At 42.5% G+C, this 72,089-nt stretch overlaps 2 protein-coding genes across 5 annotated transcripts; one reads left to right on the top strand and one right to left on the bottom strand.

Moving 5' to 3' along the window:
- Positions 1 to 25,494: 25,494 nt before the first annotated feature.
- LOC139375423 (phospholipid-transporting ATPase IA-like) lies at positions 25,495 to 58,820 on the top strand. 4 transcript variants are annotated; one of them, XM_071117197.1, is made up of 35 exons: positions 25,498 to 25,832; positions 27,590 to 27,704; positions 27,863 to 27,962; positions 28,201 to 28,299; positions 28,553 to 28,598; positions 28,756 to 28,796; positions 31,095 to 31,168; positions 31,662 to 31,731; positions 31,862 to 31,989; positions 32,237 to 32,514; positions 33,636 to 33,763; positions 36,196 to 36,362; positions 38,226 to 38,298; positions 38,399 to 38,504; positions 41,161 to 41,243; positions 41,404 to 41,453; positions 41,565 to 41,634; positions 45,039 to 45,123; positions 45,429 to 45,568; positions 45,928 to 46,066; positions 46,210 to 46,274; positions 46,988 to 47,160; positions 47,614 to 47,797; positions 48,083 to 48,193; positions 48,492 to 48,566; positions 48,691 to 48,813; positions 49,087 to 49,165; positions 49,256 to 49,317; positions 49,539 to 49,595; positions 49,700 to 49,807; positions 49,927 to 50,015; positions 50,127 to 50,219; positions 52,330 to 52,409; positions 52,977 to 53,019; positions 57,417 to 57,475. In XM_071117197.1, the coding sequence occupies exons 1-34, from the start codon at positions 25,787 to 25,789 to the stop codon at positions 53,015 to 53,017; spliced, it is 3,378 nt and encodes a 1,125-aa protein (XP_070973298.1). In that variant the 5' UTR covers positions 25,498 to 25,786; the 3' UTR covers positions 53,018 to 53,019; positions 57,417 to 57,475. The 4 variants fall into 4 exon arrangements, with proteins under 4 accessions (XP_070973297.1, XP_070973298.1, XP_070973300.1 ...); XM_071117196.1 differs by lacking the exon at positions 52,977 to 53,019 and having other exon boundaries at positions 25,495 to 25,832; positions 57,417 to 58,820; XM_071117199.1 differs by lacking the exons at positions 25,498 to 25,832; positions 31,095 to 31,168; positions 52,977 to 53,019 and having other exon boundaries at positions 27,645 to 27,704; positions 28,226 to 28,299; positions 57,417 to 58,820.
- Positions 58,821 to 60,063: 1,243 nt separating this feature from the next.
- On the bottom strand, positions 60,064 to 67,504 carry LOC139375424 (GTPase IMAP family member 7-like). Its single transcript, XM_071117201.1, has 3 exons — positions 67,374 to 67,504; positions 65,581 to 65,619; positions 60,064 to 62,388 (listed from the first exon to the last, which is right to left on the bottom strand). Exons 1-3 carry the CDS (start codon positions 67,399 to 67,401, stop codon positions 61,466 to 61,468), a joined length of 990 nt encoding a protein of 329 aa, XP_070973302.1. The 5' UTR covers positions 67,402 to 67,504; the 3' UTR covers positions 60,064 to 61,465.
- Between the last annotated feature and the right edge of the window lie 4,585 nt (positions 67,505 to 72,089).

Raw genomic sequence — 72,089 nt, 5'->3', positions numbered from 1 at the left:
TTTTTGGTGTAGGGTGTTCTGGAGTGCAGGTAGTTTGCCCACGGTGATGCGTTGTGCAGACTTCACTACCCTCTGGAGAGCCTTACGGTTGTGGACGGAGCAGTGGCCGTACCAGGTGGTGATACATCCCGACAGGATGCTCTCGATTGTGCATCTGTAAAAGTTTGTGAGTGCTTTTGGTGACAAGCCAAATTTCTTCAGCCTCCTGAGGTTGAAGAGGCCCTGTTGCGCCGTTTTCACCACGCTGTCTGTGTGGGTGGACCATTTCAGTTTGTGCGTGATGTGTACGCAAAGGAACTTAAAACTTTCCACCTTCTCCACTACTTTCCCATCGAAGTGGATAGGGGGCTGCTCTCTCTGCTGTTTCCTGAAGTCCACGATCATCTCCTTTGTTTTGTTGACGTTGAGTGTGAGGTTATTTTCCTGACATCACATTCCGAGGGCCCTCACCTCCTCCCTGTAGGCCGTCTCGCCGTTGTTGATAATCAAGCCTACCGCTGTAGTGTCGTCTGAAAACTTGATGATTGATTTGGAGGCGTGCATGGCCACGCAGTCATGGGTGAACCGTGAGTACAGGAGAGGGCTGAGAACGGGGCCCCAGTGTTGAGGATCAGCGCGGTGGACATGTTGTTTCCTACCCTCACCACCTGGGGGCGTCTCGTCAGAAAGTCAGCGACCCAGTTGCACAGGGCTGGGTCGAGACCCAGGGTCTCGAGCTTAATGACGAGTTTGGAGGGTACTATGGTGTAAAAGGCTGAGCTGTAGTCGATGAACAGCATTCTTACATAGGTATTACTCTTGTCCAGATGGGTTAGGGCACTGTGCAGTGTGATTGTGATTGCGTCGTCTGTGGACCTATTGGGGTTGTAAGCAAATTGGAGTGAGTCTAGGGTGTCAGGTAGGGTAGAGGTGATAGGATCCTTGACTAGTCTCTCAAAGCACTTCCTGATGACGGAAGTTTAGCTCAGTTACCTTAGCTTTCTTGGGAACAGGAACAATGTTTGCCCTCTTGAAGCATGTGGGAACAGCAAACTGGGATAGGGATTGATTGAATATGTCCGTAAACACACCAGCCAGCTGGTCTGCGCATGCTCTGAGGACGCGGCTAGGGATGCCATCTGGTCCGGCAGCCTTGCGAGGGTTAACACGTTTAAATGTTTTACTCAAGTTGGCTGCGGTGAAGGAGAGCCCGCAGCTTTTGGTAGCGGGCCGTGTTGGTGGAACTGTATTGTCCTCAAAGCGAGCAAAGAAGCTGTTTAGTTGATTTGGGAGCAAGACATTGTGGTCCGCGACGGGGCTGGTTTTCTTTTTGTAGTCCGTGATTGACTGTAGACCCTGACACATACCTCTCGTGTCTGAGCCGTTGAATTGCGACTCTACTTTGTCTCTATACTGACGCTTAGCTTGTTTGATTTGCGAAGGGAATAGGGAATAGCTACACTGTTTGTATTCGGTCATGTTTCCGGTCGCCTATCCCTGATTAAAAGCAGTGGTTCACGCTTTCAGCTTTGCACGAATGCTGCCATCAATCAACGGTTTCTGGTTGGAGAAGGTTTTAATATTCGCCGTGGGTACAACATCACCGATGCACTTGCTAATAAACTCTCTCACCGGATCAGCATATACATCAATGTTGTTGTTCGATGCTATCCGGAACATATCCCAGTCCACATGATCGAAGCAATCTTGAAGTGTGGAATCAGATTGGTCAGACTAACATTGAACAGACCTGAGCACGGGCATTTCCTGTTTTAGTTTCTGTCTATAGAACCCGATTGGCACAGCGTTTGGCGCAGCGGTCTAAGACACTGCATCTCAGTAATAGAGGTGTCACTACAGACCCTGGTTCAATTCCAGGCTGTATCACAACCTGCTGTAATTGGAAGTCCCATAGGGCGGCGCACAAATGGCCCAGTGTCATTAGGGTTTGGCTGGGGTAGGCTGTCATTGTAAATAAGAATTTGTTCTTAACTGACTTCCCTGGTAAAATAAAATACATATTTTCCTAAATCTAAAATGTGCCTAAATAATCTACAAGATCAGGATATTTTGAAATCTGACAGTTGGTGCTGAAATGGAGCTGGATATGCATACACAGTATTTAGATGGCTTTCTTTCATTTATCCCAATATTCTGAAACTGTTCTCTCCATATATTCTATTGAGTCTGTCGACAAAATTCTAATTAAAGGTGCATCGTATTTAAAGGGATGACTCAAGATAAATGTTCTGAAAACCAAATTTAATGAAAACTCCATGAGAAAAATTGTTGGCCAGCAAGTGGGAGGTTTTTAGCTGTTGAGTGAAATTTATTCAGAGTTCACAAGGTACTTTGTACACCAACAGAGCGCGTTATGCAACTGAATGAGATAAGTCTGAAAACCAAGTACTGAGAAGTGCGTTTGAATGACGTTCGTAGAAAAGGCATACATTCCTAAATCGGGATCAGCCCCATCTTGAATATATTGCCATACTCTGAGTTGCAGTGGCATTTATGCAGGGGGTAGCCTTTCATGCCAACTGACTTGAACATTTTAAACAGGTAACCAGTATGTTGTTGGTGTTTTTCAGTAGTGTGTGTGTGTGTGTGTGTGTGTGTGTGTGTGTGTGTGTGTGTGTGTGTGTGTGTGTGTGTGTGTGTGTGTGTGTGTGTGTGTGTGCGTGTGTGTGTCAATCTGTGAACGCTGTCATGTCCATGTAACACTCACAGCACCCATGTTAAAACTCCTTCCCTCCCTGTATTCCCTCCTTCTTACTCCAACTGATAAACTCTCAGCAGTTCAGTTCAGGTACAGAAAACTCAAAGTTGATCTGTGAGGGCTACACAAGCAATACCCCAGTTCTGCCCACTGTTCTACTGGGAACTTCTGCTATTTTCACAATCTCACTTTTCATCCCCACTTCTTGGCTGTAAGCAACAGAACATCAGCATTGGGACGGGTGGGCAGCATCAGAGCTAGCCTGGTTAAACCTGACTGAATATTTCACTCACCATTGTTTCACTGGTGAGCACAGTGTTCATTCTGTTTTAACCAGGCTACATGAGAACAGCCCAAGCGAAAACTGAAATCCCTGATGAGGACAGATAGTTGGAGTCGTAGCTAAAAGCAAGCAGAGCGGAGATCGAATGTCCGCCTTCCCCATGGAGGAGAGTAATGAACAACATCTACTTCATAGCAGTGCTGCCGTGTGCTTCCATTTCTTGAAAGTTTACCGATGATAGACCCTCTCCTAAAATCGTGGGGGTTGGGAAGCGCACCACTTAGAATGTTTGACTTGTGTGGGTATTGTGTAATGTGAGTATTTACTGTAATATAAAACTCACATTATTACTGTTTTAACACCACTTATAATGTCCCATGGGGTTTATGTGTAAGATTTGAGTGATGTACGGCAATATGCAATATGCTGAATGGTGTGTTCTGTTGGCTCCAAGTGTTTTTATGGAGAGTCACTTCTGATGGGCATATTTGACTGCATCACTTCCTTTTTTATATACACTGTATATATAAGAAACATTAATGTGTTGAAAATTCCACATTTTCTGCATACACACAGCTCTGACACACACACTAACTCCACCAGACATGCCACCAGGGGTCTTTTCACAGTAGCCCAAATCCAGAACAATTTCAAGAAAGCGTACAGTGTTATATAGAGCCTTCATTGCGTGGAACTGCCATCTCATATTGCTCAAATGAACAGAAAACTTGGTTTCAAAAAACAGATAAAGCAACAGCTCACGCGGCACAACGCCTCTCCCCTATTTGACGCAGATAGTTTGTGTGTATGCATTGATATGTAGGCTACGTGTTTTTATTTATGTAGTTCTGTCCTTGAGCTGATCTTGTCTATTAATGTTTTGTACTGTGTGATGTGTTGTGTGAACCCCAGGAAGAGTAGCTGCTGCTTTCACAACAGCTACTGGGGATGCTAATAAAATGCCAAATTTCAATGTTCTTGCCTGACCATGCAATAAAAAAAGTACTCACTTAATGGTTAAGAATGTATCGACTGACTATTGCACACCTAGCTTTAAGACCAGCATTACTTAATGGATAAGACTGTATCGACTGACTATTGCACACCTAGCTTTAAGACCAGCATTACTTAATGGTTAAGACTGTATCGACTGACTATTGCACACCTAGCTTTAAGACCAGCATTACTTAATGGTTAAGACTGTATCGACTGACTATTGCACACCTAGCTTTAAGACCAGCATTACTTAATGGTTAAGACTGTATCGACTGACTATTGCACACCTAGCTTTAAGACCAGCATTACTTAATGGTTAAGACTGTATCGACTGACTATTGCACACCTAGCTTTAAGACCAGCATTACTTAATGGTTAAGACTGTATCGACTGACTATTGCACACCTAGCTTTAAGACCAGCATTACTTAATGGATAAGACTGTATCGACTGACTATTGCACACCTAGCTTTAAGACCAGCATTACTTAATGGTTAAGACTGTACCGACTGACTATTGCACACCTAGCTTTAAGACCAGCATTACTTAATGGTTAAGACTGTATCGACTGACTATTGCACACCTAGCTTTAAGACCAGCATTACTTAATGGTTAAGACTGTATCGACTGACTATTGCACACCTAGCTTTAAGACCAGCATTACTTAATGGTTAAGACTGTATCGACTGACTATTGCACACCTAGCTTTAAGACCAGCATTACTTAATGGTTAAGACTGTATCGACTGACTATTGCACACCTAGCTTTAAGACCAGCATTACTTAATGGTTAAGACTGTATCGACTGACTATTGCACACCTAGCTTTAAGACCAGCATCACTAAATGGATAGCAGTTCTTTACCAGGGCAGTGAACGAAGCCAGACACTTTTGGTTGGCCATGAACCAGACACTGAACATCTTTACAACAAAAAAACACAGGATGTCCAATGATAAGCACCCTCCCTGAAATCGAGAAGAGACATTCCGATGTCAGTGAAAAACAAGCGCACGGAGACAACACTGCCATTCAGGGGAACAGACAATGCTTCATTCATCCTCAACTATGGCACTCCCCTGTGTGTGTTGTTACAGGTGAGTCTAGGGCTTCTAAGCAAGCCAGGGCCAAGGCCCAGCCAGAAGCTCTTTAGACATCTCTCTCCAGGTGATTGTTTATTGACACAGGAAGAACTGAGAAAGTGTAGGCTGTTCCTCCATTATAAAAATTATTCCAAAGGAGAAGACCAGAGAGGTGGAAGTGGAGGACCATCCTCCTCAGTGAATTTCATTTTTTTTTAAATACTGATTTTAAAACATTTAATAAGTTATCCTTTTTAGATAAAACTATACTAAACATATTCACATGAAACAAAATAATTGATTAATTAAAACACTATTTTGCAATGAAGGGGGAACAGATCAAATGTGGGCTGTTCCTGCATGTTAAAAATGATTCCAAAGAAGAAGACATCCCTCAGGTTAAACTGTTGACTCATTTCCGACAAGGAACTGATACCTCAACATTTCCTTGAAGTCACTGTGTGACTATTAATTGACACGGACAGGTTCACTGTATTTTGACTGAACCAATATGTATTAGTGTTATATTCCGAAGACAATCAAGACAGTAGACAAATCATCAATCTGCTTGTCATTCCGTTAATGAGCCCCGGCTCAAACATTCATATGAATGCCACAAAACATTCAGACACAAAGGATGATTTGTTTTCGAAAATGTTTTCGAACACTTGTGTTATAAATGTGTCATCAGCCGGTTGCGTATTCACTATGTTGCCCTCCCTGGGTGATGTGTGTGGGTTCATGCTCATCTAGATTGGGTTGTTACGCAGAGCACATATCACTCTGGTGCTTTCTCACAGTTCTGCTGTGCAGAGTATGTGGAGAAGTGTGTGCTGTGTAGACGTCTAAGAGACCATATGAAAAATGTTGTAACTGAAGCATACCTGTAGATCTGGAACAGTACCCTGTGTGTGAGAGACTAGTAAACGCAGCGGCCAATTCTCTATTGGCAAATTCATTTGATGAAATAAACCTGTAGCTGTCTTGTTCTAATTCTGCTTTATTTTCTTATTTTTTTTGTTGTTGTTGTAAAATTGTAACCTAAACTCTGAGTTGTAACGTTAGGCTATAATGGATCTAGAAATGGATGTAAATTGTAACCTAAACTCTGAGTTGTAACGTTAGGCTATAATGGATCTAGAAATGGATGTAAATTGTAACCTAAACTCTGAGGCATAACGTTACTCTATACTGGATATAGAAAACTAAATAAACTTGACTTTGGTTTTGAACAAAATAGCATTCCACTTACATGTCACTACATATCCAATACATATTCACTACATGTTCACTACATATTCACTACATGTTCACTACATATTTATTACATATTCACTACATATTCACTACATGTTCACTACATATTTATTACATATTCACTACATATTCACTACATGTTCACTACATGTTCACTACATGCTTATGACATGTTCACTACATATTCACTACATGTTCACTACATATTTATTACATGTTCACTACATGTTCACTACATGTTCACTACATGTTCACTACATGTTCACTACATGTTTATGACATGTTCACTACATGTTCACTACATATTTATGACATGTTCACTACATGTTCACTACATGTTCACTACATATTTATTACAAATTTACTACATGTTCACTACATATTCACAATATATTCACTAAATATTCATGACATGATCACTACATGTTCACTACATGTTCACTACATATTTATTACATATTCACTACATGTTCACTACATGTTCACTACATGTTCACTACATATTCACTACATGTTCACTACATGTTCACTACATGTTCACTACATGTTCACTACATGTTTACTACATGTTCACTACATATTTACTACATATTTACTACATATTTACTACATGTTTACTACATATTTACTACATGTTCACTACATATTTACTACATGTTGACTACATATTTACTACATGTTCACTACATATTCACTTGTAACCACACTTTAAATATTTTATTCCAGAACAGAATATGCACTGTTTAAATTTAAATTAATCAAAGCAATGGATTAAAACCTTTTACCTCTACAATTCCAATCATGTACAAATCTGTGATTATTCGAGGAAAGACGTAAGGATCCATTCACATTTAAATACTAGTCATGTAGCGGAAGCTCTTATCCAGATTGACTTAGAAAGTACATACCAGGTTATTGGGTGATTTCAAACGTCAAGTTGTTGATACAGGTAAAGTGCCTTTAATAACATATTGTCTCAACCCTGAGACATCTATGGAGATAAACTACCACTTTAATAGGGGGGAGTTGGCGAAGCACAGCTTCACTTGCCAATTGGCATCACAGTCTAGAGAACATGGGGATATATGCCAACTAATCAGCTTCTTACCCTTATGGCAAAGAGGACTATGGAGATCCTACAGCAGCACCCCCTAACACACCACACACGCACACAGGCACACATACACACTTTTACATGACCATCTGCCAGGGGAGCCGACTCAGATTCTCAAAGGGACAACCTTGCTGAAAAACACACACCGCATCCAGATTAAGACTCCTTTGATTTGGATGTGGGCAATTTAACAAGTGCCCCATAAACATGTTATTTTCTTGCCAGGTTGTTTCTTATTCCATGTTTTAATTACTTGGACGGTAATGGTTGCCAACACATGCTACCCAGCTGCAACAGATCAGCATTAATTATTACATAAGGGTTTGCTAACCTGGGGTGTATTCATTACGTCTCGCAATGGAGACCATTTACTGTTTAAGAACCTAACAGAAGCAAACAGAGCAAACCTGTATTCGTCCAATAGAAGCTCTCGTTTTCATTGCAAAACGTTTTCGGTTTGGAGTAAAAGGTTTCTGTTGCAAAACCTTTTTGGCAACAGACTAAACATTTTGCAACTGAATCCTAGTGAATACACCCCTGGCAACCTATACTGTAATACATGTATTACCGCTTTTACATGGCTATATGCTGAAAGGCATGTTTCATGTTGTAATGTCAAAATATTTCTTGTAAATTTTATCACGTCATTAAAATACAGTACGATATTGATAAACATGATATATTGGCCTGTTATAGCTGATTCGGGATCTCAAGACCCACCATTGTGATTTTCATATGACCGTAGAACAGGTGCACCGCTCAGCATCACATCAGCCCAACATCAACAAGTTTATAAACATACCCCATATAAAAAATACCTGGTGGGGGAACAAACAAGCAATGCAAACAAACAATGCTGAGACTATGCACCTGATTACCTGAAGCTCCAAAGCTGTAGACCTACTGTGACATTTGTCTTTAAATAAACTGAAATATAATGCCTTTTTATCATTAAAAACAATTCAAATAAAGACACATCTTCTGTGTATGGTCTACATCTTCAACATCTTCTGTGTATGGTCTACATCTTCAACATCTTCTGTGTATGGTCTACATCTTCAACATCTTCTGTGTATGGTCTACATCTTCAACATCTTCTGTGTATGGTCTACATCTTCAACATCTTCTGTGTATGGTCTACATCTTCAACATCTTCTGTGTGTGTATGGTCTACAGCTTCAACATCTTCTGTGTATGGTCTACATCTTCAACATCTTCTGTGTATGGTCTACATCTTCAACATCTTCTGTGTATGGTCTACATCTTCAACATCTTCTGTGTATGGTCTACATCTTCAACATCTTCTGTGTATGGTCTACATCTTCAACATCTTCCGTGTATGGTCTACATCTTCAACATCTTCTGTGTATGGTCTACATCTTCAACATCTTCCGTGTATGGTCTACATCTTCAACATCTTCCGTGTATGGTCTACATCTTCAACATCTTCCGTGTATGGTCTACATATTCAACATCTTCTGTGTATGGTCTACAGCTTCAACATCTTCTGTGTATGGTCTACATCTTCAACATCTTCCGTGTATGGTCTACATCTTCAACATCTTCCGTGTATGGTCTACATCTTCAACATCTTCCGTGTATGGTCTACATCTTCAACATCTTCTGTGTATGGTCTACATCTTCAGTGTATGCTTTGAAATGAACATAGTTGCTTATACAGGAAGTTGGACTGATAGAGGAAGGTGGACTGATACAGGAAATTGGACTGATTTTTATTTTTTTTACCTTTATTTAACTAGGCAAGTCAGTTAAGAACAAATTCGTATTTTCAATGACAGCCTAGGAACAGTGGGTTAACTGCCTGTTCAGGGGCAGAACAACAGATTTGTACCTTGTCAGCTCGGGGATTTGAACTTGCAACCTTCCGGTTACTAGTCCAACACTCTAACCACTAGGCTACCCCGCCGATACAGGAAGGTGGACTGATACAGGAAGCAGGACTGGTACATGAAGGTAGACTGACACAGGAAGGTGGACTGATACAGGAAGGAGGACTGATACAGGAAGGTGGACTGACACAGGAAGGAGGACTGATACAGGAAGGAGGACTGATACAGGAGGGTGGACTGACACAGGAAAGTGGACTGATACAGGAAGGAGGACTGATACAGGAAGGTGGACTGACACAGGAAAGTGGACTGATACAAGAAGGAGGACTGGTACAGGAAAGTGGACTGACACAGGAAGGAGGACTGATACAGGAAGGTGGACTGACACAGGAAAGTGGACTGATACAGGAAGGAGGACTGGTACAGGAAGGTGGACTAACACAGGAGGGTGGACTGACACAGGAAGGTGGACTGACACAGGAAGGTGGACTGATACAGGAAGGAGGACTGATACAGGAAGGTGGACTGACACAGGAAGGAGGACTGATACAGGAAGGAGGACTGATACAGGAGGGTGGACTGACACAGGAAAGTGGACTGATACAGGAAGGAGGACTGATACAGGAAGGTGGACTGACACAGGAAAGTGGACTGATACAAGAAGGAGGACTGGTACAGGAAAGTGGACTGACACAGGAAGGAGGACTGATACAGGAAGGTGGACTGACACAGGAAAGTGGACTGATACAGGAAGGAGGACTGGTACAGGAAGGTGGACTGACACAGGAAGGTGGACTGACACAGGAAGGTGGACTGACACAGGAAGGAGGACTGATACAGGAAGGTGGACTGATACAGGAAGGTGGACTGACACAGGAAGGAGGACTGATACAGGAAGGAGGACTGATACAGGAGGGTGGACTGACACAGGAAAGTGGACTTGTACAGGAAGAAGGACTGATACAGGAAGGTGGACTGACACAGGAAAGTGGACTGATACAGGAAGGAGGACTGGTACAGGAAGGTGGACTGGTACAGGAAGGTAGACTGATACAGGAAGGAGGACTGGTACAGGAAGGAGGACTGATACAGGAAGGAGGACTGGTACAGGAAGGTGGACTGACACAGGAAAATTGACTGATACAGGAAGGAGGAGTGGTACAGGAAGGTGGACTGACACAGGAAGGATGACTGATACAGGAAGGTGGACTGACACAGGAAAGTGGACTGATACAGGAAGGTGGACTGGTACAGGAAAGTGGACTGATACAGGAAGGAGGACTGGTACAGGAAAGTGGACTGACACAGGAGGGTGGACTGACACAGGAAGGTGGACTGACACAGGAAGGTGGACTGACACAGGAAGGAGGACTGGTACAGTAAGGAGGACTGTTACAGGAAGGTGGACTGACACAGGAAGGAGGACTGGTACAGGAAGGAGGACTGTTACAGGAAGGTGGACTGACACAGGAAGGAGGACTGGTACAGGAAGGAGGACTGGTACAGGAAGGAGGACTGATACAGGAAGGAGGACTGGTACAGGAAGGTGGACTGTTACAGGAAGGTGGACTGACACAGGAAAGTGGACTGATACAGGAAGGAGGACTGGTACAGGAAGGTGGACTGAAACAGGAAGGAGGACTGTTACAGGAAGGAGGACTGATACAGGAAGGAGGACTGGTACAGGAAGGTAGACTGCAGATGGTGGTCTAAAGCTTCGACATCATGCAACAAGGTAGGTGTGGGGGGAGAGTAAGTTGACATTACATTCACCCCTCCTGATATGGTTGTGTTCGAGAGAAAACATGTTGCATTCCATTTTCCGACGGTGTCCGTGACCTATACACGACAGATGTTGGCACTAAATGCTATTGTTTTAACCTTTGGAGTGTTTATGAATCACCTATAAGCAGTACAGTGTGTGGTTCATGTCATCCAGCTCTTTATTATCCCTGGATTGCTGCCCTAGAGATATTAATAGCCATTTTAATCACAAGAGTGGCATTGCTTTTCAAAACTGAGACATTGGATCAAGCCAACATATTACTAACAGCGTATTTCTGGTAGGGGGGTAGGGATTCAGCTGGGGAAAGTGCCCTAACTTAGCTTTGCATATGTTTTCATTTAATATAATGGAATGATTTTCAAAGATCAAATCAATTTCATGGTTTCCGGTCCAAGCGAAGTCCAAAAACTATAGGAGCAGTCAGCTTTACGCATATCAAGAATAATTTAGAATTTAACCTTTGGCAAACACCAGAGTAGTGATGCTTGGTGCAAAAGATGATGGAAATTGGAACACTCGTCAGAGTCTGGGTCACACTGTCTGCTCTAGTCCTCAAATGTTCCATTCTTAGAATTACCCATTCTAATATCTAGAATTACCCATTCTAATATCTAGAATTACCCATTCTAATATCTAGAATTATTCATTCAAATAGAAAAAATTACCCATTCTAATATCTAGAATTATCCATTCATTGTTATATCTAAAAAAGGGATGCGAAAAAGAGCACCAGCATGTCATAGCCGTAGGAAGTAGGGGTGCTGAGGGTGTACACCCCCTGATAAATGTGAGGCCTTTATCACTCCTGTATGAGTGGAGAAAGATACTCCTCAGCACCTCCCCACATCCTTCCGGGGGCCATGCACCATGTGGTGGTCTCTGAGAGAGGTACCGATTTCGATTGGAGGTGTCCTGGTAAGAGGACTGATAATGACCAGCTTGTGACAGGGGTACAACTCACACTTTACTGCCACACCGAACAGACAGGAACACACACACACACACACACACACACACACACACACACACACACACACACACACACACACACACACACACACACACACACACACACACACACACACACACACACAGAGAGAGAGAGAGTGCCAACCAGAAGAGGAGACTAGTAGTAGTGTTAGTGGAGGCGTTGTAGTTGTTTTCTGTAGAACAGAATAAACAGGGAATATACTGTACTACCAGTGTAATAGCAATGTAAGGCTATAGAAAGGCCCGTTGCAGGTGCACATGAGCAGCGTCCCAGGTCTCCTCCTTGCGCTTAAACCATTCGTCCACTGCAGGAGATTCGATCTGGCTCTGATTCCAAGTTTCCAGTACCTGCTGATACCCCAGTACGCACTGGAAGGGGGAGAGGTTAGTGGAGGAGTGAGTTTTGGGACATCTCTGCCCAGGGAATGAACGCTGCCCACTCCCCTGGCCGGTCATAAGCAGAAACCTACCCACATCCTGGTTTACTCTCTCCACCTGCCCGTTACTCTCGGGTGAAAACCTGAGGTGAGGCTGACTGAGACCCCCAGACGTTCCATGAACGCCCTCCATACTCTGGACGTGAACTGGGGACCCCGATCAGAGACTATGTCCTCAGGCACCCCGTAGTGCCAGAAGACGTGAGTGAACAGGGCCTCCGCTGTCTGTAGGGCCGTAGGGAGACCGGGCAAAGGGAGGAGACGGCAGGACTTAGAAAACCGATCCACAATGATCAGGATCGTGGTGCTGCCCTGTGAGGGAGGAAGATCCATCAGGAAGTCCAATGACAGGTGCGACCACGGCCATTGTGGAACGGGTAGGGGTTGTAACTTCCCTCCGGGCAGGTGCCTGGGAGCTTGCACTAGGCGCCCACCGAGCAGGAGGAAACATAAACCCTCACGCCTTTGGCCAAGGTGCTTCCCACTAAGGCAACGCACCGTCCGCCCGATGCCAGGATGACCAGAGGAGGGTGACGTGTGGGCCCAATAAATCAAACGATCGCGGACAGCAGACGGAACGTACAGACACCCAGCTGGACACTGGGGAGGAGTGGGCTCTGTGCGTAACGCCCGCTCAATGTCCGCGTCCAACTCCCACACCACCGGTGCCACCAGGCAAGAGGCCGGAAGTATGGGAGTGTGATCCATGGACCGCCCTTCTGTGTCATATATCCGGGACAGTGCGTCTGCCTTAGCGTTCTGGGAACCTGGTCTGTAGGACAGAGTGAAAACAAAACAGGTAAAGAACATGGCCCATCTTGCCTGGCGAGGGTTCAGTATCCTCGCCGCCTGGATGTACTCCAGATTGCGGTGGTCAGTCCAGATGAGAAAAGGGTGTTTAGCCCCCTCAAGCCAATGTCTCCACGCCTTCAGAGCCTTGCCAACAGCCAACAGCTCCCGTTCCCCTACATCATAGTTTCGGTCCGCCGGGCTGAGCCTCTTCGAAAAGAAAGCACAGGGGCAGAGCTTTGGTGGCGTGTCTGAGTGCTGAGAGAGCACGGCTCCTATCCCAGCTTCGGAAGCGTCCACCTCCACTATGAACGCCAAAGAGGGATCCGGATGAGCCAGCACGGGAGCCGAGGTAAACAGAGCCTTCAGGTTACCAAAAGCCCTGTCTGCCTCAGCTGACCACTGCAGTCATACCGGTCCCCCCTTCAGCAGTGAGGTAATGGGAGCCGCTACCTGACCAAAACCCCGGGGTAGTAGTTGGCAAACTCTAGAAACCGCTACACTTCCTTTACCGTGGTGGGAGTCGGCCAATTACGCACGGCTGAAATGCGGTCACTCTCCATCTCCACCCCTGAAGTGGAAATACGGTACCCTAGGAAGGAGACAGACTGTTGGAAGAACAGGCATTTCTCAGCCTTGACGTACAGGTCATGCCCCAACAGTCTACCAAGCGCCCTGCGCACCAGGGACACATGCTCGGCGCATGTAGCGGAGTATATCAGAATATCATCGATATACACTACTACACCCTGCCCATGCAGGTCCCGGAAAATCTCTTCAACAAAGGCCTAGAAGACTGATGGAGCATTCATCAACCCGTACGGCATGACGAGGTACTCATAGTGCCTTGACTCGCACTGGCGATAAGAGGCAGCGGGTATCTGCGGGTATCTGTACCTCACAGTGACCTGATTGATACCCCGATAGTCAATACACGGGCGACATATGTTTCCATAGCCGCCGTCTCCTCCTGTGACAGAGGATACATGTGACTCCTGGGAAGTGCTGCGTCTACCAGGAGATTTATCGCACAATCCCCCCGTCGATTGGGTGGCAATTGAGTCGCCTTCTTCTTACAGAAGGCGAGAGCCAAATCAGCATATTCTGAGGGGATGCGCATGGTGGAGACCTGGTCTTTCCACAATAGTCGCATGGATGGAAACCCCCACACACCTCCCTGAGCACTTTCGTGACCACCCGTTGAGAGCCCTCTGTTGCCACGAAATATTGGGGTCATGACAGGCCAACCAGGGTAGGCCCAGCACCACGGGGAACGCAGGAGAATCAATAAGAAAGAGACTGATTATCTCCTTGTGACCCTCCTGCGTAACCATGTCTAGTGGAGCTGTGGCCTCCTTAATCAGCCCTGTGTCACACCCTGACCATAGTTTGCTTTGTATGTTTCTATGTTTTGGTTGGTCAGGGTGTGATCTGAGTGGGCATTCTATGTTGGATGTCTTGTTTGTCTATTTCTATGTCTGGCCTGATATGGTTCTCAATCAGAGGCAGGTGTTAGTCATTGTCTCTGATTGGGAACCATATTTAGGTAGCCTGGGTTTCACTGTGTGTTTGTGGGTGATTGTTCCTGTCTCTGTGTTTTGCACCAGATAGGGCTGTTTTTGGTTTTCCACATTTATTGTTTTGTAGTGTTCGTGTTTATCGTTTTTTCATTAAACATGAATCAAATAACCACGCTGCGTTTTGGTCCGCCTCTTCTTCACCACAGGAATACCGTTACACCCTGACCCTAGTGGTCGACTATCTAGGGTGTGCACAGGGAAGGGCATATCCACAGGAACAAGGAGATCCCTAAACTATGGGCAAAAGAACGATCAATAAAATTCCCAGCTGCGCCTGAATCTACGAACGCCTTATGCTGGGAATGCGGGGAAAACTCAGGAAATGTAATAAACACATACATGTGAGCAACAGGGGGCTCTGGGTGAGCCTGGTGCCGACTCACCTGGGGTGACACAACCCCCTGAGGAACCCCCCCAGCACCGACCAGCAGTGTGCCCTCTGCGGCCACAGATGGTGCAGGGAATGGCCCCTCCTCTGGTCGTAGCAAGCGCAGCACCTCCCAGCTCCATGGCCGTCAGAGCGGAGGTGCTGGGGATGGAACTGACAGGCCCCAATCAGGACGTCAGCGAGCAGCAGGTAGTCAGCAGGTTGTCCAGCGGGATGGACAGGTCCACCAGCTGGTCCAGCGTGATGGTGGTATCTTGGCAGGCCAACTCCCGATGGACTTCCTTGCGCAGACTGCACCGGTAGTGATCGATCAGTGCCCTGTCATTCTCTCCCGCGCTGGCAGCCAGGGTCCGGAAGTCCAATGCGAAATCCTGCGCGCTCCTCGTCCCCTGCCTCAGGTGGAACAGATGTTCACACGCCGCTCAACCCTCAAGCGAGTGGTCAAAAACTGCCCAAAATCGACGGGTGAACTCTGAGTAATGGGCTTTGCCTGAGAGGTAGGAGACGAGAGCGGACAGGAGGAGCTGGGTGGACGGTCGCCAGGTAGAGTTCCAGCTGGAGTAGGAACCCCTGGCATCCGGCAGCCGTCCCATCATACTCCCTCGGGAGCGCGAGCCGAATCCCGCTGGGACCGGGTGAAGGAGGGGTGGATAGTGGGGTCGGCTATTGTGGTGCTGGGTGAGGCGCTGGAAATCGTCCTCCTCTCTCCCAACAATCCATTGTCTGCAGCACGCGATCCATGGCGGTGCCCAGGCATTGCAACATGGTTGCGTGCTGCTGGACGCGCTTCTCTATCGCCAGAGAGTGGGTGTCTGCTCCTGCTGACTCCATTCGTGGGTGAGTGATTCTGTAATCGGCCTGTGTGTAGCTGGTGTGGAGGAGTCAGGCGCAGGACAGCAGATATGAGTAATGAACGTACTTTACTTTACTCAAGACTATCAAATATATACAACACAATAAACTAGCCCACAATAACGAACCGTATACATACAAACAATCACTCCCAAAAAAACATGGGAGAACAGAGGGTTAAATAATGAACATGTAATTTGGGGATTGAAACCAGATGTGTAAAACAAAGACAAAACAAATGGAAAATTAAAAGTGTATCGGCGATGGCTAGAAGGCCGGTGACGTCGACCGCTGCCCGAACAAGGAGAGGGACCGACTTCGGCGGAAGTTGTGACATTTATTGAACTTACAGGCAACAGATGATCTAATCATTATGGTAGGAGACCATAACACAGTGTTAAGTACCTCAATGGACCGTAAAGGTAATCACTCTACAAACTATCATCACCGTGCCCTTAAGGAATTCACACATTTTATGGACACATTAGAAATAGTGGATATTTGGAGACAAAAAAATCCTGACCTAGTGAGATATACATGGAGAAGACTTAATCAAGCTAGTCGTCTTGACTACTTTCTTGTCTCTTTCTCTCTTGCATCAAAGGTTAAAAAAGTTTTAATAGGAGACAGAATGCGATTGGATCATCATCTAATTGGCCTTCACATACGTCTTATGGAATTTCCACGTGGACGGGGATATTGGAAATGTAATCAAAGTTTACTGGAGGACAACTTATTTTTAACTAAGACAAAATCATTTATAACTGAATTTTTCCAGTATAATATAGGTTCAGCAAATCCCCTTATTGTTTGGGATACCTTTAAATGTACCTTCAGGGGTCATTCAATGCAATATTCATCAATAAGAAAAAAACAGACAAAGAGATAAAGAGACAAGACTAACAAGGGAAATCCATTAACTAATATTACAGGTAGATAGCAATAAAAACAATACTACAGAGATACAAAATAAGTTAGAGGAAAAACAAAAAGAACTTGAGGAACTTATTCAAGAACCATCTAATGTAATCTATTACAAAAATAAAGCAAACTGGATGGAATATGGAGAAAAATGCACAAAATTCTTCCTGAATCGCCAATACAGGAACGCTAACAAAAATAATTTGCAGAAACTCGTTACTGAAGAAGTCATCTATGATTCTCCGAATGATATTTTCAAAGAGGAAGCTTATTATTTTAGGCAGATGTTCTCTTTTCCATCTCATCCTCTCCCAATGAATGAAGATTATGGTAAGGAATTATTTCCAAATAATTAAAAAAATGGAAAACTAACAAATGTACAGAAAGGTCAGTGCGAAGGCCAAATTACAGAAGAAGAACTTGTTGAGGTGATTAAATCCTTTCAGTCTGAAAAAACCCCAGGGCTTGATGACATACCGGTAGAGGTATATCAAGTATTTTTTTATATACTAAAAGCTTCATTGTTAGATTGTTTAAACTACTCCTATAGAGATGGTAGTCTGTCAGGTACTCAACAGGAAGGTCTGATTTCTCTATTATTAAAACAAGACTCGGAAAATGGAAAATGGATGGAAAATACAGTATAAAGACCCAGTCTATTTAAAAAAAAACTGGAGGTCCCTTACACTTCAATGTTGTGAGGCAGCAAGGTAGCGGCAGGGTAGCCTAGTGGTTAGAGTGTTAGACTAGTAACCAAAAGGTTGCAAGATTAAATCCCTGAGCTGTTCTGCCCCTGAACAAGGCAGTTAACCCACTGTTCCTAGGCAGTCATTGAAAATAAGAATTTGTTCTTAACCTGTCTAGGACAGCCAGTGATTAATTTTTATTTTTTTTCAAAACAACAAAAATCTAATAATAAAAATTCCTCAAGCATACAAATATTTTACACCATTTTAAACATACAATTCCCATTAATCCAGCCACAGTGTCTGATTTCAAAAAGGATTTACAGCAAAAGCACCACAAACGATTATGTTAGGTCACCACCAAGCCACAGAAAAAAAACAGTCATTTCTCCAGCCAAAGAGAGGAGTCACAAAAAGCAGAAATAGAGATAAAATTAATCACTAACCTGAATGAATGATGACGTAAAGGCCTAATTGTGAGTGTAACTTGGCTTCTCTTACCGATGCACTCAATGTCTAAAAACTTCTTAGGGCTGCAATCCCATTTACGGGATCGATATGACAACAGCCAGTGAAAGTGCATGGCGCCAAATTCAAAACAACAGAAATCTCATAATTAAATTCCTCAAACATACATGTATCTTATACCGTTTTGAAGGTAATCTTGTTGTTAATCCCACCACATTGTCCGATTTCAAATAGGCTTTACAGCGAAAGCACCACAAACGATTATGTCAGGTCACTACCAACTCACAGAAAAATTCTGCAATTTTTCCAGCCAAAGAGAGGACTCCCAAAAAGCACAAATAGAGATTAAATTAATCACTAACCTTTGATGATCTTCATCAGATGGCACTCATAAGACTTCATGTTACACAATACATGTATGTTTTGTTTGATAAAGTTAATATTTATATGAAAAATCTGAGTTTATATTGGCGCATTACGTTCACTAGTTCTAAAACTTGTGGTGATTGTGCAGAGAGCCACATCAAATTACAGAAATACTCATAATAAACATTGATAAAGATACGGCTATGGAAATTTAGATAAACTTCTCCTTAATGCAACCGCTGTGTCAGATTACAAAAAAACTTTACGGAGAAAGCAAACCATGCAATAATCTAGGTACAGCCTTTAGACAACAAAGCAGACAAAAAGATACCCGCCATATTGGGTAGTCAACATTACTCAGAAATAGCATTTTAAATATTCACTTACCTTTGATGATCTTCATCAGAATGCACTCCCAGGAATCTCAGTTCCACCATAAATGTTTGATTTGTTCGATAATGTCCATCAGTTATGTCCAAATATCTTCTTTTGTTAGGGCGTTTGGTAAACAAATCCAAAAACGCGTTCAGGTCGCGCCGAACGTCGGACGAAAAGTTAAAACATTTCCGTTACAGCCCGTAGAAACATGCCAAACTAAGTATGGAATCAATCTTTAGGATGTTTTGAACATAAAACTTCATTAATGTTCCAACCGGACAATTCCTTTGTCTGTACAAATGAAGTGGAACGTAGCTACCTTTCACGTGAGTGCGCCAGACTGAGGCTGTGGCACTCTGCCAGACCACTCACTCAAAGAGCTCTCATGAGCCACTCCTTTAGAGTAGAATCCTCAAAACAGGTTCTACATACTGTTGACATCTAGTGGAAGCCTTGGGAAGTGAAACATAACTAATATCCCACTGTATCTTCAATGGGGGCTGAGTTGAAAAACTACAAACCTCAGATTTCCCACTTCCTGGTTGGATTTTTTCTCAGGTTTTTGCCTGCCATATGAGTTCTGTTTTACTCACAGACATCATTCAAACAGTTTTAGAAACATCAGAGTGTTTTCTATCCAAATGTACTAATTCTATGCATATTCTAGCTTTTCCGGCTAGGTAGCAGGCAGCTTAATTTGGGGACGTTTTTCATCCAAGCTACCCAATATTGCCCCCTACCCCAAATAAGTTTTTAACTGACTTGCCTAGTTAATTTAAGGTTAAAAAAAATACTAGTGAAATGCATAGCACTCCGAATTAAAAAGGTTTTACCAGGTATTGGTCATCCTGATCAGACAGGTTTTGTACATTGGAGACAATATACGACAACTACTAGAAATAATCCAACATCATGAAACATATAAGAAGCCAGGAATGGTATTTATAGGTATTTAAAGGCATTTGATTTTTTTTCAATTTTGGTAATTCTCTTATAAAAAGGGGTAACAATTATGTATAGCAACCCGAGGTGTAAAATAGTAAATAACGGCTTAATCTCAGACAGTTTTGAATTGTCAAGAGGAGTTAAACAAGGGTGTCCGAGGTCACCTTATCTATTTGTTATGGCCATCGAAATGCTAGCAACTAAAATCAGATCCAATAACAACATTAGAGGATTAGAAATCCAAGGCTTAAAAACAAAGGTGTCCATGTATACCGATGACTCAAGTTTTATATTAAGGTTAAGTCCACAAGCTAGATCCCTGCAATGTCTCATTGAAGATCTAGATACCTTTTCTGTACTCTCTGGACTCAAATTATTACATAGCATTCTTGCCACCAACAAAATGTTGAATATTGGGGGCATAAAGTCATCAAAGCTCTGCAGATTTTGTTGTGAGGATACAGAATCAATAGACCATTTATTTTAGTATTGCCCTTAGGTAGCCTGTTTCTGGTCTCAGGTTCAGGTTCAGGAATGGCTGAAAATGAAAGCATTGATCTAAAATTGACCCTAGAAGTAGTACTGTTAGGAGATCTGGAGAGACCAGGTCAGTCAAATACTAAAATACTAATACTCTTAGTAAAAGTATATATCTTCAACTCGCAATCTGTGGATTATTTTCGATTAGATAGACTGAAATTGTATGTTAAACATCACAGCATAGTTGAAAGATATGTGTTGCGTAGAAACCTGAAGCAGGTGGCCAGCATAGATAGATGGGATGGGCTGAGGGAAACTGAGGGTTGGGATGTGGAATTGGAGACAAGTGGGAGTGGAGTTGCTGTGTGGGAGATAGAATGATGGTCAAAAAGATTTTTAAAAGGTCAAAATAAAACATAATAAAAACTCAGTTTGAATGACACTGAGGGGCAGTGTTTTTGCAACTAAAGCCGGTTTGCCTGAGGCTGATGCCGTGCAGGTGTTTGTACACATGCATATACACACACTCTCTCAAATGGTTGTGGGACAGCTATTGGGGAACTGTGGGGAAGGGATCTTGGAGGGTTCGGGTTCACGTTTTTTGGCCAGGTGGTAGATTTGTCAACGTGCCCTTGAGCAGGGCATTGACCCTGGATGCTTCTGTGTGTCGCTCTGAATGGGAATCTGTTGGATGACTGGTATGATGTAGTTGTTGTCTCACTGCAAGTATATTGTATTTTTCGGAAAATCAATAAATAAAAAATAAAAAAATTAAAAACACTTTATCCTGTCCTATGAAACATCACAATAAAGACCCACACTTTATCCTGCCCTATGAAACATCACAATAAAGACCCACACTTTATCCTGCCCTATGAAACATCACAATAAAGACCCACACTTTATCCTGTGAAACATGTTCAGTTGCTGCCCTCTGAAACCTGATAGATGTGTTGGAGCTCTGCTCTTATGCTACACATGGTGTATATCTTTCATTTTAGTTCCATTATCCTATTGAGGGGATACATGCACAACGTGATCAAATGCTCTACTCTCACGGTTGTGATATGTTCTATATGTTTCACCATGTTAACAGGCAATTAATAAATGTACAACCTTTTGAGTTTTGTCTATTTTCTGAAGATGCATATGATTATAGTAGACTATATTTTGGGATATTCTTACTTTATCTGATCATAGGGCAACAGAACATAAGTACTTACCTATACAATGTTTTACAGACATCTACCATAATTTAAGAGTTACTTAATGGTGTTCAACAGCTCGATAAATTACTTTGCAATGATCCAGTGTCACAAATAGCTTCTATTGATTGTGCAGCATACCCTGGGATGGCCTTGGATGTAATATGGCTGGGCACAATGGTAATCTAATTTTAGCTAGCCTTGCTGCCTCATGCTAGTTGTGTTAAAACCAGCTCTAGATTTGTTTCATTATTGGTAGCTAGCATGTTTTATCCAACAGTGATCATTACTTTGGTGATTGATTCTATGGGTTGTCATGGATACAGCCCACAACTGATTACACAGCCAACGATGTGTGTCTCACCATGCAATAATTACTCCAATTGCATCTTGTCATTGTGTATTACATACCTTTCAACATCTGTTGGAAACTGGAAAATGGATTTTTCTCCCTTTCCATTTTTACAATAAACAAAGTATTTATTGATGACAAATGTTTCTTCTTGTGAAAAAAAGTTGATTGACAGAGGGCGTACTAGTAGTGGGAAAACTTGAAAATAAATCGATTTCTAGCTATTTAAGCCTAGTACGTTTTGTTTTCGTTTTTTGTGTGTGTGTGTGAATTAACTAACCAGCTAGATATCTACTTGGGACAAGCTAGGTACAGCCAAGAAGAGGATGAAGACCATTTGTGCCTTACTGAATATGCATGACGTTCATTAGGAAAACGGCCACTGTCTCGTGCACTCGTCCTAAACAAAGTAATCTCTATAAGCAATTAGGTAAGTCAAGTCTACCAAACTTAGTGCACTCTGTTTGATATAGATTCTAGTTTTGGAAAAATAAAACTGTATGGAGTTTTATTTATGAGAATAATAACAGAATCTCGGCCAAAATCCATCTAGCTCAGTCTTCTCCCACTGCCGGACACTGGGCTTCCTCTCACTACCATATTTGGCAGGGAAAGGAAACTTCAACCGGATGTCTCACATTTATACATCCAGTGCAATATCTGTCTCATATATCTGTGATATTAGCGTCATGGCAGCAACATTCATCCATGTAGCAGCATTAAGACTTTTGGTTTTCCGGTTTTGCCTTCAAAATAAAAGTCTGCATTAAAAAGCTATGCGTGCGGTATGAAAAAAAATATTTTTTGCACCTTAACATAGTTCATTATGCTGAAATTAAATTATAAAATTATAATGGCATCAGGGAAAAACCTAAACTAAAGAGAATTACTACTTTATATAAGATAAATAATATTATCTATCAAATGTATGTATAAAGCCATTTCTACATCAGCAGTTTTCACAAAGTGCTTATACAGAAACACAGCCTAAAACCCCAAAGAGCAAGCAATAGAGATGTAGAAGCACGGTGGCAAGGAAAAACTCCCTAGAAAGGCAGGAACCTAGGAAGAAACCTAGAGAGCAACCAGGCTCTGAGGGGTGGCCTGTCCTTTTCTGGCTGTACCGGGTGGAGATTATAAGAGTACATGGCCATTAAGGCCAGATTGTTCTTCAAGATGTTCAAACATTCATAGATGACCAGCAGGGTCAAATAATAATCACATTGGTTCTAGAGGGTGCAACAGGTCAGCACCTCAGGAGTAAATGTCAGTTGGCTTTTCATAGCCAAGCATTTAGAAGTCGACACAGCACGTGTGGTAAAGAGAGAGAAAGTGTGAGAAAGCGTGAGAGAGGGGGAGAGAGAGGCTCGAAACAAGGTAGCACGACCGGTGAACAGGTCAGGGTTCCGTAGCTGCAGATGTAGCAGTGTGATGTTGTTCCCCTAGATTATGCACCAAGTTGCACACAAGGACCAATTCAAATAGGCCAGGTCAAGAGGGGATGTTAATAATAATAATTATGTGTGTTTTTTTTTATTACAGCTGCATAGCTAATGTTATTCTTTAGTGTACAAACACTTTTTCATATCAATATTGTACATACATGTGATTGTAAAAGTTTTGTATATTTTGGTTTGGCCCATCGCGGGTTATCTGTATTTCCATACCCCCCTATTGTTCTCTTTTGCCTGACCTTCGGCATAGCAAGGTATGTTGTCCTTGGCTCCCAAATTGTTCAATATAAAACCGTGGTAATGTTACACAATGTGCTATTATGCAACCATAAGTTTGTTACAATGTGGACAATATAAAGATTTATGTTAACAAGTTTCACCAAGCTCGCTAACTAGGGTATCTATTGTAACTTCTGAGTACTTGGGACAGTGTTTGAGTGAGTGTCCATGTGCTTGCGCAGGTACCTGAGAGCTAGGACTGCGCCAAGGGCTAACATATTGTGTGTTGTCTCTTCGTGTGCAGGGCAAATAAAAAATTATTCAACCAGCAGACCTTCAGTTGTGACAGTGTCCTAATTAAAAAGTACACAACGCAGAACGTACCACGCTACACAGACATAACAGCAGAAACTGGATCAGCAGCAAGACCAGGTGGATTGAGGATAGGGACAGCCAGGAGTTGTCAGGCCAGGTAGTCCTGAGGCATGCTCCTAGGGCTCAGGTCCTCCGGGAGGCGAGAGAGAGATGGAAGAATTAGAGGGAGCATACCAAAGATCACACAGGAACCAGATAAGACAGGAGAATTAGATCAGACAGGACAACTACTCTGTCTGAGAAGTAGTTGGTGAACCAGGCGAGGCAGTCATTTGAGAAACCAAGGCTCAAGTGTAGATGAAGGGTAGGAGACAGGTGAAGATATTTTTTTTTTTGCCTTGATACATTTGAGACATGGATTGTGTATGCCATTCAGAGGGTGATTGGGCAAGACAAAATATTTAAGTGCCTTTGAACAGGGTATGGTAGTAGGTGCCAGGCTCAACAGTTTGAGTGTGTCAAGAACTGCAACGCTGCTGAGTATTTCACGCTCAGCTGTTTCCCCGTGTGTATCAAGAAAGGTCCAACACCCATCCAGCCAACTTAACACAACTATGGGAAGCATTGGAGTCAACATGGGTCAGCATCCCTATGGAACATATTTGACGCCTTGTAGAGTCTATGCCCGGACAAATTGAGACTGTTCTGAGGGCAAAAGGGGATGCAACTCAATTTCAGGAAGGTTTTTGTTCTGTACACTCAGTGTAGTGTATTGTGACCAAATGAGTGGGTGGAGTAAAATGTGTTGATGGGAATACAGAACTCAGTCCCTCATGAAATAACACCATATCTATATTCTATAGACCCTACTGAGTAATTTCAATCACACATTTACATTGGCACCTAGAATAGTTTTTGCTCTATAATTTTTTTCATTGTAGCTTAATTTTACCAGTTAAGTTGACTGAGAACACATTCTCATTTACAGCAATGACCTCGGGAATAGTTACAGGGGAGAGGAGGGGGATGAATGAGCCACTTGGAAGCTGGGGATTATGAGGAGGTCATGATGGTATTAGAGCCATATTGGGAATTTAGCCAGGACACCGGGGTTAGCACCCCTACTCTTACAATAACTGCCATGGGATCTTTGGTGACCACAGAGAGTCAGAACACCCATTTAACGTCCCATCTGAAAGACATTAGCATTCCGTATAAATGGAATCGCATTGTATCAAATCGAATGGGTGGAGTAAATTATTCACTCCGTATTATTCAGTACCCCATGAAATGACACTATATATACATTCCACAGACCCTACTGAGTATTCCTTACAATACCTTTAATGTGGCACGTAGAATAGTTTTTGCTCTACATGCCAATATGTTTTCCATATACAGTGATGTGCATTGGGGACATTTATTTGACTTTGGAACATTGCAAATGTCACTTAAATATGAATACATTTTAATCATTGTTAAATGTTTATACAATTATTTTGCATATACCATGAATAAACACAGGTTATTGAACGTTTTATACTATTACGTGGGGGGGCTTTTATTTTGAACATTTGCGGGAATTCCGTGACACGGAAGTACTTTTTGTTGTTGTTGAGCATTGTTGATAAAATGCTGATATGATAATGCATTTTCACTGAAATCTACAAAATGAAGGGAACGGGGGGAAAAAAATGATTTAACGGCTCAGGTCGACTTGATATTGTAACGAATGAACTCCTACTAGCTTCATTACCTAAGTTCGTAGTGGTAGTTCAGAAAGGAGTGTTTTTGGCGTAGCTGACGTTAACGTTGCTAGCTTGGCTACCGTAAACAAGCCATCTGGCGACCTGTCACTGCTGGTTGTGGTCACTGTCAGGTGCTTTTCACGGTGGTGAGATGCCTATCGAAAGAACTCTCTCGGACCTCCGTTCACGGTTGGGGGGTAGGTGTTCTTCGTCTATCATATACTCCATTGATGCACTACTACTCCTAGGTACTGGCTAGCTAGTTTTAGGATATGTTCTAAAAAAAAAATTTTTTAAAGATCTGAATTAACATAATGTTCACTGACTAGCTAACGTTAGTTACCGTTTCTCTAGCTAGATATGATTGTGAATTAGCTAGCTAGGTTGATAGAAAATGTTTTTTCATATCACATCATTTTGAAAAGTAGTATGCATGGTGTTTGCTAGAGAATTGAACAATATACAGCATTTCAACTTGCACTACACTTTCTGTCTCATGTCTAGCCTATTTCTGTCCTGCTTTTCCAACCCACACCTTAAGGGTCGAAGGGCAAAGGCTCCTCCACTACTGATTACACATTAATCTGAAGGATCATGCCCCTAAACCCTGCTGCTCTTCCCTGTGTTTGTCAGAGACGTAGCTAGTCACTGAACCAGTCTGATGAGGAAATGCAGTTCTGACCGTCATCAGTGCATGTGTCTATACGGACTCTCTCAAGATATTGTATCCTGTTAATGATTTTCTGAACTGAAGCACAAAACCCTCGGTAGTTATTGGCTGCATTTTATATGGTCATGTTGATGACCGTGATCGTCTATTCTATTCACTCCGTTGTCTCCAAATCTTGCATTTACTAAGAAAGCAAGGGCTGTACCAGCCCTTGATTTCTCCCCCAATTTCCTCTTGAAGACAGTGCAGTGACAGAGTAATGCATGAGTAACAGTGGAATCAATTGTATTTGTCATGGTTATACTGTACTGTATGAGAATTCTGTGTGGGCAAAATCGCTCTTACTGTGTCATGAGATCACACCATGTTTATGTGGGCATGACCACTGAATTAAGCTCTTTGTTGTCTGTTGACTGTTAAATAGGCCTAGCTAGGGTTTAAAGGTTCCACAGCCTATGCAGTGAAAGTGTTGTTGGTCTAACTACAGATTTGAATTAAAATGATTATGATTCAGGTTTGCATTGATGTCAATGGAAGATTTGTGTGTAGTGTAAGCTTCTGTTGCTCCTGCAGATAGTCAGGATTAGGCCCAATGATTTCTATATATATATACACTAGATGACTAATTGGGGGTGCTGTTTTGATGCCACCGTGCCTCCATCTTGGCACTCCCCCAAAATGCATTCATTAATGTCTACATTCGTTGTTGCCAATTTTTTTCTATTGCAAACACCTTAATGCATACTTTTAAATTATATTATACGAGCTAAACATAAAAAATAAAAAAAATAAAAAAACAATTTTCCTTAATGTATATTTTTCTGAGATTACTTACTAATGTTACTGTCCCCGCTACAACAACAAAAATATTTAAATACTGTACATATGATTTTTGTCCTTCAAAAGTTTAATTGAAATACAGTATAATTCTATTTATTCCTATGGCAGACTGCTCCTACTAGGGAGGGCCAATATGGCCGACCGTGCGTTCAAATCCTCTCAATGGCCAATACATAGCAAAATGTAATCTAGGGCTTATATACATCATTGATTGTGTCTAAATGAGTTTACACTCTGTAGGAGTGCGAGAAGATGCACTGTTTTTCTTAGACACTCTAATCTATTTAGCCTATAGGCCAGTGCCATACAGGGCGGCGATGGTCTTGCACCATGGTTGAATGTGCAGGAGAAAGTAATTGCACACAGAAACCTGGTATGCTAAAAGCCTATCAGTTGTTGTAAAGCCTGATGGGGCAAGATGCCTTTTTTACCGTTATCCCATAGGATATGAGAAGATTGAGGAAGCTACATCGAGGACCTCTATAGCTGACCTTGAGGATGCCAGACTTATATTCATCAATCAGCCTCAACTCACTAAGTTCTGCACCAATCACGTCAGGTAGCCTGAGTGTTTACATTTTATAAGTAAACTAATTTATAGGCCTATGTTATTATTTGGTAATGACCATTTTGCCCAGTCAATTCTTAGTAAACACCAGATAATTTCTCTACCGTGCTGCTGAATATTGTTGTGGGTTTCTCTCTCGCCTTTTCCAGCACAGCCAAATACAATGTGCTTACCTTCCTGCCTCGATTCCTATACGCTCAGTTCAGGAGGGCTGCTAACTCATTCTTCCTGTTCATTGCACTACTGCAGGTGGGTCTAAATAATTACACATTGTATTTTGCACATTTCAGCACTGTTTAGCAGACATAAATTCTCACCTATCAGACACACATCGTGGTTGGTAAATGGATAGTTAACTTTTTTTTTTGGGGTTTTCCTTATTAAATGACTTAATCGAAAATCGGTTTTGTAAAAAAAATTTTTTTTAAAGGGTTAACTATCGATTTAACACACAGACTAACTATGTCTGTCTCCATTCTCCTGGTAGCAAATTCCGGATGTTTCTCCCACAGGACGGTGGACTACCCTGGTTCCTTTGATCCTCATCCTGTTGGTGGCAGCCCTGAAGGAGATCGTTGAGGATCTGGTGAGGACCATAGAACTAGAATGACATTAAATATATCTCTATTTCTATAGAGAGGACATCCGTTATGTGTTCCCTGAAAACGTGCCTGGTAAGTGCATGGCATGTCTGAAAGTCGTTCTTGTACTCGCTGACCGTGTGGTTTTTGATTTTCTTGAAACTGATTCCATAAAAAGGTCATTTGGATGAAGGATGCTTGACATACAATAAAACATTGGACAGAGATAATTTCACTTTTGAATGTTCTTCCCAACAGAAACGTCACAAAGCAGATAGGGTGGTCAACAGGAAGGAGGCCCAAGGTAAGAAACTGTTGAAATGATTGATCTATTACTGCTTTTCAAACAGGTGTAGGTTATTGGACAGATTTTAGTATCAGGATTTGCTAACATAGTTTTCTCTCTGTGTCCCCCTCTCCTCTTCCTGTTTCCCTATTTCTGCCTTCTCTTTCTTTGTCAGTTCTGAGAAATGGAGCATGGGAGATTGTTCACTGGGAGAAGGTATGTCACTCAATATCAGGCCAGAGTCAGGTATTTTCTGCTTACGTTCCTCTGCCTTCAGATGGGCTAAACCCTAATTGTCGTTTGATGTCTAGTGATTCAATGGTTAAGTTGAGCAACAGTCTGTCACTGAATAGGATGTACATTTTAAGTTGTCATATTTTAAGTTGTCATATTTTACATTGCCTAGTAGTTTATTCTTCGTTAGGGGGAGAGACTTAGGATTTAGACCTAGCTAATGATTTAAACACATGTAAACTCAGGGAAAAAAAGAAACGTCCTCTCACTGTCAACTGCGTTTATTTTCAGCAAACGTAACATGTGTAAATATTTGTGTGAACATAACAAGATTCAAGAACTGAGACATAAACTGAACAAGTTCCACAGACATGTGTCTAGCAGAAATTTAATAATGTGTCCCTGAACAAAGGGGGGGGGGGTCAAAATCAAAGTAACAGTCAGTATCTGGTGTGGCCACCAGCTGCATTAAGTACTGCAGTGCATTGCCTCCACATGGACTGCACCAGATTTGCCAGTTCTTGCTGTGAGATGTTACCCCACTCTTCCACCAAGGCACCTGCAATTTCCCAGACATTTCTGGTGGGAGTGGCCCTAGCCCTCACCCCTCTGATCCAACAGGTCCCAGATGTGCTCAACGGGATTGAGATCCAGGCTCTTCGTTGGCTATAGCAGAACACTGACATTCCTGTCATGCAGGAAATCACGCACAGAATGAGCAGTATGGCTGGTGGCATTGTCATGCTGGAGGGTCATGTCAGGATGCGCCTGCAGGAAGGGTACCACATGAGGGAGGAGGATGTCTTCCCTGTAATGCACAGCGTTGACATTGCCTGCAATGACAGCAAGCTCAGTCCGATGATGCTGTGACACTCCGGCCCAGACCATGAGGGACCCTCTACCTCCAAATCGATCCCGCCCCAGAGTACAGGCCTCGGTGTAACGCTCATTCCTTTGACGATAACGCAAATCCGACCATCACCCCTGGTGAGACAAAACCGCGACTCGTCAGTGAAGAGCACTTTATGCCAGTCCTGTCTGGTCCTGCGGCGGTGGGTTTATGCCCATAGGCGACATTGTTGCCTATGATGTTTGGTGAGGACCTGCCTTACGACAGGCCTACAAGCCCTCAGTCCAGCCTCTCTCAGCCTATTGCGGACAGTCTGAGCACTGATGGTGGGATTGTGCATTCCTGGTAGATGTTGTTGCCATCCTGTACCTGTCCCGCAGGTGTGATGTTCGTATGTACCGATCCTGTGCAGGTGTTGTTACACGTGGTCTGCCACTGCGAGGACGATCAGCTGTCCCAGCTGTCCTGTCCCATCTCCCTGTCTTAGGCGTCTCACAGTATGGACATTGCAATTTATTTCCCTGGCCACCTCTGCAGTCCTCATGCCTCCTTGCAGCATGCCTAAGGCACGTTCACGCAGATGAGCAGGGACCCTGGGCATCTTTCCTTTGGTGTTTTTCAGAGTCAGTAGAAAGGCCTCTTTAGTGTCCTAAGTTTTCATAACTGTGACCTTAATTGCATACCGTCTGTAAGCTGTTAGTGTCTTAACGACCTTTCCACAGGTGCATGTTCATTAATTGTTTCTGGTTCATTGAACAAGCATGGGAAGCAGTGTTTAAACCCTTTACAATGAAGATCTGTGAATGTCTTTGAATTGTTAGGTTCCTCTTTGAACGACAGGGTCCTGAAAAGGGGACGTTTCATTTTTTGCTGAGTGTGTGTTTATCTACATAAGGTCTAGTAACTGCCGTAGTGTTCTTTGCAGGTAGAGGTGGGAGATGTAGTCACATTAAATGGGAGAGAATACATCCCTGCAGACTCGATCGTGCTGTCCTCCAGGTAGTGCTAGAATCACAGACGGTAGATTGGTAGTTTGTTGTGGTTATGCCTCTGCTTTAGGCTTCAGTAACCTCTGTTCCCTTCTAGCTTCAGTAGGTCACGCTATCTGTGTTAGTAGTTCTGATATCTTGTTTTGAAGTAGTCTCACTCTTTCTTCCCTTCCTCTCCTCTCCCCTTCCCGACATTCCCTGTGTTCTGTCTGTCAATGTGTCTCTGTGTGCCCATGTCTCTGTCCGCACCCCCCCACCCCGACCGTTCCCTGTGTTGTGTCTGTCTGCCTGTGTGCCCATGTCTCTGTCCGCACCCCCCACCCCGACTGTTCCCTATGTTCTGTTTGTCAATGTGTCTGTCTGCCTGTGTGCCCATGTTTCTGTCCCCACCCCCTACCGTTGCCTGGTCGCTCCTGGTACGTTCTTTTGCGGGTAACTTAGGTGACGGTCGGGGATGTAGTCAGAGCCAGTGACGGAGACCACCTCCCGGCAGACCTCGTCCTGCTGGCTTCCAGGTCGGGGTCTTGTAGTCTACTGGCATTGGGGCTGAAATCAAACCTGTTGTACAGTGTTGCACCTATCACCTTTTTACTAGTCCACGTGGTTGTAAAGGACACAAGAGGAAGAAAGGATCCTACTTAATTATTTGAACATGCTAAATGCCAAATGCCCCGTGTCATACTTGAATCCTGCGGAGCGGGACTGCTCCCCATGTTGGCAAGATCTCTGTTTGTACCAGGCATCTCTTCCTCTTTACGTTACTGTCTCAAATCAAAGGACTACCTAGGTTATTGTACTGATAACAAACCTAGTTATTAGACCACAGAGCACACTCATCTTGGAGTTTAGTGCTTTACTGTCTCCCTGTTGCTATGGCTACTGTAGCATTGTTGTTCTCTCCCTGGATCTATTTTCTTACCCATCTCTTTCCCTGTTGTTAGATCACTTCTGTGAACACCATTCTAGATGCATTCTAGATTGTTTTGACGGCCACTTTCTTTTCACCAGCGAGCCACATGCTATGTGCTACATCGAGACTTCGAATTTAGACGGGGAGACCAACCTAAAGATACGACAGGTGAAGGTTCTTAATTCATCCACACACACACAGACACACCAAACGTACCACTTATTACGTTACACTGTGGCCCAGATAGGAGGAGTCAGCTCGTCAACTCAACCCCTGCACCTCTTCCTTCCCCAACCAGGGTCTTCAGGTCACAGCGCATGACAAGGATGCTGATAGTCTGTCGCGGCTGAGCGGGTGCATGGAGTGCGAAAGCCCCAATCGCCACCTCTACGACTTTGTAGGCGTCATCCGATTAGAGGGTCATAGGTGAGAGAGATCTACCTGTCTATCAATCAATTATATATATATATATATATCTGCATAGGTCCTAGCCCTTTCTACAGCGACAGTAACCCAGCCTAGACCTCCATAGAGCATTCAACAGCACAGTGCCAAGGAAAAGTTCTGTCTCAGTATTCTTTCATACAGTTTCCACCCTCTGACACAGCTTAGTGTGAATCACTACTTCCTAGGGTTGCAATAAATCTGATATCCACCGATTCGCTCTCCTCAGTCCCGTCCCTTTAGGTCCGGAGCAGATCCTTCTCCGTGGAGCCCGGCTCCGGAACACCCAGTGGGTGAACGGCATGGTGGTGTACACAGGGCACGACACCAAGCTGATGCAGAACAGCACGCGGCCTCCGCTTAAGCTGTCCAGCGTGGAGCACATCACCAACACGCTGATCCTGGCGCTGTTCGGCTGCCTGCTGGCCATCTCCCTGGTCTGCTCGGCCGGACAGACACTCTGGAAGACCCAGTACGGGGACTTCGCCTGGTACATGGACCTCAACTGTGAGTCACCTTACTTTATGTTAAGTTACTTTATGTTAAGATACTTTATGTTAAGATACTTTATGTTAAGTTACTTTATGTTAAGTTACTTTATGTTAAGTTACTTTATGTTATGTTACTTTATGTTATGTTACTTTATGTTATGTTACTTTGTTACTTTATGTTAAAATACTTTATGTTAAGTTACTTTATGTTAAGTTACTTTATGTTAAGTTACTTTATGTTAAGTTACTTTATGTTAAGTTACTTTATGTTAAGTTACTTTATGTTATGTTACTTTATGTTATGTTACTTTATGTTATGTTACTTTGTTACTTTATGTTACGTTACTTTATGTTACGTTATGTTAAGTTACTTTGTTACTTTAAGTTAAGTTACTTTGTTACTTTATGTTTTATTACTTTAAGTTAAATTCTACTTTGCGTTAATCTACTTTACGCTATGCTACTTAACGCTATTCTACGTTACTTTATTCTATTAGTACAACGTGATGTAGGATGGATATGATCATGGAGGCACTTTCTATCAGACTGATATATTATTGGATAATACCAATGAATTAATACCAATTATTGGATAATACCAATAACAACTGTAACTTGTGTATGATCCCAATTTAGTACCCAGCAATTGTCTGATGTATAATAATTTACATGGACCATTACCCTCTCAGTAAATGTAATGACATGTTGTTTTTATTTCTTTACCACTGTAGTCTTAGCATCTCCAGGTAACAACCTTTCTCAGAGGCCTGTAGAAATGTTTTTGGTTGTATCCCCCAGACTAGTGACTTAGGACCCCGTTGCTCATTAACATAGAGCTTGTTTAGAAGTAAGAGCTTGTTAAAATAGAGCTTGTTTAGAATTATTTTATATGTGAATTCCATGGCCCATGGTAAACAATGTGTCTACCTAGCTAGTCATGTTTTAAAGGCATACTGTAGCAAAACCAAAAAAACGAGTGTTCAGATTATAACTCCTTTTTTTTAAACTCTGTTTTGCACCGTTTTATCCCTAGTGAACATGTCCCAGGTCTAAAGTAAGGGTTTGTTGTGGCACCTGGATTCAAATTAGATTAAAGGTCATTTCTCTGTGTAACTTGCTCTAACTCCTTCCTACCAGATGGTGGCGCTGCCAACTTTGGCCTCAACTTCCTCACCTTCATCATCCTCTTCAACAACCTCATCCCCATCAGTCTACTGGTCACCCTGGAGGTCATCAAGTTCATCCAGGCGTACTTCATCAACTGGGTGGGAAAATCACTGCACTGCACAGCCTCTTACTTCATCAACTGGGTGGGAAAATCACTGCACTGCACAGCCTCTTACTTCATCAACTGGGAGGGAAAATCACTGCACTGCACAGCCTCTTACTTCATCAACTGGGAGGGAAAATCACTGCACTACACAGCCTCTTACTTCATCAACTGGGAGGGAAAATCACTGCACAGCCTCTTACTTCATCAACTGGGTGGGAAAATCACTGCACAGCCTCTTACTTCAGCAACTGGGTGGGAAAATCACTGCACTACACAGCCTCTTACTTCATCAACTGGGTGGGAAAATCACTGCACTGCACAGCCTCTTACTTCATCAACTGGGAGGGAAAATCACTGCACAGCCTCTTACTTCATCAACTGGGTGGGAAAATCACTGCACTACACAGCCTCTTACTTCATCAACTGGGAGGGAAAATCACTGCACAGCCTCTTACTTCATCAACTGGGAGGGAAAATCACTGCACAGCCTCTTACTTCATCAACTGGGAGGGAAAATCACTGCACAGCCTCTTACTTCATCAACTGGGTGGGAAAATCACTGCACAGCCTCTTACTTCATCAACTGGGAGGGAAAATCACTGCACCTACACAGCCTCTTACTTCATCAACTGGGAGGGAAAATCACTGCACTACACAGCCTCTTACTTCATCAACTGGGAGGGAAAATCACTGCACAGCCTCTTACTTCATCAACTGGGTGGGAAAATCACTGCACTACACAGCCTCTTACTTCATCAACTGGGTGAGAAAATCACTGCACTACACAGCCTCTTACTTCATCAACTGGGAGGGAAAATCACTGCACTACACAGCCTCTTACTTCATCAACTGGGTGGGAAAATCACTGCACTACACAGCCTCTTACTTCATCCACTGGGTGGGAAAATCACTGCACAGCCTCTTACTTCATCAACTGGGAGGGAAAATCACTGCACAGCCTCTTACTTCATCAACTGGGAGGGAAAATCACTGCACAGCCTCTTACTTCATCAACTGGGTGGGAAAATCACTGCACAGCCTCTTACTTCATCAACTGGGAGGGAAAATCACTGCACCTACACAGCCTCTTACTTCATCAACTGGGAGGGAAAATCACTGCACTACACAGCCTCTTACTTCATCAACTGGGAGGGAAAATCACTGCACAGCCTCTTACTTCATCAACTGGGTGGGAAAATCACTGCACTACACAGCCTCTTACTTCATCAACTGGGTGAGAAAATCACTGCACTACACAGCCTCTTACTTCATCAACTGGGAGGGAAAATCACTGCACTACACAGCCTCTTACTTCATCAACTGGGTGGGAAAATCACTGCACTACACAGCCTCTTACTTCATCCACTGGGTGGGAAAATCACTGCACAGCCTCTTACTTCATCAACTGGGAGGGAAAATCACTGCACTACACAGCTTCTTACTTCATCAACTGGGAGGGAAAATCACTGCACTACACAGCCTCTTACTTCATCAACTGGGTGGGAAAATCACTGCACTACACAGCCTCTTACTTCATCAACTGGGAGGGAAAATCACTGCACAGCCTCTTACTTCATCAACTGGGTGGGAAAATCACTACACAGCCTCTTACTTCATCAACTGGGTGGGAAAATCACTGCACTACACAGCCTCTTACTTCATCAACTGGGTGGGAAAATCACTGCACAGCCTCTTACTTCATCAACTGGGAGGGAAAATCACTGCACAGCCTCTTACTTCATCAACTGGGTGGGAAAATCACTGCACTACACAGCCTCTTACTTCATCAACTGGGTGGGAAAATCACTGCACTACACAGCCTCTTACTTCATCAACTGGGTGGGAAAATCACTGCACTACACAGCCTCTTACTTCATCAACTGGGTGGGAAAATCACTGCACTACACAGGCTCTTACTTCATCAACTGGGTGGGAAAATCACTGCACTACACAGCCTCTTACTTCATCAACTGGGAGGGAAAGTCACTGCACAGCCTCTTACTTCATCAACTGGGAGGGAAAATCACTGCACTACACAGCCTCTTACTTCATCAACTGGGAGGGAAAATCACTGCACAGCTTCTTACTTCATCAACTGGGTGGGAAAATCACTGCACTGCACAGCCTCTAACTTGGTATCTCAGAGTGACGGTCAATTTCAATTTAATTCTGGTAGTGAACACTCTAAGTAGACGTTTAAATGGAATAATACCACAGGAGTAAATGTATCTACTTCAAAAGCTTGGTGAGAAGTTTTGGCAAATATGGAATTTGATCTAGTACACGTGAATGAGCATACAAATTGATGTCCGTACTATGGTAGATTTGGGACATTCAATTTATGCAATGACTTTCTCCACATCTTGTTTGTGCTGCCAAGCCTATTGGGGATGTGAATGTGTTTGTGTGTGTGTGTGTGTTCAGGACATGGATATGCATTATGAGCCTACGGATACCTCTGCCATGGCACGGACGTCCAACCTAAACGAGGAACTGGGTCAGGTCAAATACATCTTCTCTGACAAAACAGGTACCCTCACCTGCAACGTGATGCAGTTTAAAAAGTGCACCATCGCCGGTGTCGCCTACGGGTGAGAAGGACTTGCGTTAATCCAACCATTTTATAGGCACGAATTAGCATGAATACTATGCACTTTGCTGGATAGGTACAGTTGAAGTCAGAAGTGTACATACACTTTAGCCAAATACATTTAAACTCAGCTTTTTACCGTTTCTGACATTTAATCCTAGTAAAAAATAACCTGTTTTAGGTCAGTTAGGATCAGCACTTAATTTTAAGAGTGTGAAATGTCAGAATAATAGTAGAGAGTGATTTATTTCAGCTTTTATTTATTTTATCACATACACTCAAGTTTACATACACTCAATTAGTATTTGGTAATATTGCCTTGAACATTTTTTAACTTGGTCAAACGTTTTGGGTAGGCTTCCACAAGCTTCCCACAATAAGTTGGGTGAATTTTGGCCCATTCCTCCTGACAGAGATGGTGTAACGGAGTCAGGTTTGTAGGCCTCCTTGCTTGCACACACTTTTTCAGTTCTGCCCACAATTGTCCTATGGGATTGAGGTCAGGTCTTTGTGATGGCCACTCCAATACCTTGACTTTGTTGTCCTTAAGCCATTTTGCCACAACTTTAGAAGTATGCTTGGGGTCATTGTTAATTTGGAAGACCCATTTGCGACCAAGCTTTAACTTCCTGACTGATGTCTTGAGATGTTGCTTCAATATATCCACATACTTTTTCTGCCTCATGATGCCATCTATTTTGTGAAGTGCACCAGTCCGTCCTGCAGCAAAGCACCCCCACAACATGATGCTGCCACCGACGTGCTTCACGGTTGGGATGGTGTTCTTCGGCTTGCAAGCCTCCCCCTTTTTCCTCCAAACATAACGATGGTCCTCATGACCAAACAGTTATTTTTGTTTCATCAGACCAGAGGACATTTCTCCAAAAAGTATGATCTTTGTCCCCATGTGTAGTTGCAAACCGTAGCCTGGCTTTTTAATGGCGGTTTTGGAGCAGTTGCTTCTTCCTTGCTGAGCGGCCTTTCAGGTTATGTCGATATAGGACTCGTTTTACTGTGGATATAGATACTTTTGTACCTGTTTCCTCCAATATCTTCACAAGGTCCTTTGCTGTGGTCCTGGGATTGATTTGCACTTTTCGCACCAAGGTACGTTCATCTCTAGGAGACAGAACGCTTCTCCTTCCTGAGTGGTATGATGGCTGCGTGGTCCCATGGTGTTTATACTTGCGTACTATTGTTTGTACAGATGAACGTGGTACCTTTAGGTGTTTGGAAATTGCTCCCAAGGATGAACCAGACTTGTGGAGGTCTACAGTTTCTTTTGAGGTCTTGGCTGAATTATTTTGATTTTCCTATGATGTCAAGCAAAGAGGCACTGAGTTTAAAGGTAGGCCTTGAAATACATCCACAGGTACACCTCCAATTGACTCAAATTATGTCAATTAGTCTATCAGAAGCTTCTAAAGCCATGACATCTTTTTCTGAAATTTTCCAAGCTGTTTTATAGGCACAGTCAACTTAGTGTATGTAAACTTCTGACCCACTGGAATTGTGATACAGTGAATTATAAGTGAAATAGTCTGTCTGTAAACAATTGTTGGAATAATAATGTGTCATGCACAAAGTAGATGTCCTAACCGACTTGCCAAAACGTGTTTGTTAACAAGAAATTTGTGGAGTGGATGAAAAACGAGTTTTAATAACTCTAACCTAAGTGTATGTAAACTTCTGACTTCAACTGTATCTCGTTGTCTTTTACTGTAGTGCTTGTCCACACAGTTATGTGGTGTAGGACAGATCTTTATTCTCATCTCAATTTTAAACATATTTAAAATTTTAGATAAACCAAACATGTCAGTATGTAATATTAGTTTTTGTTGTTGTTGTTGTTGTTGTCTGAAAGGCACAACACAGACAGTCCTGAGGAAGAGGGCTTTGGCGATTCGACCTTACCGGAGAATCTCCACAATGATCACGTGAGTACATAACATTAGACGATGTACTAGCTGTCAGTATCAACGTGTTTTTGTTTTTTTAATCTCTTTTGTTGTGTATTAATTGTGTTTGTGCGCCCAGCCCACAGCCACTATTATCCAAGACTTTCTGACCATGATGGCTGTGTGCCACACTGCTGTTCCTGAGAAGACTGAGGACACTATAGTCTATCAGGCCTCTTCCCCAGGTAGCTCTCAAATGCATTGGATTACACCTCTTGTACTATATTGCACCTCTTCTTCCTCTTCTACAGTATTATAGCAGAAGAGGTGTATTACACCTCTTTTACTATATAACACCTTCTACCTCTACTATATTACAACTCTTCTACTATATTGTCAATCAATCAAATGTATTTATGAAGCCCTTTTTACATCAGCTGATGTCACAAAGTGCCGTACAGAAACCCAGCCTAAAACCCCAAACGGCAAGCAATGCAGATGTAGAAGCACGGTGGCTAGGAAAAAACACCCTAGAAAGGCTGAGGGGTGGCCAGTCCTCTATCTGGCTGTTCGGGTGGAGATTATAGCAGAACATGGCCAAGATGTTCAAACGTTCATAGATCACCAGGTAGGTCAGATAATCAAAATCACTGTGGTTGTAGATGGTGCAACGGGTCAGCACCTCAGGAGAAAATGTCAGTTGGCTTTTCATAACCGATCATTCAGAGTTAGAGACAGCAGGTGCGGGAGAGAGAGTCCAAAACAGCAGATCCGGGAGCACGTCCAGTGAACAGGTCAGGGTTCCATAGCCGCAGGCAGAACAGTTGAGACTGGGGACAGCAAGGAGTCATCAGGCCAGGTAGTCCTCAGGTCCTCTGAGAGAAGAGAGGGAGAAGAAGAGGGAGCATACTTAAATTCACACAGGACACCGGATAAGACAGGAGAGACACTCCAGATATTACAGACTGACCGTATCCCCCCGACATATAAACTATTGCAGCATAAATACTGGAGGCTGAGACAGGAGGGGTTGGGAGACACTCTGGCCCTGTCCGACGATACCCCCAGACAGGTCCAAACAGTCAGGATATAACCCCACCCACTTTGCCAAAGTACTACTTTATACACCCCTTCTACTAATATTACACCCCTTCTACTATATTACACCCCTTCTACTAATATTACACCCCTTCTACTATATTACACCCCTTCTACTATATTACACCCCTTCTACTATATTACACCCCTTCTACTATATTACACCCCTTCTACTATATTACACCCCTTCTACTATATTACACCCCTTCTACTATATTACACCCCTTCTACTATATTACACCCCTTCTACTATATTACACCCCTTCTACTATATTACACCCCTTCTACTATATTACACCCCTTCTACTATATTACACCCCTTCTACTATATTACACCCCTTCTACTATATTACACCCCTTCTACTATATTACACCCCTTCTACTATATTACACCCCTTCTACTATATTACACCCCTTCTACTATATTACACCCCTTCTACTATATTACACCCCTTCTACTATATTACACCCCTTCTACTATATTACACCCCTTCTACTATATTACACCCCTTCTACTATATTACACCCCTTCTACTATATTACACCCCTTCTACTATATTACACCCCTTCTACTATATTACACCCCTTCTACTATATTACACCCCTTCTACTATATTACACCTCTTCTACTATATTACACCTCTTCTACTATATTACACCCCTTCTACTATATTACACCCCTTCTACTATATTACACCCCTTCTACTATATTACACCCCTTCTACTATATTACACCCCTTCTACTATATTACACCCCTTCTACTATATTACACCCCTTCTACTATATTACACCCCTTCTACTATATTACACCCCTTCTACTATATTACACCCCTTCTACTATATTACACCCCTTCTACTATATTACACCCCTTCTACTATATTACACCCCTTCTACTATATTACACCCCTTCTACTATATTACACCCCTTCTACTATATTACACCCCTTCTACTATATTACACCCCTTCTACTATATTACACCCCTTCTACTATATTACACCCCTTCTACTATATTACACCCCTTCTACTATATTACACCCCTTCTACTATATTACACCCCTTCTACTATATTACACCCCTTTTACTATATTACACCCCTTCTACTATATTACACCCCTTCTACTATATTACACCCCTTCTACTATATTACACCCCTTCTACTATATTACACCCCTTCTACTATATTACACCCCTTCTACTATATTACACCCCTTCTACTATATTACACCTCTTCTACTATATTACACCTCTTCTACTATATTACACCCCTTCTACTATATTACACCCCTTCTACTATATTACACCCCTTCTACTATATTACACCCCTTCTACTATATTACACCCCTTCTACTATATTACACCCCTTCTACTATATTACACCCATTCTACTATATTACACCCCTTCTACTATATTACACCCCTTCTACTATATTACACCCCTTCTACTATATTACACCCCTTCTACTATATTACACCCCTTCTACTATATTACACCCCTTCTACTATATTACACCCCTTCTACTATATTACACCTCTTCTACTATATTACACCCCTTCTACTATATTACACCTCTTCTACTACATTACACCCCTTCTACTATATTACACCTCTTCTACTATATTACACCTCTTCTACTACATTATACCTATTTTAATATATTCCACCTCTTCTTATATTGCCTTTATGACGTTGTACAGTGTAATCTTTGATTCTAGAATGATTCTACAGCTTCACTCCTGAATTTGAAAATCCCCAACAATCTCAAGTTTACTTTATTACGATGTTCCTTTCCCCTGTCTAGATGAAGGGGCCCTGGTGAGAGCAGCCAGCAGCCTGGGCTTTGTGTTCTCTGGACGAACCCCAGACTCAGTCATCATACACGCTGTAAGTGGAACCAATTTATTATGTGATGCAGAATTAGAGTTAAACAATGTTTGTTTGAATCAGAGCCATATATTTAGATGAATAGTTTGGATTTCTAGCTGTTATTTATGCTACATATTACTGTATAGGAACACATGCCATTGTTTGTCTTTGTTTACAGCTGGGAACAGAGCAAAGGTTTGAGTTGCTGAATGTCCTCGAATTTACAAGGTAGTTTTTGTATGCATTTGATGAGTCGTTCTAGATGTGTCCTGTCTATTGTTGGACTGTATTTGTCTCTTGGTTCTCATTTGAAAACCCTGATCTTTACTCTTTCTTTAGCGATCGCAAAAGGATGTCGGTCATCATGCGTACACCGTCCGGGCGGATCCGACTTTACTGCAAAGGAGCGGTTAGTATGGAGGACCAATACTACACACATTTATATTTGTTATGTGTTCCTCAAATGAACATAATGCAACTGCAGAGTTAGCTTTTTACACATTCTTTGAAGGGTGATTGTACTTCCTGATTTGGCCTCATTTTAGATTTGGTTAATTAAGAAATGCTAGCTGCCATGACTGAATTCAAACGTTAGTTGGTTTCGGGGTGTGGTTTGATGTGGGTGTCTCTTGTGTGTCTTCGGAGTTGGGAAGAGTTAGCCAAATCATTTCGCCAAATAACCCTGCTGTAAAGGGCCGTGAGGATCTCCACTCTCCTGAAGAGACTCTGTGTCAGATATGGCCCCAAAAAAAACACCTTTTGTGTCAATCTCTGGTGAAATAGTGGAGGGCAGTTCAGTGACTCTGAGCTGCAGCAGTGATGCCAACCCTGCAGTGGACATTTTATACTTGGTATTTCAATAATACAACTAAGGCAAAGTGTATTCGGACAAAGTTATCACATCCCTGACCTCAGCCCTGAGGACAGTGAACTCCAGCGCTGAGATGAGATCATTGTAGCATCTCTCCAGATTCCAGCGTCTGCCTGGGTTCCTGTGGTGGGGGTCTGTCCTGGATGCTGGAGCTCTTCTAGTCCTCATCTACTGGATTCTGAAGAGGAGGTCCACAGGAGGAGGTGACACCATAAGTCACACATAGTGTTCACCCTGACCCCAACAATGACACGTACACAGCTGTGAACATAATGTCCAGGTCCCTTGAGTATGACACACTGGCAAGTGTGAGGGACTACGCCATTGACACGTACACGTCTCCTCAGAGAGACACTCAACCCCCACTGTATGCGAACATGCAGAGGAGAGAATAACCACAGAACCCGGACTGAAGAGGATTACCACAGGACCCGGACTGAAGAGGATTACCACAGGACCTGGACTGAAGAGGATTACCACAGGACCCGGACTGAAGAGGATTACCACAGGACCCGGACTGAAGAGGATTACCACAGAACCAGGACTGAAGAAGATTACCACAGGACCCGGACTGAAGAGGATTACCACAGGACCCGGACTGAAGAGGATTACCACAGGACCCGGACTGAAGAGGATTACCACAGGACCCGGACTGAAGAGGATTACCACAGGACCCGGACTGAAGAGGATTACCACAGGACCCGGAATGAAGAGGATTACCACAGGACCCGGACTGAAGAAGATTACCACAGGATCAGGACAGAAGATGATCACCACAGGACCAGGACTGAAGATGATCACGACAGGATCAGGACTGAAGAGGATTACCACAGGACCCGGACTGAAGAGGATTACCACAGCACCCGGATTGTAGAGGATTACCACAGGACCCGGACTGAAGAAGATTACCACAGGACCCGGATTGAAGAGGATTACCACAGCACCTGGAATGAAGAGGATCACCACAGGACCCGGACTGAAGTGGATTACCACAGGACCCGGACTGAAGTGGATTACCACAGGACCCGGACTGAAGAAGATTACCACAGGACCCGGATTGAAGAGGATTACCACAGCACCTGGAATGAAGAGGATCACCACAGGACCCGGACTGAAGAGGATTACCACAGGACCCGGACTGAAGAGGATTACCACAGCACCTGGAATGAAGAGGATCACCACAGGACCCGGACTGAAGAGGATTACCACAGGACCCGGACTGAAGAGGATTACCACAGCACCTGGAATGAAGAGGATCACCACAGGACCCGGACTGAAGAGGATTACCACAGGACCCGGACTGAAGAAGATTACCACAGGACCCGGAATGAAGAGGATTACCACAGAACCCGGACTAAAGAGGATCACCACAGGATCAGGACTGAAGATGATCACCACAGGATCAGGACTGAAGATGATCACCACAGGATCAGGACAGAAGATGATCACCACAGGACCAGGACTGAAGATGATCACGACAGGATCAGGACTGAAGAGGATCATGACAGGACCCGGACTGAAGAGGATCATGAAAGGACCCGGACTGAAGAGGATCACCACAGGACCAGGACTGAAGGGTCTTGGCACAGAGAGTCACTGCAACAAACCAAAGCTAGTCCTAACATTTATCTACCCCTGCTATCGTAACGACCTATCTGGACATTTTATTTGAACCTTTTATTGAATATTGAATTTTAATGATCTTCTCTTGAAACTCTCATTATCTATGTTGATGAATGTAGTATATTGGATTATGTCTATAGTAGTTTATGTTCTAACGTTGGGATTTGCTATTTCCACATTTTTTTATTACAACATACTTTTCTCAGCTGCTAAAATTGATTATATTAGTAAAAGCCTTTTTTAAATGTTTTTTGCTTCTGGAACAAATTGCTCTTGATATACACTCAGAGGCCAGTTTATTAGGTACACAACCCTGTTCACAAATGATTAGCTCCTACAGACATTGAGTCGTAGCCGTGGCTTGCTATATAAAGCAGGCATTGAGGCATTCAGTTACTGTTTGATTGAACGTTAGAATGGGAAAAACAAGTGACCTAAGCCACATTGAGTGTGGAATGATTGAGTGTGGAATGAAAACAGCTCGTTGATGAGAGGTGGAAGGAGAAGGACAAGAGTCATGCAAGCTAACAGGCGTCCCACAAACAGGAAAATAACGGCGCAGTACAACAGTGGTGTGCAGAACGGCATCTCGAAACGCACAACTCGTCGGTCCTCGTCACAGATGGGCTGTTGCAGCAGACGACCACACCAGGTTCCACTTCTATCAGCTAGAAACAGAGCTCCAGTGGGCACGCGATCACCCTCACTGGACAATTGCCGAGTGGAAAAACATTGCCTGGTCTGATGAATCTCGGTTCCTGTTGTCATGCTGATGGCAGAGTCGGGATTTAGCGTCAGCAGCACGAGTCCATGGCTCCATCCTGCCTGGTGTCAACGGTACAGGCTGGTGGTTGTGGTGTAATGGCTTGGGAGCAACGGTTGAACTCCACAGCGTATCTGAACAAAGAATTCAGGCTGTTCTGGAGACAGGTGTGTCTGACAAAGGTGTGTCTGACCTGGTACATAATAAACTGGTCACTGAGTGTAAATTATATATTTTGTTGCTTTCAGATGCAATGCATTTGAAGGAAATAATTGTTTTGATCTTTGCCATATTCTTCTTTCTCATGATAGTCACACTTGTTTTCTTATTCTATTACAAACTATTAATGAGGACCTTTTGGAAAGTTCAGTGTAAATTAAATGCATGTTGTAAATTAGCTCAAAGTTCAATGTTCGAAATATACAAAAAATAAAATGGGTTTGCAGCAGTGCAATGTCCATTTGTGGTAAAAAAAAATAAAAAACAGTTATGATATCTTGCACATTCAAAGAATTAGCCACGTTTGTTGCAACAATCTGGGTGTGTTTTCTGACAGGACTCTGTCATCTACGAGAGACTGGCAGACAGCTCCAAGTACAAAGACATCACTCTCAACCACCTGGAGCAGTTTGCCACAGAGGGTGAGCCACAGTTCCACTGTTCTCACGCATTCCAATGGCATTGTTATAGAGCAGGACTAGCTAGCCAATGAACCTCTTCACATGCAAGTATAGGGTTGTTATTTCATGTTTTCGTAATGATCTGGTTAGATCTGATAGGTTTAACCTATATGGTAATAGCTCCACCTTGCCCTCTGATTGGCTGGGCTGAATTTATCACTATGTTTCTTATATGTATCCAATTCTCTCAGATCTGTACTGTACAGGAGCATTGTATCATCTCTCTCTGTCTGTCTCTCTCTCTCGCTCTGTGTGTGTTTTGTCAGGACTAAGGACGTTGTGTTACGCTGTGACCAACATCTCAGATGAGTCATACGAGCAGTGGGCTGAGTTGTACCAGAGAGCCGCCACCTCCCTTACCAACCGAGCTCTGAAAATGGAGGAGAGTTATGAGCTCATCGAGAGGGTAACCAATAGAAGAACCCGTCTTTACAATAAAATAAAGACACACCGTAGACCTACAACTGTTTTTTTTCTTCTTCTTAAGGACCCTGTGCCTTCTGTCTGTCAGAAAATACTATCATAAAGCGACAGAGTTTCCCGTAAGACGATACAAAATGCATTCTTTCAAGAGTTTTCATGATGTAGCTACGATGTGGCATTTGGTGCAGGCTGCCTCCATATCTTTACGTGTTTGATTTAAGCTTGACGGAAAGCAGGGTGGGAAGAATTTGTACTTTTTGCTGCTGCTCCGCCGATTCCATTGGACCAGGTAAGCTATATCAAGTGCACCTCAAGTATTTGAAATGTATTTTTTTTTCCCAGAACCTGCAGTTGCTTGGTGCCACGGCCATAGAGGACAAGCTACAAGACAAAGTCCCCGAAACCATAGAGACTCTGCTCAGAGCTGGCATCAAGATCTGGATCCTCACCGGAGACAAGCAGGAGACTGCCATCAATATAGGTGAGGAGGCAGACCGACTGACTGACTGGTACGCACACACACAACTCCACCTGCCAATACACACTAAAAGTGCTCAGACCCACTTAGGTCCACTATGAATCAGTACCGTCAAATTAAATCCTTCTTACCCTCTGCCTCTCAAGGTCACTCGTGTAGGCTGCTGAGGAAGAACATGGGGCTGTTGGTCGTGAACGAGGAGACACTAGAAGTAAGTGTCAATCCCAATCTCACCTTCCTGTTGTCAACAACAGAAAACAAACCACAGCAACTGGATATGAGGCCTTTTCTGTTCTGAGCATGTCGTTCATAAATGTACTATTATGACGCTAGCAACACCACGGCCGAGAATTCCATTCCCAGAGGAACCACATGTACAAAAAAATCTATGTACTGTAAGTTGCTTTGTATAAAGGCATCTGCATCACAGTGCTAGCTGTGCCACCAGAGATTCTGGGTTCAAGCCCAGGCTCTGTCGCAGCTGACTGTGACCGGGAGGCCCATGGGGCGGCGCTCAATTGGCCCAGGGTCGTTCGGGTTAGGGAGGATTTGGCCGGCAGGGAAATCCTTGTCTCGTTGCGCACTAGCGACTCCTGTGGCGGTCCTGGTGCAGTGCACGCTGACCTGGTCGCCAGGTGTATGGTGTTTCCTCCGACACATTGGTGCGGCTGGCTTCCAGGTTGGACGTGCATTGTGTCAAGAAGCAGTGTGGTTGGGTTGTGTTTCGGAGGACGCGTGGCTCTCGACCTTCGCTTCTCCCGAGTCCGTACGGGAGTTGCAGCGATGAGACAAGACAGTAACTACTACCAATTGGAAACCACAAAATTGGGGAGAAAAGGGGGTTAAAAAAAAGAAAGAAAAAGCTATAAAAAAAATAAAGGCATCTGCTAAATGGCATTCATTCAATAACTTACTATATCCTAGGGGACGCGAGCGGCTTTGAGTCATCACTGTGGCATGCTGGGAGAGGCGCTCCACAGGGAGAACGACGTTGCCTTGGTGATGGATGGCGAGACGCTGAAGTACGCCCTCAGCTTCGAGGTGCGCCAGTACTTCCTGGACCTGGCCCTATCCTGCAAGGCCGTCATATGCTGCAGGTAGCCAATCACAGGACCCTTCCATTCAGACTGTTGCTGAACATGGAGAGAAACCCTCCTGTCGGTGTTCACTCCAGGCCTGTTCCTGGAGAACCACCCTCCTGTCGTTGTATTCACTCCAACTTTGTTCCTGGAGAGATACCCTCATGTTAACTCCAACTCCAGTTGGAACTAACCTGATTCAGCTAATTATTAGAATCAGGTGCACTAGTTTAGGGTTGGATTGAAAATCTACAGGACTGTAGCTCTCCATGCACAGGGTTGGAGTTCAAACCTACAGGACGGTATCTCTCCAGGAACAGGGTTGGAGTGAAAACCTACAGGACGGTATCTCTCCTGGAACAGGTTTGGAGTGAAAACCTACAGGACGGTATCTCTCCAGGAACAGGTTTGGAGAGCCCTGCTATAAACAATCATATTCAGTGATGATTCAATATCATGGTGTGTGCCCAGGGTGTCTCCACTGCAGAAGTCGGAGGTGGTGGACCTGGTCAAGAGGCAGGTGAAGGTGATCACCCTGGCCGTCGGTGACGGTGCCAACGACGTGGGCATGATCCAGACGGCTCACGTTGGCGTGGGCATCTCTGGCAACGAGGGCCTGCAGGCCGCCAACTCCTCCGACTACTCTATCGCCCAGGTAACCCCTCTATCACCTTAACACATCATTACTTCTGAATGTATTTCAGGGCTGGTTTTTAGGGGGCAATAATATCATTTATGGCCTTATTTAACAAGGGCAAATCGACGATATGATATTGTGGATATCACCTAACCCTAATACGTGGCATCTGGTCTCTGTCTCGCTCCGTCTGTCTCGCTCCGTCTGTCTCGCTATTCTGTCTCGCTATGTCTCTCTGTCTATGTCTCTCTGTCTATGTCTCTATCTTTATGTCTCTCTCTGTTTCGTTCCCTGTCTTTTCAGTTTAAGTACCTGAGGAATCTGCTTCTAGTCCATGGGGCGTGGAACTACAACCGAGTGTCCAAATGCATCCTGTACTGTTTCTACAAGAACATAGTGTTGTACATCATAGAGGTAGGGCTGCTTAAGTAGGGCTGCTTAAGTAGGGCTGCTTAAGTAGGGCTGCTTAAGTAGGGCTGCTTCAGTAGGGCCGCACAATTCTGGTCAATTTCACTAAAGATCTAGAGTTTCCAGAAGTCCCCGTTGGAAGATTCCCAGAATTAGGAAGGAATAAGCAGGAAATCCTCCAACCAGGATAATGTCTCATTGGGATTTTGTGAAAGTTCCCATAATTCTGCAACCCTTTGAGATCAACATGGATGTCAGTGTGTAATAGAGAACCTCAGTCACTCATTCATCTTGTTTTTTTTAGATCTGGTTTGCGATCGTGAACGGGTTCTCTGGTCAGATTCTATTTGAACGTTGGTGCATTGGTCTTTACAATGTGGTAAGTGTGTGTACACTCCTTATTCAACCCTTACATGGAGTTCTCCCTGATTTACCCCCTGGTAAAATACGACTGATTCACTTTTGTGTGTGTGTGTGTGTGTGTGTGTGTGTGTGTGTGATAGATCTTCACAGCGATGCCTCCTCTGGCCCTGGGTATATTTGAGCGCTGCTGCAAGAAAGAGAACATGCTAAAATACCCAGAACTCTACAAGACCTCCCAGAACGCACTGGGTTTCAACACCAAGGTACAACCTCCACCCATTAACCCCGGTCATTATTGCCTTGTGAAAAGGAGACGAGGGGCCTTTCTCATTTATCAATCGTGAGCAGGACGAATTTGGGCGTGTAACATTTGCATAATAAATTTTCTTTCTTCACATTTCAACATTTGGGCATGTTACCAAATGTTCAAAGATGCCTGCACAATCAAAATGTTTATAGCATTAGGGACTTAAGGTCCATGTGGAAGTTGGAACTAAGCCCTCTTGGTTCATTTGTTTCCCCCTGTCCCACTGCAGGTGTTCTGGGCTCACTGTCTCAACGGCCTCCTCCATTCTGTCATCCTCTTCTGGCTACCCCTGCTGATCTTCCAACACGGTACGCTGTGTGTTTCTGTCCCGTCTGTCCAGCTGTCTCGGTCCGTTCTAGTATTAAACAGTCCTGCATGTTTGGTTTCTTTTATTCCAGATACTGTGTCTTGGAACGGGAAGACTCCAGACTATCTTCTCTTAGGAAATATGGTTTACACGGTAGGTTGACTGCATGCCCAAAATAAAGGTCTGGTTTGTTTTTGGATAGTCTTCCCAGCTCTCAATGAAATATCTGAAAACACTTTGGTAAAATTGTTTCTGAATTTAGTATACACACAGTAGCAAGACTTCGATAGAGACACGACACCTCCTGATTTTCTATATCCTCATGAAATGTTGCCTGGTAAAGTGACTTGTTTTCTCTCTTCTCCGTCCTCCAGTTTGTGGTGATAACCGTTTGTCTCAAAGCTGGACTGGAGACTTCGTCATGGACACTGGTGGGTTCAGTAGGCTTCCCATTTCTGTCATTCAGAATATGACGATGAGAAACAATTGCAAAGTGTGATGTTTTTCCTGACCTGCTCTGTTGCTCCCTCTGTAGTTCAGTCACATAGCCATCTGGGGCAGTGTGTTCCTGTGGGTGTTGTTCTTCTGGCTCTACTCCACCTTGTGGCCAGTTATAGCTATTGCACCAGACATGTCTGGTCAGGTAAAGTACGGATCACTCTATCTATGTTCAACAATATGCATTTGTTGGACAAATATGTTGCACAATAAGCAACACAGAAGCAAACTTACTATTTGTGTGTGTGTGTTTGTGTGTTGCAGGCAGAGATGCTGTTCACCTCAGGAGTGTTCTGGATGAGTCTCCTCTTCATCCCCGTCACCTCACTGCTGTTTGACGTGGCGTTCAGAGTGTGAGTCCAGACCTTAATACATACAGTGCTAGCTTCAGAGGAACAACTACTCTTTACACAGCCCTTTCATTCTATAATAGAATTTACTTCTCTCTCTTCTCTCTCGCTCAGGGTAAAGAGGTCTTTCTGGAAGAACCTGGTTGATGAGGTGCAGGAGCTGGAGTCTAAGGCTCAGGACCCTGGAGTAGTGGTTCATGGGAAAAGGTATTTTTATACCGTCTAACTGTATTGAGAAAATACTATTTTAAAAAATTGTCACTTGCGCCGAATACAAGTGTAAACCTTACAGTGAAATGCTTACTTACAATCCCTTAACCAACAATGCCGTTTTAAGAAGAAAAAAAAGTAACAGATAAGATAATAACAAATAATTAAAGAGCAGCATTATATACAGTGCCTTGCGAAAGTATTCGGCCCCCTTGAACTTTGCGACCTTTTGCCACATTTCAGGCTTCAAACATAAAGATAGAAAACTGTATTTTTTTGTGAAGAATCAATAACAAGTGGGACACAATCATGAAGTGGAACGACATTTATTGGATATTTCAAACTTTTTTAACAAATCAAAAACTGAAAAATTGGGCGTGCAAAATTATTCAGCCCCCTTAAGTTAATACTTTGTAGCGCCACCTTTTGCTGCGATTACAGCTGTAAGTCGCTTGGGGTATGTCTCTATCAGTTTTGCACATCGAGAGACTGACATTTTTTCCCATTCCTCCTTGCAAAACAGCTCGAGCTCAGTGAGGTTGGATGGAGAGCATTTGTGAACAGCAGTTTTCAGTTCTTTCCACAGATTCTCGATTGGATTCAGGTCTGGACTTTGACTTGGCCATTCTAACACCTGGATATGTTTATTTTTGAACCATTCCATTGTAGATTTTGCTTTATGTTTTGGATCATTGTCTTGTTGGAAGACAAATCTCCGTCCCAGTCTCGGGTCTTTTGCAGACTCCATCAGGTTTTCTTCCAGAATGGTCCTGTATTTGGCTCCATCCATCTTCCCATCAATTTTAACCATCTTCCCTGTCCCTGCTGAAGAAAAGCAGGCCCAAACCATGATGCCACCACCATGTTTGACAGTGGGGATGGTGTGTTCAGCTGTGTTGCTTTTACGCCACGTTTTGCATTGTTGCCAAAAAGTTCAATTTTGGTTTCATCTGACCAGAGCACCTTCTTCCACATGTTTGGTCCACATGTTTGGTCTCCCAGGTGGCTTGTGGCAAACTTTAAACGACACTTTTTATGGATATCTTTAAGAAATGGCTTTCTTCTTGCCACTCTTCCATAAAGGCCAGATTTGTGCAATTGTCCTATTGTCCTGATTGTTGTCCTATGGACAGAGTCTCCCACCTCAGCTGTAGATCTCTGCAGTTCATCCAGAGTGATCATGGGCCTCTTGGCTGCATCTCTGATCAGTCTTCTCCTTGTATGAGCTGAAAGTTTAGAGGGACGGCCAGGTCTTGGTAGATTTGCAGTGGTCTGATACTCCTTCCATTTCAATATTATCGCTTGCACAGTGCTCCTTGGGATGTTTAAAGCTTGGGAAATCTTTTTGTATCCAAATCCGACTTTAAACTTCTTCACAACAGTATCTCGGACCTGCCTGGTGTGTTCCTTGTTCTTCATGATGCTCTCTGCGCTTTTAACGGACCTCTGAGACTATCACAGTGCAGGTGCATTTATACGGAGACTTGATTACACACAGGTGGATTGTATTTATCATCATTAGTCATTTAGGTCAACATTGGATCATTTAGAGATCCTCACTGAACTTCTGGAGAGAGTTTGCTGCACTGAAAGTAAAGGGGCTGAATAATTTTGCACGCCCAATTTTTTCAGTTTTTGATTTGTTAAAAAAGTTTGAAATATCCAATAAATGTCGTTCCACTTCATGATTGTGTCCCACTTGTTGTTGATTCTTCACAAAAAAAAATACAGTTTTATATCTTTATGTTTGAAGCCTGAAATGTGGCAAAAGGTCGCAAAGTTCAAAGGGGCCGAATACTTTCGCAAGGCACTGTACCAATAGCGGGGCTATATACAGGGGGTACCGGTACAGAGTCAATGTGTGCATGCTTTTTGTTTCTCTGATGTACTCTTCTCTCTCTCTCTCTCTGTGTGTGTGTGTGTGTGTGTGTGTGTGTGTGTGTGTGTGTGTGTGTGTGTGTGTGTGTGTGTGTGTGTGTGTGTGTGTGTGTGTGTGTGTGTGTGTGTGTGTGTGTGTGTGTGTGTGTGTGTGTGTGTGTGTGTGTGTGTGTGTGTGTGTGTGTGTGTGTGTGTGTGTGTGTGTGTGTGTGTGTGTGTGTGTGTGTAGCTTGTCAGAGAGAGCTCAGCTCCTGAAGAACAGCATATCGTCGGCATACAGCACAGATTCCGTCCCTCAGAACATGCTACGTAAGTCACACGCCTTACAGAATGTGGTGCTTCACACCTGTCCTCTTCCTTCTGTAGTACAGTAAAACATCACCATCTATGACAGTGTCTAAACCCAGAAGGCGCAACATCACAAAACGTCCGGAAACGCTTGCGAAACAAACCAAACAGACCAGGCCGGGGTTTGAGAAGTCAATCAGAGAAGTGTAAAATTCATCCTAAAGGCACAACCTAGATTGGAGCCAATGTCTTAAGTAGTTGAACCATGTTATTACTCCAACCTCGTGAAGGTGACAAACTGACATGTTTTTCTTTTAGTAAAAAAAAACAACTATATATTGAAGGAGTGCCTTTTGATATTGATGGCCTGCACATGGGATAGATAGAAGACCGTTAGACCCGATGACGTGCTTCTACGCATGAGCTTTGCTAGCCAACGTCGCCATGACATCGCCTACAAGTGTGATCGGGGATTTCTATTGGAGAATCCGTTTGTCTAACTTCATACTGTACCGTCTTTGACAACACTCTGACTACATTTCCCACAATGCCATGTGTCCCTCCCTCACTGCCTCCATACACATGCAGGCATGGAGGGGGTGAGATTGTCGTTGTCACTCGAGGTGTGAAGGTTAGTGAGCCCCTCACAAGGTTGGATCTGTGTAAAGTAGGTAAACTTCCCTGGAGTCATAGAGCTTTGACAGTGGTTAGAATCGTCCCTGTAGTTTGAATAGATGGACCTGTGGGCTAGAAGAATAGAAATTGTTCTTAATATGAGAAGAAACTATTGTGTAGGATATGAATTGTGTTAGGATATACACTATACAGTGGCTTGTGAAAGTATTCACCCCCTTGGCATTTTTCCTATTTTGTTGCCTTTACAACCTGGAATCATTTGATTTACACAACATACCTACCACTTTTAAGTTGCAAAATATGTTTTATTGTGAAACAGACAAAAATAAATAAACTTGAGCGTGCAGAACTACTCACCCCTCCAAAGTCAATACTTTGTAGAGACAACTTTTGCAGCAATTACAGCTGCAAGTCTCTTGGGGAATGTCTCTATAAGCTAGGCACATCTAGCCACTGGGAGTTTTGCCCATTCTTCAAGGCAAAACTGCTCCAGCTCTTTCAAGTTGGATGGGTTCCGCTGATGTACAGCAATCTTTAAATCATACCACAGATTCTCAATTGGATTGAGGTCTGGGCTTTGACTAGGCCATTCCAAGACATTTTAAATGTTTCCCCTTAAACCACTCAAGTGTTGCTTTAGCAGTATGCTTAGGGTCATTGTCCTGCTGGAAGGTGAACCGCCGTCCCAGTCTCAAATCTCTGGAATACTGAAACAGGTTTCCCTCAAGAATTTCCCTGTATATAGCGCCATCCATCATTCCTTCAAATCTGACCAGTTTCCCAGTCCATGCCGATGTAAAAACATCCCCACAGGTTGATGCTGCCACCAGCATGCTTCACTGTGGGAATGGAGTTCTCGGGGTGATGAGAGTTGTTTGGTTTGCACCAGACATAGCGTTTTGCTTGATGGCCAAGAAGCTCAATTTTAGTCTCATCTGACCAGAGTACCTTCTTCCATATGTGTGGGGAGTCTCCCACAGGCCAAACATCTTTGCTTATTTTTTTCTGTACCACTTTTCCATTTTAATTTTTTTGAATTCTTTGAAACAAGTAAAAAAAAATTCACTTCACCACTTTGGACTATTTTGTGTATGTCATGTGAAATCCAAATAAAAATCCATTTAAATTGCAGGTTGTAATGCAAATTTTTGGAGGGGAAAATGCCAAGGCGGGTGAATACTTTTGCAAGGCACTGTATATACAAAAGTATGTGGACACCCCTTCAAATTAGTGGATTCGGGTATTTCAGCCACACCCATTGCTGACAGATGTATAAAATCGAGCACACAGCCATGCAATCTCCATAGACAAACATTGGCAGTAGAATGGACATACTGAAGAGGTCAGTGACTTTCAACATGGCACCGTCATAGGATACCATTTTTCCAACAAGTCAGTTTGTAAAATTTCTACCCTGCTGTATTTGTGAAGTAGAAACGGCTCAGACGCGAAGTGTTAGGCCACACAAGCTCACAGAACGGGATCACCGAGTGCTGAAGCGCGTAGCGCGTAAAAATCGTCTCGGTTGCAACATTCACTACCGAGTTCCAAACTGCCTCTGGATGCAATTTCAGCACAAGAACTGTTCGTCGGGAGCTTCGTCGGGAGCTTCATGAAATGGGTTTCCATGGCCAAGAAGCCACACACAGCCTGAGATCATCATGCGTAATGCCAAGTGTCGGCTAGAATGGTGTAAAGCTCTCCGCCATTGGACTCTGGGGCAGTTCTCTGGAGTGATAAATCACGATTTACCATCAGGCAGTCTGACGGACAAATCTGGGTTTGGTGAATGCCAAGAGAACGCTACCTAGAGAACGCAGTAGTACCAACTGTAAAGTTTGATGGAGGAGGAATAATGGTCTGGGGCTGTTTTTCAAGGTTCAGGCTAGGCCCCGTAGTTCCAGTGAAGGGAAATCTTAACGCTGCAGCATACAATGACATGCTATACGATTATGTGCTTACAACTTTGTGGCAACAGTTTCGGGAAGGCTCTTTCCTGTTTCAGTATGACAATGCCCCCATGCACAAAGCGAGGTCCACATACAGAAATGCTTTGTTGAGATCGGTGTGGAAGAACTGGCCTGCACAGAGCCCTGACCTCAACCCCATCTGAACACTTTTGGGATTAATTGAAACGGCAACTGCGAGCTAGGCCTAATCGCTCGACCTCACTAATGCTCTTGTGGCTGAATGGAAGCAAGTCCCTGCAGCAATGTTCCAAAGTCTAGAAGAGTGGATGCTGTTATAGCAGCAAAGGGGGGACCAACTCCTTATTCATGCACATGATTTTGGAATGTTTGACAAGCAGGTGTCCACATACCTTTGGTCATGTAGTGTACAGTGCATTCGGAAAGTATTCAGACCCCTTGACTTTTTCCACATTTTGTTACGTTACAGCCTTATTCTAAAATGTATTTAAATGGTTGTTTTTTCCCCTCATTACACACATTACCCCATATTGACAAAGCAAAAACAGATTTTTAGAAATGTTTGCTAATCTATTAAAAATAAAAACTGAAATATCACATTTACATAAGTATTCAGACCCTTTACTCAGTACATTGTTGAAGCACCTTTGGCAGCGATTACAGCCTCAAGTCTTCTTGGGTATAACGCTACAAGCTTGGCACACCTGTATTTGTGGAGTTTCTCCCATTCTTCTCTGCAGAACCTCTCAAGCTCTTTCAAGTTTGATTGGATATTTTCAGGTCTCTCCAGAGATGTTAGATTGGGTTCAAGTCCGGGCTCTGGCTGGGCCATTCAAGGACATTCAGAGACTTGTCCCAAAGCCACCCCTGCGTTGTCCTGTTGGAAGGTGAACCTTTGACCCAGACTGAGGTCCTGAGCACTCTAGAGCAGGTTGTCATCAAGGTTCTCTCTGTACTTTGCTCCGTTCATCTTTCCCTCGATCCTGACTAGTCTCCCAGTCCCTGCCGCTGAAAGACCACCCCACATCATTATGCGGCGTTCACCATACTTCACTGTAGGGATGGTGCCAGGTTTCCTCCAGACGTGACGCTTGGCGTTCAGGCCAAAGACTTAAATCTTAGTTTCATCAGACTAGAAAATCTTGTTTCTGATGGTCTGAGAGTCCTTTAGATGCCTTTTGTCAAATTCCAAGCGGGCTGTCATGTACCTTTTACTGAGGAGTGGCTTCCGTCTACTGTAAAGGTTTGATTGGTGGGGTGCTGCATAGGTGGTTGTCCTTCTGGAAGGTTCACCCATCTACACAGAGGAACTCTGGAGCTCTGTCAGAGTGACCATCGGGTTCTTAATCCCTGACCAAGGCCCTTCTCCCCCGATTGCTCAGTTTGGCCGGGTGGCCAGCTCTAGTAAGAGTCTTGGTGGTTCCAAACTTCTTCCATTTAAGAATGATGGAGGCCACTGTGTTCTTGGGGACCTTCAACGCTGCAGATGTTTTTTTGGTACCCTTCCCCAGATCTGTTGCTCGACACAATCCTGTCTCGGAGCTCTACTGACAATTCCTTCAACCTCATGGCTTGGTTTATGGTCTGACAGGCACGGTCAACTGTGGGACCTTATATAGACAGGTGTGTGCCTTTCCAAATCATGTCATATCAATTACATTTACCACAGGTGGACTGCAATCAAGTTGTAGAAACATCTCAAGGATGATCAATGGAAACAGGATGAACCTGAGCTCAATTTCAAGTCTCATAGCAAAGGGTCTGAATACTTATGTAAATAAGGTATTTCTAAAAAACAGTTTTTGCTTTTTTATTATTATTATTTTTTATTATTGTGTGTAGATTGATGAGGAAAACAATTTAATTTAATCAATTTTAACAAAATGTGGGAAAGGTCAAAGTGTCTGAATACTTTCTGAAGGCACTGTGTAGGTAGCTGCTGGAACCCTCCCTAGTCTGACTCACATCCTGTGTTCCTCCCTAATCCATCACATCCTGTGTTAGACGTTTATCTTCACCTAATATTGAGTTATTAGATCTATATGTCTAACTTAGCTGTGGGTTGTTGTTCTAACTGTCCTGGATTTCTGATAATGTAGTGTGTGATAATGTACTGTGTGATAATGTACTGTGTGATAATGTACTGTGTGCAGTAGTGCTTCGTGTGTAGCCTGGATTTTATCGAGGGGAAGGGAACAAACTTTGCTACAGGATTTGTGTGTGTTCGACTTGACTGCACCTGTGTTGAATTGTGGGTAAATTGTGACAGACTTACTGATCTACAAATAATAATGAGTAGTTATTTATTGTAGACCAGTCAGTAGGCTGTCGGCTGAACAAGCCCTTTGAGATGGGTGGGGTTATACATCCTTATTTCGAAACTCTCACTAGGTGGTCAGCGTGAGATTTTGTAATGGCGTCTGAGATTTTTATATATAAGTATCATGTGCTTGTTTTCCCTTAGACGGCTATGCCTTCTCTCAGGAGGAAAACGGAGCGGTGTCACAGTCTGACGTAATCCGGTCGTACGACACCACCAAGCAGAGGCCTGCTCAGCCCCAGTGGTGAAGCCTCTCCTCTCCCCCTCAGCGATGCCCCCCTATCACATGCTGCACTCAGCCATCCCCATTGGAGGAGGTTGACAGGAAGTCACCTCACAAAGTGAGGCCGGTCAACTTCCACCAGAAAGTCTGGAGTGAAGGCCCCATCCAGAAACAACCCCCAAAACCCATAACCTCCTGAGGAACTTCTGTTGATCTGAGAAGACTGGATAGGTGTCAACAATATGGGGCAAATTCCCCTCGAGGGGGGGTGGTATGTATGTCATATTGGTTATACCTGACCTATCTTTCAGATCTACTGAAGTGCAGAGGAGGCAGGAGGTGGAGCTAAGGGCTGTTTCTGGAAAGCACCGAAGAGAGAAAAAAAATAACATTGCAAGATGACATTTACAGAAAGTGTTTTCACTGTTGGTTTGTCCCCAAGCACTGACTTTTTAATGTGTCTTTGTCCTGAAGACTTGACCTGTTTTTATAATTGTATGTGGAAGAGTTCCCATTCTAAGCAACGGGTGGCCTTGGAAGAGGGAACGTCTCATATTTTATTTTTTGGTGTGGCATAAGACCAAACTCGAACAAGATGTACGTGCCACATAAAGAGCAGTGTTGGACCAAAACGATCCACGAATCATCCCTAAACCTGACATTTGTAAGAGAATGGGAAACCCTGTGATGTTGCTTGCCAAAGAGTAATGTGTGTAACCAATGGGGGTTTGAATGTAGTCATTTGCACTCCAGAATGATACCGCGAGTAAGCACTACGGGTTAAGACTTGATGATGGGCTTCTCATTTTAAGATTATATCTCTGAAAGATTCCTTGCATTCCATGTTTCTCTCTAGTCAATCCATCCCAACAGTGCCTTTCAGAGAGTTTCTCTCATGCAGTAGTGTAATGATATAGCGTGTGTGCATGTGTTTCTTCTTCTCCTGCATGGTTTAAAATCCGTCCATGGCTCTTTTCACTGCAATGCAAATGTTCTCTCACTGACCGGGAAAAAGAAGAATGCATTAATTTGTTCATTTGAATTGTATCTATGTTGTGTGAGTGAGTGTGAGGGATGAATGTTTCAGAGTGTTTCTGGGGAAACAGAAATACCACTCAAACTGCATGTCCGTAAAAGCTGGAATATACCTTGGTTTTTGTTCAGAGAAAAAAAAAATGTATTAATGTGTTCTTATGTTCCTTGAGTCAAAAAGAAGAATTCATAATTTTAACAAGTTTACTTTTTCTATAACTTATTTAATATTTCATTCTCAGATGCATAAAGGGACTACTGAATAAAACCACCGCAACACTCAAATGCAACCTTTCTTCTAGTCTGTGCACTCAGATTTCATTGCTCACACTTTTCACAGATATTTTTAACACTATAACAATATTGATGAGTATACAAGTGTACCTCACTCACATATCTGTATAAACAGTGTGTGCTTATTGAATTGGAGGTATGCTGAGCTTGTTCAAGATGTGTCAATGTCCAACCACATGTTTAGCCCAGAACCTGTACCAGAGTAGTTTAGTTTCACTTTTGTAGTGTGAACATTCATTGTTTCGTTCAATGCTAATGTACGCACTTGAGAAAAACAAACAATGTAAATTGTCCCCCACGAATGGCCCAGCGCCAACCTTGGGCCAATCAGTGTAATTTTGTAAATGGCGGATTGTCCCCCACGAATGGCCCAGCGCCAACCTTGGGCCAATCAGTGTAATTTTGTAAATGGCGGATTGTCCCCCACGATTGGCCCAGCGCCAACCTTGGGCCAATCAGTGTAATTTTGTAAATGGCGGATTGTCCCCCGCGAATGGCCCAGCACCTACCTTGGGCCAATCAGTGTAATTTTGTAAATGGCGGATTGTCCCCCACGAATGGCCCAGCGCCAACCTTGGGCCAATCAGTGTAATTTTGTAAATGGCGGATTGTCCACCACGAATGGCCCAGCGCCAACCTTGGGCCAATCAGTGTAATTTTGTAAATGGCGGATTGTCCCCCACGAATGGCCCAGCGCCAACCTTGGGCCAATCAGTGTAATTTTGTAAATGGCGGATTGTCCCCCACGAATGGCCCAGCGCCAACCTTGGGCCAATCAGTGTAATTTTGTAAATGGCGGATTGTCCCCCGCGAATGGCCCAGCGCCTACCTTGGGCCAATCAGTGTAATTTTGTAAATGGCGGATTGTCCCCCACGAATGGCCCAGCGCCAACCTTGGGCCAATCAGTGTAATTTTGTAAATGGCGGATTGTCCCCCGCGAATGGCCCAGCGCCTACCTTGGGCCAATCAGTGTCATTTTGTAAATGGCGGATTGTCCCCCACGAATGGCCCAGCGCCAACCTTGGGCCAATCAGCGTAATTTTGTAAATGGCGGATCTCTACGGCAAGACACATTCACCCAAGTTGAATCAAAATCAGGCCAGTAGTGTCTGATATATCACGTGGGTTAGCTAGACTCATATCCCTGAGCAAGTGTGCCATTTTCTTTTCGGAGTCAAATAGATCAAGAGATATAAACATGTGCCCGTTATAGAGACAACAGAGACAGTTTCACTTTTTATTGTGCAACTAGATATATAAAACATATATAAAAAAAACATATATAAAACATATTCCACTGGAAATTCAGCTAAAGTCACAAACATTTCATAATTCCCTTTTGTTAACAAAAACAATTATGAATTCCTGTTTTTACTAACATGAGTGACGCAGTGGTCTAAGGCACTGCATCTCAGTGCAACAGGTGTCACTACAGTCTCTGGTTGGAATCCAGACTATATCACATCCGTCCGTGAATCGGAGTCCCAAAGGGCGGCGCACAATTGGGCCAGCGTCGTCCGGGTTTGGCCGGGCTAGGCCGTCATTGTAAATAAGAATTTGTTCATTAACTGACTTGCCTAGTTGAATAAAGGTTCAGTAAACATGTACACACAGGGATGTTTATTTGGTAACTTCATTGCTATTTAAGCTTCTACACCCAAAATATTTTCATTATTATTTTATGAAAATGAAGGCACTGTTAAAGGACTAAAGAATAATTGAACAAAGTGGTAAACAAAAGTAAGTTGTAACAACTAAAACATTGGTAAGTGTTTCCCTGGATTTTTTTGTAGCAATGGTGGCAAGGTCGCAGAGGGACCTAAAAAACGTTTTGTAGAACGAAGGTCCGTTCTGGGGACTTTTCAAAAGGATTCTACTCCAAAATGAATAAAAATGCAATTATGCTGTCACCATCTAAAATATAAATACCCCCTCCAGAAATGATCCAATAACATATTGGTTCATATTAGCAAGCAGGTGTGCTATTTATCAATAACAAGTTTTACCTGTAGCTGATGATATAGTGGCTATATCATTAGCTAGATCACAAACTATAAACCTTATCTTATTGCTAGTTAGCAATGTATTGATGAATTGAATGTCCCCGAAAAAAAAACATTCCACTGGCACTCATTCAAGTTACATATAGCATCGGTCTCCCCTATGCATTCAACGCCATTGGCGAGCTCTAAAACAGATCATCCCAGCTGGTGCTAAAAACTCAGGTTTTAATAGGGTGCAGTCCGCACATTTTCTGGAGTTCAGAAATAAAATGTAGATGCACTCGAAAGCTGTGATCCTCCTCTTTTTAACAGTAGCCATCAAAGCTGAATGTTGTGCAATGACTGGGGCATGCAAGTTTCTTTCCTTGTGGCTCTCTCAATTTGAAAGCGCCTCAAGATAAATATTATTTTCTCAAATAGAATGCGACAAGTTGACCAATTGAATAGGTAAACAATTCCACAATGGGGTTGTCTGATTTTGCAGTTGATTACTTGTGTTGTTGGAAAAATGTATGTGGACCAAAGAAATTCCTTATAATAAAAAATGTGGAAAAACCAAAGCTGCAAGGGCACAGCTCCGCCTGGCTCTCATTAGGTTCATAGGTGCCAGGTTTCAGATGTGTCTGGAACAGGCCCAATTTTACACTGAGGCAAGTGTGCCAGCTCCACTTCTTTGTGTCTTGAAAATCTTAGCTATTATGACACCTGCTATTATGACACCTGCTACTCCTACAATAATGAATGTTATTCCAATAGCATTTCCCACAGTTCCCCCTAAAGTAGCTACTAAATTCACCCCTCCTATGAATAACAGAATAGCAACAAACAATATCACAAAGAACATTATCTTTCTCTTCCCCTTCTCTACTCCCTCCTGTCTTATTCTTTGCTCTATGATTCTTTCCTGCTCCTGCCTCTGCTTTTCTTCCTCCGCTTTCCTCTTCTCCTCCTCCTCTTTGATCTTTTTCTGAGCCTTCTCATACATGTCATTGGTGTAGTAATTTCCTCCATTGTTCTCCACCATGTCTTTGATCTTCGCCAGAAGCTCCGTAACCTGAGTGGGGTCTTTATCGTTGTTATTGAACGAGTGATATCTGCCCCCGCAGGTGTTGAGAAGTTTCTGGATGTCCTTGGACTTTCTCAGAACGTTGACCACTTCTTGACCATTCAGCTGATCTTTACAGGTGAACAGCAAGAGTGTGTGCAATGAAGCGTCCTCTCCAAAGTTCTCCTGGATCCACTTCACGGTGTTCCTCTCCTCCTCTGTGAACCTCCCCCCCAGCCTGATCACCAGCAGGAATGCGTGGGGTCCCGGAACAGACAAATTGACACACTCCCCTACTGTCTTTTTCACTTCTTCATCTGTCTTCACTGTGTCAAAGATGCCAGGAGTGTCAACAATATGCACCCGCATCCCACAAACCTCTCCAATTGTTTTGTAACACTTGTCTGTCACAGAATTAAGAGAGGCGTTCACTTCAAACACCTTTTTCCCCAGGATGGTGTTTCCGGTTGCACTCTTCCCTGCTCCAGTCTTACCCACCAGAACAATCCTAAACAAATCTAAAAAGACAGGACTGTTCACTACAAGATGTTCTGTTGTTTTATTCTTCCTTAGAGAGGTACAGTGCATTCGGGAAAGTATTCAGACTCCTTGACCTTTTCCACATTTTGTTATGTTACAGCATTTTAATTACATTTTTTTTCGCCCTCATCAATCTACACACCGTAATGACAAAGCAAAAACTGTTTTTTTTTTTTTTTAAATTGCCAATGTATTTTCAAATAAAAAACTGAAATATCACATTTACATAAGTATTCAGACCCTTTACGCAGTACTTTGTTGAAGCACCTTTGCTAGCGATTAAAGCCTAGAGTCTTCTTGGGAATGACGCTACAAGCTTGGCACACCTGTATTTGGGGAGTTTCTTCCATTCCTCTCTGCAGATCATCTCAAGCTCTATCAGGTTGGATGGGGTGTGTTGCTGCACAGCTATTTTCAGGTCCCTACACAGATCTTCAATCGGTTTCAAGTCCGGGCTCTGGCTGGGCCACTCAAGGATATTAAGATACTTTTCCCGAAGCCATTCCTGCGTTGTCTTGGGGGTGTGCTTAGGGTCATTGTCCTGTTGGAAGGTGAACCTTCGCCCCAGTCTGAGGTCCTTAGAGGTCTGGAGTAGGTTTTCATCAAGGTTCTATCTGTACTTTGCTCCATTCATCATTCCCTTGATCCTGACTAGTCTCTCAATCCCTGCCGTTGAAAAACGACCCCACAGCATGATGCTGCCACCAATATTTATTTATTTTTTATTTCACCTTTATTTAACCAGGTAGGCCAGTTGAGAACAAGTTCTCATTTACAACTGCGACCTGGCCAAGATAAAGCAAAGCAGTGTGACATAAACAACAACACAGAGTTACACATAATCAAATGTACAGTCAATAACACAAAAGAAAAGAAAGATATGCTTAACCGTGGTGATGGTGCCAGGTTTCCTCTACACGTGACGCTTGGCATTCAGGCCAAAAAGTTCAATCTTGGTTTCATCAGACCAGAGAATCTTGTTTCTCATGGTCTAAGAGTCCTTTAGGTGCCTTTTGGCAAACTCCAAGTGGGCTGTCATGTGCCTTTTACTGAGGAGTGGCTTCCATCTGGCCACTCTGCCATAGAGGCCTGATTTGGTGGAGCGCTGCAGAGATGGTTGTGCTTCTGGAAGATTCTCCCATCTCCACAGAGGAACTCTGAACCTCTGACAGAGTGACCATCAGGTTCTTGGTCACCTCCCTGACCAAGGTCCTTCTCCCCTGATTGCTCAGTTTGGCCGGGCAGCCAGCTCTAGGAAGAGTCTTGGTGGTTCCAAACTTCCACTGAGGCCACTGTGTTCTTTGGGACCTTCAATAATGCATAATTCCTTCGACCTTATGGCTTGGTTTTTGCTCTGACATAGACTGTCAACTGTGGGACCTTATACAGACAGGTGTGTGCTTTTCCAAATCATGTCCAATCAATTGCATTTACCACAGGCGGATGGATTCCAAGTTGTAGAAACATCTCAAGGATGATCAATGGAAACAGGATGCACCTGAGCACATTTTTGCGTCTCATAGCAAAGGGTCTGAATATATATGTAAATAAGTTATTTAAGTTTTTTATTTTAATACATTTGCAAAAAAAATCTAAACCTGTTTTCACTTTGTCATTATGGGGTATTGTGTGCAGATTGATAATTGATTTTAGGATCAGACTAACGTAACAAAATGTGGAAGAAGTCAAGGCGTCTGAATACTTTCTGAATGCGCTGTAGATTGAGTATAGATCTGAATACTTTCTGAATGCGCTGTAGATTGAGTATAGATCTGAATACTTTCTGAATGCGCTGTAGATTGAGTATAGATCTGAATACTTTCTGAATGCGCTGTATATTGAGTATAGATCTGAATACTTTCTGAATGCGCTGTAGATTGAGTATAGATCTGAATACTTTCTGAATGCGATGTATATTGAGTATAGATCTGAATACTTTCTGAATGCGCTGTAGATTGAGTATAGATCTGAATACTTTCTGAATGCGCTGTATATTGAGTATAGATCTGAATACTTTCTGAATGCGCTGTAGATTGAGTATAGATCTGAATACTTTCTGAATGCGCTGTAGATTGAGTATAGATCTGAATACTTTCTGAATGCGCTGTATATTGAGTATAGATCTGAATACTTTCTGAATGCGCTGTATATTGAGTATAGATCTGAATACTTTCTGAATGCGCTGTAGATTGAGTATAGATCTGAATACTTTCTGAATGCGCTGTAGATTGAGTATAGATCTGAATACTTTCTGAATGCGCTGTATATTGAGTATAGATCTGAATACTTTCTGAATGCGCTGTAGATTGAGTATAGATCTGAATACTTTCTGAATGCGCTGTAGATTGAGTATAGATCTGAATACTTTCTGAATGCGCTGTATATTGAGTATAGATCTGAATACTTTCTGAATGCGCTGTAGATTGAGTATAGATCTGAATACTTTCTGAATGCGCTGTAGATTGAGTATAGATCTGAATACTTTCTGAATGCGCTGTAGATTGAGTATAGATCTGAATACTTTCTGAATGCGCTGTATATTGAGTATAGATCTGAATACTTTCTGAATGCGCTGTAGATTGAGTATAGATCTGAATACTTTCTGAATGCGCTGTATATTGAGTATAGATCTGAATACTTTCTGAATGCGATGTAGATTGAGTATAGATCTGAATACTTTCTGAATGCGCTGTAGATTGAGTATAGATCTGAATACTTTCTGAATGCGCTGTATATTGAGTATAGATCTGAATACTTTCTGAATGCGCTGTAGATTGAGTATAGATCTGAATGCGCTGTAGATTGAGTATAGATCTGAATACTTTCTGAATGCGCTGTAGATTGAGTATAGATCTGAATACTTTCTGAATGCGCTGTAGATTGAGTATAGATCTGAATACTTTCTGAATGCGCTGTAGATTGAGTATAGATCTGAATACTTTCTGAATGCGCTGTAGATTGAGTATAGATCTGAATACTTTCTGAATGCGCTGTATATTGAGTATAGATCTGAATACTTTCTGAATGCGCTGTATATTGAGTATAGATCTGAATACTTTCTGAATGCGCTGTATATTGAGTATAGATCTGAATCGGCTCAGTTGATGGAAATGGGAAAAATCAAAGTCCTTATAATCTGGGGTGGTATTTTTGGAGATGAATTAACTCACCAGTAGAGGAGGTCTTGTCTTGGGTTACCAAGGGAACAACTGAATGGTGTAAGACAAAATAATACACAGTGAGACATTTTGTTTATAATGGCAATAGGAAAAAAAAGAATAACTCATTATATACAGGAATCATTTTAAGTGGACCACAAAAAAATATAAAATACTTAGGATGCTTAATTAAGTGACAACAAACACATATATAAAGGTAACTTTATCCTATTACTGAACAATATGAAAGCAGATCTAATTCTATGGAACAATTTTCACATATCTTACAAGTAGAATAAACCTCGTCAGAATGGCATGGCTCCCAATGTTTTTACATGTATTCTCTGTAATACCAATTACCCCACCTGGGATATTCTTTAAAAAGTATACTCAGTCATAACAGACGTTATATAGGCAAATAAAACTCATAGAATAAAAAAAGGGAAATGGTGGTTTTAATCTTGCAGGTTTGGAATTGTATCATCTCGCCACCCAGGGTTTTTACTTGCAACATATCGTTAAACGCACTAAAGAGGAACAACGGGTACATATTTTCATGCATCTGTTTTCAAAGGATAAACCTAAGAACATGACCAACTTCATAGTTAATAACACTAAAACAATATGGGATAAAATGAAACGTATTCTACAAGAACCAATATCACTCCCTGAAAACACAACCCTATGGAACAGCCCTTGGATAGCTATTCAGAATTCAGAGATAAATTGGCCCGCGTGGAAATGAAAGGAATGCATACCATAAATGACTTGGTAAAAGGAAATACATTTATTTCCAAGACATAATTAAGAAGCCATTTTGGATTGACCAATGTAGATATTTTCAAATACATGCAATTTAAAAGTGTAATATCAAGAAATGTCTATTTGAAATATTTTGGACATCAGAGCAATCTTGAGGGAATCCTATTTGAGTCAGAAAAGGATGTTCATATGATAAGTAAACTGTACAACTACCAAGACATAAAAATATCTGATATTGGCACAAATTGGAGGGAATGCTGAAAATAACGAACGAGATTACAGCAAACGAAAATGTTGCTTAATCCACTATAAAACGAATGTATAGAACGTATTATACAAGAGACACAATCCACAAATTCTACAGCACAACGGACGAGTCGTGTCTTAAGTGTAAAACTAACAACGACTGAATAAGTATTACAATGCAAATCTAATTTTAATGTGTCTGTCTGCATATTTCCAGACATAGCGTATGAGGGTGCAGTGAAATACCCGATGTATTGGACGATACTTTTCTCGTCAATCATTTCGAGAAAAAAAAAACGTATACTTAAAAACTGAAAATCAACTAATCTTCCATCGTTAACACAATGGAAAGGTCAATGTTTTATTATCTAAACGTTGAAAGTGCGTTGGCAAGGGGAAATATTTTGTGGTGGCACAGTTTGAGGCCATGTTCCGGAGTCTGATACGGGCGCTGGATACGGGGATGTGAGCAGGTGATGTAGTTGATGTTTGTGTGCGTCTGTACGTTGTCGTTTGTATGTGTATGTTTTGTATTGTAAAAAAAAAAAAACATGAATAAAATCTTACTAAAATTTGAAATACATGTCACATGCAATACATCAATAATCAGCAATAATCAGATGCGTTGAACGGGTCCTAGCTTGACTTCAGGCTCTGTTTAATGTTCAATATAAGAGATCAAATTTAAACTACTCAATTCAGTACATTTGGAAGCATGACAACATTGAATCAGTTTAACACGGATAATATTGCAAAATGTAAATATGTATACTGTACAGTTGCTGTTCAATACTCACTCTCGTCCTCAGCCATTCTTTCAGTCATTCTTTATCTCCGATATTCTACACACACCAAGGCAATAATATTCTACACACACCGAGGCTATACGTGACTATACCTCACTCCTTCCTCTATAGATATACAGTATGATATCAGAACTGTCATGTGACGTTGTTGTGGCCAACCCCATGTTTCAATGCAGGTGCAGAGGGACAAATATAAACCCTGTACAAAGCAGAGGTTTGACTTTCAGTTTTGGGAACACTTGATGTTAACAAGGTCTATTTCATAGTCCTAACATTTTAGTAATTATTTTTTTACAAAAATCAACATGATCAACATCGTCATCATCTGTCTTCCTCCTCCTTTTTTACAGACACATCAACATCGATCTTTCTTGCATCTCTCACCTTTATGTCAGGTGATATCATTAAACTCTATACATGACATAAAAGCAACAACAGGAAATGTTAAAAAAAAACTAAAAAGCACATACAGTGGCTTCAGAAAATTTTCATACCACTTGGCTTTTTCCACATACACACAACACACATTAATGTCAAAGTATAATTATTTAGAGAAATTTTGACAAATTAATTAAAAATGAAAAGCTGAAATGTCTTGAGTCAATAAGTATTCAACCCCTATGTTATGGCAAATACTTATTTTCCACCATAATTTGCAAATAAATTCATAAAAAATCCTACAATGTGATTTTCTGGAGAAAAAAAATCTAATTGTGTCCATCATAGTTGAAGTGTACCTATGATGAAAATTACAGGCCTCTCTCATATTTTTAAGTGGGAGAACTTGCACAATTGGTGGCTGACTAAATACTTTTTTGCCCCACTGTACATACATACATACATACATACATACATACATACATACATACATACATACATACATACATACATACATATATCCATTTTGAATTCAGGCTGTAACAACAAAATGTGGGAAAAAAATCAAGGGGTATGAATCCTTTCTGAAAGGCATTATACACGTGATTAAAGAACATCACATATCAGGAATCACCACAGGGAGGATTGAAATCATACAGCAGTGTCTAGTGTCTGGGTCTTTTTCCTGATCTGACCCCACATGGTTCAATAGTTTGATTGACTGGAGGATGAATGAGTTCCTGTATCGGTTTACTTTGCATAGTGGTTCTCTGAGCGTCTTTCTGAGGGCAGGACTATGTATTCTGAGTGGAGGACATGGTTGGAGTCCGTGGAGATGTTTGATGCTAGTCTGTTCACGCTCTTGATGTAATTTACTGTTGAAGCATTGTTATAATTAGTATTATTATTATTAGTAGTAGTAGTATTATTGGTATTATTATAATTAGTAGTAGTATTATTAGTAGTATTATTAGTAGTAGTATTATTATTGGTATTATTATAATTAGTAGTAGTATTATTAGTAGTGGTATTATTATTGGTATTATTATAATTAGTAGTAGTATTATTAGTAGTAGTATTATTATTGGTATTATTATAATTAGTAGTAGTATTATTAGTAGTGGTATTATTATTGGTATTATTATAATTAGTAGTAGTATTATTATTAGTAGTATTATTATTGGTATTATTATAATTAGTAGTAGTATTATTAGTAGTGGTATTATTATTGGTATTATTATTGGTATTATTATATTTGGTATTATTATTATTATTATTATTATTGGTATTATTATAATTAGTAGTAGTATTATTAGTAGTGGTATTATTATTGGTATTATTATTGGTATTATTATATTTGGTAGTATTATTATTATTATTATTATTATTATTGGTATTATTATAATTAGTAGTAGTAGTATTAGTAGTAGTATTACTATTGGTATTATTATTATTACTATTGGCATTATTATAATTAGTATTACTATTTGTATTATTATAAATAGTATTATTATAATTTTTATTATTATTATTATTATTATTATTTGTATTTGTATTATTATAAATAGTATTATTATACTTTTTATTATTATTATTATTATTATTTGTATTATTATAAATAGTATTATTATAATTTTTATTATTATTATTATTATTATTTGTATTATTATAAATAGTATTATTATACTTTTTATTATTATTATTATTATTATTATTATTTGTATTATTATAGATAGTATTATTATTATTATTATTATTATTATTATTATTATTTGTATTATTATAAATAGTATTATTATAATTTTTATTATTATTATTATTATTATTATTATTTGTATTATTATAAATAGTATTATTATAATTGTAATTATTATAAGTAGTGTTATTATTGATGCGGTCTTCAGAAGGCGGAGGATATCTTGTTTGGTGTGGTACGTCATGCAGTGTTGTCATGCAGTATTGTCATGCAGTGTTGTCATGCAGTGTTGTCATGCAGTATTGTGTGATGGACAGGATGGTCGGTGATGCTCAATGTCATTTTTAGTTGTTGTTTGTCTCAGGCAATTTAAGACCACAGCTCTTTGAAACCAAACAGATCAGAAAGATGTGAAGTATATTTCTCTAGTAAAGGAGAATTGTTAACAAGAAAGGTTCACTCATTAGACTCTGGTCTGTGCCCCATGTGCCTCTGTCTTCCTGGTCCCCATGCAGTACATAGCCCTCTGACCCTGTAACGGTGGTCTGCGCCCCCTGGGCCTCTCTGTCTTCCTGGTCCCCATACAGTACATGGCCCTCTGACCCTGTAATGGTGGTCTGCGCCCCCTGGGCCTCTCTGTCTTCCTGGTCCCCATACAGAACATAGCCCTCTGACCCTGTAATGGTGGTCTGCGCCCCCTGGGCCTCTCTGTCTTCCTGGTCCCCATACAGTACATAACCCTCTGACCCTGTAATGGTGGTCTGCGCCCCCTGGGCCTCTCTGTCTTCCTGGTCCCCATACAGTACATAGCCCTCTGACCCTGTAATGGTGGTCTTCAAAACAACACTGTACTTCAAAACAACACTGTACTTAAAAACAACTGAAAAAGATCTAAATGCATATTCCCATGAAACTGATTTAGATCAAATGATTGGCATAAAGATGCTTTATTATCATTCATGATTGACAATGTGAAGGACATGCATCGACGCCGTCATCCCCATAGTGACCGTACGTACATATCCCAACCAGAAGCCATGGACTATAGGCAATATCCACACTGAGCTAAAGGGAAAGGAAAGGAAAGGCGGGATAACTAGCCAGTTGTACAACTGAATGCCAACTGAAATGTGTCTTCCGTATTTAACCCAACCCCTCTGAATCAGAGAGGTACTGCCTTAATCGACATCCATGTCTTCGACGCCCGGGGAACAGTGGGTTAACTGCCTTCCTCAGGGGCAGAACGACAGATTGTTACCTTGTCAGCTTGAGGATTCAATCTAGCAAACTTTCGGTTACTGGCCCAACACTCTAACCACTAGAGGCTGGTGCTTCCGCTTTAAAGGAGCGGGACTCTAATCCGAATGCTTATAAGAAATCATGTTATGTCCTAAGAAGAACCATCAAACAGGCAAAGCTTCAATACAGGACTAAAATAGAATCCTACTACACCGGCTATGACGCTTGTAAACAGGACTGTATCACGGGTAACAAAGGTAAACCCATACACGAGCTTCCCAGTGGTGTGACCCTACCAGAAGAGCTAAATGCCTTCTATTCTCACTTCGTGGCAACACTGAACCATGCATGAGAGCATCAGCTGTTCTGGATGACTGTGTGATCGCACTCTCCGTAGTCTATGTGACTAAGACATTTTCACAGGTTAACACTCACAAGGCCGCAGGACCAGACAGATTACCATGGCACGTACTCAGAGCATGTGCTGACCGGCTGTCAAGTGTCTTCACTGACATTTTCAACCTCTTCCTGACTCAGTCTGTAATACCTACTTGTTGCAAGCAGACCAATAATGGCAAGGTAACCTGTCTAAATGACAATCTGCCTGTAGCACTCACATCTGTAGCCATGAAATGCTTTGAAAGTCATCAAATCAAATCAAATCAAATTTATTTATATAGCCCTTCGTACATCAGCTGATATCTCAAAGTGCTGTACAGAAACCCAGCCTAAAACCCCAAACAGCAAGCAATGCAGGTGTAGAAGCACGGTGGCTAGGAAAAACTCCCTAGAAAGGCCAAAACCTAGGAAGAAACCTAGAGAGGAACCAGGCTATGTGGGGTGGCCAGTCCTCTTCTGGCTGTGCCGGGTGGAGATTATAACAGAACATGGCCAAGATGTTCAAATGTTCATAAATGACCAGCATGGTCCAATAATAATAAGGCAGAACAGTTGAAACTGGAGCATCAGCACGGCCAGGTGGACTGGGGACAGCAAGGAGTCATCATGTCAGGTAGTCCTGAGGCATGGTCCTAGGGCTCAGGTCCTCCGAGAGAGAGAAAGAAAGAGAGAAAGAGAGAATTAGAGAGAGCACACTTAAATTCACACAGGACACCGAATAGGACAGGAGAAGTACTCCAGATATAACAAACTGACCCTAGCCCCCCGACACATAAACTACTGCAGCATAAATACTGGAGGCTGAGACAGGAGGGGTCAGGAGACACTGTTGCCCCATCCGAGGACACCCCCGGACAGGGCCAAACCCAGACAGGATGATCACATCAGTAACTCAACCCACTCAGGTGACGCACCCCTCCCAGGGATGGTATGAGAGAACCCCAGTAAGCCAGTGACTCAGCCCCTGTAATAGGGTTAGAGGCAGAGAATCCCAG

Source organism: Oncorhynchus clarkii, chromosome 19 (genome assembly GCF_045791955.1).
Source record: "Oncorhynchus clarkii lewisi isolate Uvic-CL-2024 chromosome 19, UVic_Ocla_1.0, whole genome shotgun sequence".
Taxonomy (NCBI): Eukaryota; Metazoa; Chordata; class Actinopteri; order Salmoniformes; family Salmonidae; genus Oncorhynchus; species Oncorhynchus clarkii.
The sequence above is the reverse complement of the archived record's forward strand: the minus strand, read 5'-3'. Positions and strand labels throughout refer to the sequence as shown.

Coding starts and splice junctions, on each gene's coding strand:
- LOC139375423 (XM_071117196.1), top strand. CDS start 25,787: ATGCCTATCGAAAGAACTCTCTCGGACCTCCGTTCACGGTTGGGGG. Junction 28,599..28,755: donor CAACAGGAAGGAGGCCCAAG/GTAAGAAACTGT, acceptor TTTCTTTGTCAG/TTCTGAGAAATGGAGCATGG. Junction 41,635..45,038: donor GACTTTACTGCAAAGGAGCG/GTTAGTATGGAG, acceptor GTTTTCTGACAG/GACTCTGTCATCTACGAGAG.
- LOC139375424 (XM_071117201.1), bottom strand. CDS start 67,401: ATGACTGAAAGAATGGCTGAGGACGAGA. Junction 65,620..67,373: donor AAGAATGGCTGAGGACGAGA/GTGAGTATTGAA, acceptor TACACCATTCAG/TTGTTCCCTTGGTAACCCAA. Junction 62,389..65,580: donor AGACAAGACCTCCTCTACTG/GTGAGTTAATTC, acceptor CTGTCTTTTTAG/ATTTGTTTAGGATTGTTCTG.